At 40.1% G+C, this 65896-nt stretch overlaps 3 protein-coding genes across 4 annotated transcripts; 2 read left to right on the top strand and 1 right to left on the bottom strand.

Moving 5' to 3' along the window:
- Window positions 1-15258: 15258 nt before the first annotated feature.
- Window positions 15259-34600, top strand: lrig3 (leucine-rich repeats and immunoglobulin-like domains 3). Its single transcript, XM_027023008.2, has 19 exons — window positions 15259-15689; window positions 20468-20539; window positions 20655-20729; window positions 25963-26097; window positions 26361-26504; window positions 26771-26914; window positions 27198-27341; window positions 28211-28354; window positions 29343-29423; window positions 29551-29622; window positions 29736-29807; window positions 30177-30340; window positions 30595-30924; window positions 31092-31373; window positions 31734-32204; window positions 32426-32584; window positions 32742-32882; window positions 33124-33381; window positions 33660-34600. The coding sequence occupies exons 1-19, from the start codon at window positions 15487-15489 to the stop codon at window positions 33914-33916; spliced, it is 3348 nt and encodes a 1115-aa protein (XP_026878809.2). The 5' UTR covers window positions 15259-15486; the 3' UTR covers window positions 33917-34600.
- A 14842-nt stretch (window positions 34601-49442) lies between these two features.
- Window positions 49443-53433, bottom strand: atp23 (ATP23 metallopeptidase and ATP synthase assembly factor homolog). The gene is made up of 6 exons (XM_027023015.2): window positions 53203-53433; window positions 52515-52560; window positions 52326-52407; window positions 51854-51991; window positions 51657-51740; window positions 49443-50904 (listed from the first exon to the last, which is right to left on the bottom strand). The coding sequence occupies exons 1-6, from the start codon at window positions 53351-53353 to the stop codon at window positions 50701-50703; spliced, it is 705 nt and encodes a 234-aa protein (XP_026878816.2). The 5' UTR covers window positions 53354-53433; the 3' UTR covers window positions 49443-50700.
- Window positions 53434-53487: 54 nt separating this feature from the next.
- On the top strand, window positions 53488-62503 carry rpap3 (RNA polymerase II associated protein 3). Of its 2 annotated transcripts, none has more exons than XM_027023013.2 (17): window positions 53488-54003; window positions 54861-55033; window positions 55131-55277; window positions 55399-55509; window positions 55848-55975; window positions 56116-56237; window positions 56439-56509; window positions 56617-56754; window positions 56956-57083; window positions 57328-57449; window positions 57761-57852; window positions 58190-58276; window positions 58616-58845; window positions 59201-59414; window positions 59537-59634; window positions 60261-60361; window positions 61485-62503. In XM_027023013.2, exons 2-17 carry the CDS (start codon window positions 54881-54883, stop codon window positions 61568-61570), a joined length of 2028 nt encoding a protein of 675 aa, XP_026878814.2. In that variant the 5' UTR covers window positions 53488-54003; window positions 54861-54880; the 3' UTR covers window positions 61571-62503. The 2 variants fall into 2 exon arrangements, with proteins under 2 accessions (XP_026878814.2, XP_026878815.2); XM_027023014.2 differs by having other exon boundaries at window positions 53490-54003; window positions 57761-57831.
- Window positions 62504-65896: the final 3393 nt, after the last annotated feature.

Below are 65896 nucleotides of genomic sequence, written 5' to 3'. Positions count from 1 at the left end.
CTGGGAGGAGTTTGGTTTTTGGGCGACGGATACCTTATATCAATTTTTGTCAGAACGTGTATTTTCTGTATGGTAGGGGGAAGGACTTGGGAGGAGGTGTGACCTCCTTAGAGAATCAGCCAATGGGAGGGGGGTGAATGAGTGGGTGAGTGTGAGAGAGAGAGAGAGAGAGAGAGAGAGAGAGAGAGAGAGAGAGAGACCTGAGACCCATAAGCATGTTTGACTATCAGTACATGACCGGCAGCAGAGCAGATATTAAAGACTGGGTTGTACATGGTACGTATTCATTTAAGACTCTTTTATTTAACTTTTATTTAACTTTTATTTAACTTGATTATTTCTCAATTAATTTTTTTTTTAAGTCAATAAAATTATTTTCACACACTCTCATGGTCACACCCTGGACCTTATCTCAGAAGGTCTCAACTTTTCATATTGTTAAATATTTGGCTCTTTCTGACAACTGATGCATGTTCTATGATATGTGGTCCTCGACAGATATGAAACCAGACATGCTTATTTCAAAAAGAGATTCATAAGTGATCACATATGCATTCTTTTCATGGACAAAATGTCTACTTTACCATCCAACCTATCTGGGTCAGTTGATACTCAACTGAATAAATTTTAAAAATTATCAGTACCATGGATGTGATTGCACCAGTTAAAGTTAAATCCATTTCATGCAATCAAAAAGCACAATGGAGAAATATTTTGCAGTTCAACTACAAAGGAAAGAATGTAGAAAGTCAGAATGCAGATGGTATAAAACCAGAATTCAAATTCACAATAAAATCTACCAAAATAGGGTGTGAGTTTATATCCTAATATGCAAGTGAGACAATCACTCTTATCCAACATCAACAATAAAATCAAGAACAACTGAATTGTGCATCCTACCATGGATAGGCTACCTAATCCCCCCGCCCATTAATGGATTTTGAAATAATATCAGCTAAATGATTGAACAAGTTTGCATCTTTTTCAACATTAAAATCTATAATATTAGTCAGAGCATTAGTTATTCTATGCCTGTCAGTGGAACTGCCTCCTCAGTGTCATGTCATTAAAATAATATGGTTAAAATGTCTCTATTAATTATGAAACTTTAATTGAAACAGTGAGGCTCAAATCACCCACCTGCAGTCTTGACAATTTCTTACAAACAATTTGTTTTACAAATATTTTTAACTCTTAATAGACATAGGTAGTAAATGTCATGTCAGGTTCTCATGTCAGGTACTTTTCCAAGTGCATTTAAAAGATGCAGTTGTTAAACCATTCCTGAAAAAGAAAAAATAACTTTGAAATGTGTTACATTATTACAGACCCATTTAAAATCTACCTTTCATTAGAAAAAATCACAGAAAGTGATCTTCAAACAAGTGACTATTTTTCTATGTTTAAACAGCTAGTTTGACCACTTTTAGTAACATGGCTCATATGCAGGTTCTTAATGACATCCATTTAACTACAGATTCTGGAAAACATCTGGTCTTCTACTACTTCTACCTCTACTACTTCTACCTTTAACATCATAGATTCTACCCTTATATAAGCTTGAGAGTGGAGTTAGTCTCTCAGTAACAGTCCTTATTTGGCTTGGGGCATATTTTCCTGGCAGGAACTACTTTGTTGGAACAGACAAATATGTATCTGAGTGGAAGCCTATGACTTCTGGTGTCCCCCAGGGTTCTGTTCTTGGGGGACAGAATTGATATTTTTTTCAATTTATATTAGCTTCTCCTTGGCCAAATCCTACAAGACTATGCAATATTTTACCAGAGCTATGCAGACAAATTTATTTGGCTCTAACACCAAACGGCTACCATCCAATTGACTCACTATGTAATTTCCTTGAATATATTACAAACTGATCAAAACTTGCTGTAGCCAAATAAGAATAACACTAAAATTATTTTATTTGGAAATAAATGCTGTCTGTCTTGACTCTTGAGCTCTCAAATCAAAAAAGCTTTTCTACCTTTTTTTGCAAAAGCCTTCCTGAGGTGATAAATTTAGGCATGTAGTCAGTTTTAATTTTCTATGTCTGGATATAGCACTTTGAATTGTCACTGTGTATGAAAAGTGCTATACAAATAAATTTGCTTGTCTTGCCGTGCCTTGCTCTGATTTCCAATTATATTGCTGTTCAATTTAAACAAAGCTGACTTGCACCAGCTCTTTTCCATGTTATTGCCCATGAGGCATGGCATACAATTAACATCAAATGGATCTAAAATCATGGTGAAAATAAACAATGAGCATGATGTCTCTTTCATTGTTTACCATGTGGGTGCTAACCTTACTGTTGATGATGCGAGGTGTTGTACATGCATTCAAGCTTCCAATTTGGGCCACTTAAAAAAGGCAAACATCAAAGTTATTTAAATACAACAGATATTATGAAGAAAGTGCACCTATCTGATCATTGTAAGAATTTGAAAAATAATGTAAATTTGATGAAGCACCCATAAAACATGTAAATATATTATGAACATAATGGATTCTCCTTTCCTAGCACACTCTCACTTAATTTCACTGTTAAATAAATTCAGTGCTGAATTTTTGTGGAGGTTTAAAGTTCTTTATGATACGACTAATGCAGAGCCATATAAAGTCTATAGCTTAATCAATATCTTTAGGCTTAAACAAAGAGCCTCATAAATAAACTGTCACTGGGATCTTCATAAATCACGCCATCACCCATTCAGCATTTAGAGGAAAGAGAAATACAGTTAGTAAACTGAAGGTAAAGACACCACCTACACACACATGGGATTACTGTGAGAAGGAACAGGACAACATTCAGTAAAAGTCCAGAAAATTAAAAGAGTAATAAGAGTTATTAACAACCTCAAAAACTATTGCTGGCAAAAACTAATAAATGTTTTAAAAATTATTGTGAAAAATGTATGTTCTTTAATATTCTTGTACAAACTGCATCTCATGGTCGGGAACTAAGGCCCATTTCCAAGAGGAAGTTTCAGGAGTGCTTAAAGGCTCACCTGTCCAATTGCCTCCTAAATCTGAATGCAGAAATGATTGCATATTGTTTAGTGAATATTCTTAAGAACCTGGAAGACCACTGGTGTATCAGATGAAAAAAAGATTCGATTTCTCCTCAGCTGAAAAAAAAAAAAATCTTGAAAATCAAGTTGACACAAAGTCACATTTTAAAGTCAAAGTCAAATTTATTTATATATTGTTTTATATTAACATTTATTACATTTATATATATATATATATATATATATATATATATATATATTTACACATGTCAGAGTCCAAACCCCCAGTGAGCAAGCCAAGGGCGACAGTGGCAAGGAAAAACTCCATAGAGCATGAGGAAGTAACCATGAGAGGAGCCAAGACTCAAAGCAGGGACCAGTCCTCCTCTGGCCAACAACGGACACTACAATAGCAACAATATAAACAATAGGGAGCAGAATAAGTAGTGAGAGAGAGAGAGAGAGAGAGAGAGAGAGAGAGAGAGAGAGAGAGAGAGAGAGAGAGAGAGAGAGAGAGAAGAAAAAATTAAAATAAAGAAATAAGCAATCAATGTAATCAATATTCCGGTTTTCTAGAAGTCCTAGTCTGGTCTCAACAGTGTGTGGGTGTCCAAAACCCATCCCACATGAACGCCCATCAAGGGCAACAGAGAAGTATGGGATGGGGTGGAGGTGTGGTGGGCCACAGCATGGGGGCATCAGGGAATGGAGAGAGGAGCCATGGCAGCTGAGATGGGTTGAGGCTGAGTAACAACATGACATCAATGGTAGGTGTACGTCAGCGGAAAAAGAGAATAGACTATTAGGCATGTCCAGGTAGGAGAGTATAAATTAGGGAACTATAATGTGCAAAGATGGACTCCAGCAGATCTAGCTATGGCAGCACAGCTAAAAGGATAGTGCCAGAAAGAAACGCAGGCATGAGGGCACCCTGGAACATAGCACTTGAGTGACAAAAGAGAGGTGAAATGACAGAATCATAATATCCCACTTTACCATAACTCTCAATGCCCATGGACCCCCAGATCTACACCTTTACCTAAGATAAGAAGTAGCTAATAAAATGCCTGACTGTATGGAGACTGTGTCTGAGTCTTGAACATTTACAGGAAGGTTATTCCATAGTGTGGGATCTTTATAGGAAAAGGCTCTGCACTTTGTGGTAGATTTTCTTATTATTGATTCTAGTAAAAAGCCTGCACCTTTTGATCTAAGCAGACATAGTGGGTCGCAAGGCACTAGAAGTTCACTAAGGTACTGTGGGACAAGACCATTCAGTGGTTTGTAGGTCATTAGAAGTATTTTACAATGAATATGAAATTTTAGTGTGAGCCAATGCAACATAGCTGAGATAGTAGTAATGTGATCAAATTGTCTAGTTCTAGTAAGAACTTTGGTTGCTGCATTTTGAACTAGCTGGAGCTTGTTTATACACTTAGTGGTACAGCCAGATAGTAAGGCATTACAGTATTCCAGTCTTGAAATGACAAATGCATAGACTAGCCTTTCTGCATCATGTGAGGAGAGTATGTTCCTAATCTTTGCAATGTTCCTGAGGTGGAGAAAGGTGGTCCTAGAAATATTATTTACATGAACTTCGAACGAGAGATTGGGACCCATAATCACTCCAAGATCTTCAACTGTTAAAGAAAGTGTGACTGGGAGATCATTGAGGTTAATTAAGAAACTAGAGCGTGAGATCCTAATTGTCTGTGGGCCTAATAGTAGCACTGCTGTTTTGTGAAGATTAAGTGAGAGAAAGCTTCTCAACATCCAGTGTATGGCATCTTTTATTCCTCAATAATACTAAGCTGATATATGTCCTCTGGTTTGGCTGAGGCACATATCTGAGTATCATCAGTGCAGCAGTGGAAACCAGGACAGTGTTTACATATAATGTCGCCTAGAGGTAGCAAATATACACTGTGTGCACAATTATTAGGCAAGGTGTATTTTTGAGGATTAATTTTATTATTGAACAACTACAATGCTCTCGGTCAATCCAAAATTTTAACATAGCTCAAACCTGAATATTTAAGAAAGTAAAAGTGTGGTTTTGGCCTTCCTAGGAGAATATCTGTGTGTGCATAATTATTGGGCAACTATTAGTGTGCAGAATTTTGCAGCAACTAATTGAAAAACGCAAATTTTCCCATCTCACTTGTTTATTTTCATCTGCAAAAGTGAGAATAATAAACAACTCAAAATTTACAAATAAACTTTTCTGGCATTTAAAAAAGTGACTACCCTTCTTTGCGATAACAGTTATAAGCCTGCCATTCATCGAGTCTGTCAGTTTCTTAATCTGTTGACAATTAACATTTTGTGTAGGAGCAACCACAGCCTCCCAGACACTGTTCAGAGAGCTATACTATTTCTATCACCGTAAATCTCCCATTTAACAAGGGCTCACAAGTTTTCAATAGGGTTTATGTCAGGTAAGGAAGGGAGCCAAGTCATTATTCTTTCATTTTTAAGGCCTTTACTGGCTAGCTATGCAGTGGAGTACTTCGATGCATGTGATGGCCTTCTTGAAAGATGCAGACTTTTTCCTGTACCACTAAAAACTGGCAGTAGGTTTGGGAGTTTATTTTGAATTTATCTTCAGCCCGAAAAAGGTCCAACTAGGTCATCTTTAATAATACTAGCCCATAGCACTACCCAACTGTAATGTTGAGTGGTAAGGAGGCGGACGCATATCCAGAGAAAAGTGAGATTTATTATCGGCAAATCCAGAGTCATAGTCGTTTGAACAGTCCAGGGTCAGTGAGCCAATACGAAGAGTCCAGGAATGCCTGATTAACTAAATGATACAAAAGCACACGATGACAAACAGGGGACACAGGCCATAATAAAGAGGCTAGGATAAACAAAGGCTAGGAAACACGAACAACCAGGAATTATAAACAGACTAAGAACCACACAAACAAATATTAGACTTAAGACACAGGTGCAAACCATGAGGGGCAGAGAAAATGAAACTAAAGTACGGAATCACAAGGAAGTAAAGCAAAACAAAGACACAAGACAGGGAAACCATAGAGACAGGGATGCTAGGGGGGAGGCCAATCATGACACCCGCCTCCACCTTGCTGGCGTCTGAGTCGAAGTGGAGTTATGTGCCCGTACTGATCCAGCCACAGGCCCATCCATCTGGTCCATCAGGAGTCACTTGCGTTTTATCAGTCCATAAACCTTTGAAAGATCTGTCTTCAGATATTTCTTGGCCCAGTCTTGATGTTTCACCTTATGTGTCTTGTTCAGTGGTGGTCGGGTTTCAGCCTTCCTTATCTTGGCTGTCTCTGAGTACTGAACACTTTGTATTTCTGGGCACTCCAGGTAGGTTGCAGTTCTGGAATATGACAGCACTGGAGGATAATGGGTTTCTGGTTGATTCACATTTGATTCTACTCAAATCTTTGGCAATTAATTTGCATCTTTTTTCTCAACACGTTTCTTGCGACCCTGTTGATTATTTGCAACAAAACCTTTCAGGGATCTGTGATCATGTCCCAATATTTTACCAATTTTATAAGTGCTGCATTCCTCTGAAAGACTTTTTACCATTTTTGACTTTTCAGAGTCAGTTAAATCTCTTTCTTGGCCCATTTTGCCTGAGGAAAAGAAGCTAATAATTATGCACACTTTGATAGAGGGTATTGATCCCCTTAGACCACACCCTCTCTCATTACACAAATACACATATGCATAAAAATGATGATATGGTCAAAATACTCTCTTGCCTAATTATTGTGCACACAGTGTAAAGAAAAATAGGCCTAAACCCTGAATGAAAGACTTAATGTATCTGGTTCTGATTCAGGTATGATCTTAACTGCTGAGCTACATCTTTTTCTAGGATCTTGGAAATAAATGTAAGGCTTGAGATCAGCCTGTAGTTTGACAGCTGACATGGGTTGAGATTAGATTTTTTGATAAGTTGTCTGATTACTGCTAATTTTAATGATTTAGGTATGTAGCCAATGTTCAAGGGGGAGTTTATTAAATTTAGTACAGGTTCAATTCCTTCAGGTAGGATTTCCTTAAGAAAGAGTGTGAGCAGCGAATCTAATAAGCAATGGAGAATTTTGAATGTGAGATCAGAGATGTACATTCAGGCTCTTGGACAGATGTAAAGGATTTTACAGTCTTTTTTGGCTTGGTTTACATTTACATTTACATTGGTTGGTTGTTCTAATCTCTAAGTAGCTGCCCAATGTCACGTTAATACACTAAATGTTATCTCTAAAAGAATCTTTAAAGAATTTGCCCCTTTGACAAAGGCATAAACAAACATCATTTTAAAGAGCAGATTCTTGAACATACATTGACTGACATAACAATACAGTTCCTAATTTTAAACACATCACAACACTACTGAATGTGTCTCAAACATCTGTAATGTGGGCAAATGTATGTTATTCTGCAAAAATAGATGATAGTGCCACCACTTGGTGGCAGTATTCACCAGTGAACTAGACTAAAGCTCTATTATGCTGTTCCTGGTAGGAAAAGAAATACTACCATCCACGTAGATCATAGAATAACAAGAATGGCAAAGAAGCAGCCAATTACCAGCTCCAGGGAAATTAAAGAAGATCTTCAGTTACCTGTGAGAACTGCAACAATCTGAAGACAAACTATTTGCAAGAAACCCTCATAAAGTACCATTACTGAAAAAAAAGATGTGTTGAAAAGGTTACAGTTTGCCAAAGGACACATTGACTGGCCTAAAGAGAAGTGGTGCAACATTCTATGGACAGATGAGAGCAAGATTCTTCTTATTGGGTCTAAAGGCCACAGACAGTTTGTGAGACGACCCATAAACACTGGATTCAAGCCACAGTACACTGTGAAGACTGTAAAACATGGAGGTGCAAGTATAATGGTTTGGGGATATTTCTCATACTTTGGAGTCTGACCCATTTATTGTATACCAAGCACCATGGACCAAAATACTGGCCGAGGTCATGTTGCCTTATGCTGAAGAAGAAATGCCCTTGAAATGGGTGTTTCAGCAGGACAACGACCCCAAACACAAAAAGCATGTGGGCAACATCCTGGTTCCAGACCAACAAGATCGATGTTATGAAGTGGCCAACCCAATCCCCAGACCTAAATCCGATTGAGAATTTGTGGAGTGACATCAAAAATGGTGTTTTGATCCAAAACCCAAGAATGCAGAAGAACTGTGGAATGTAGTCTAGTCATCTTGGGCTGGAATATCTGTTCGCAGGTGTCAGATGTTATTTGACTCCATGGCACACATATGCAAAGCAGTTATCAGAAATAAAGGTTATACACCTAAATATTAGTTCAGTAATCAACAGAAAAGCTAAATCTGTAAACAACTTTCATCTTATACTGTAAATATTTTTTGAACAGCCCATTATTCTTTTTTCTTCATTTTCAGTTTAAAAATTGATATTTCATTCATGTTTTCATTTGGAATTGAATGTGCAGTGCTCCCAGTGCCTTTGTGTATGTGTATTTGTGTCACTCCACAAATTCTCAAAATGCTATTTTGAGGATTGAGCTTTTTCTCAGTTGTTTTAAACACACTGCTATTATTTTGCACATAACTGTACATGTACACACACACAAACCTCTCACCACTTGCCTCTAAGCAAGGTGGGTGGGAGAAAAGACATTCAGCAGCTGTGTTTTTCCACAGCACCTCAAGCATGATTGTGCATGCATGCATACACACACTTACACAAACACAGACACACACACACACGAGGGCACTCACACACAAATGTTCATACATACAGAGTGCATACAACACTGACTTTTTGCCATCTTTAAATTTTGTTTGCCATCCATCACAAAAGAGGGGCTAACATCATTTGGCAGGCTATATAAAACCAACATCTTCACACTTAAACAAAAGCTGTGGATGGGGTTGTGATGTCAGCATGAGGTGTGAGCATGGGGGTGGGGGAACAAATGGAGACCTATAATCAGCTCTCTGCAGGGGTCAAGTACCACCAACTGACCCTTTCTCACCCTGCAACCCCCCAACCTGTCAGGCATTGTAAAAAGAGACTATTCTATGATGCCTCCCCTTGCTTCTCAGGTGGTGGGTGTTCTTGTCTCTCCACCCCTAACACCCAGATAATCTATCCAATCTTGACTGCTTGTTCCCGCCATTCTTTCTTTCTTTCCCTTTCCTTCTTAATAATGAGATAATTAGAATAAAAAGGAGGTAAAGACAGACAGAGAGAGACAGTGAGACTCTTACATGGTGAAAAGATTATTAATGTGCACTTCCATTGTTACTGTAATCATCCTTACTGGTCCAGAATAATTGTAAAGGAAACATACAAAATCTGTCATGTCAAAGACCTTTGATATCCTTCCTGCTCTAGCTATGGAAGATTTATGGCACATTTCATTTCCAAGTATCTTTCCAGATTCCTTTCCTTGATCACTACCAGATGCATACCAATACATGAATCCTGGAACAATTCCTTACCGGTTAAGGTCATATATCACCATGTCATATGGTGTGGATCTGTGAGGCAGAAACCTGGCTCTGGCTGGAACATGTAATTTTGCAGTGAACAAAGATGAGCGTCTCACTCCCATAACTCTAACTGTCCTCTGAGACACCGCAAAATGTATTTTAGTTCTCAGAGATACAGCAAAATTTAGCTGAAACTCCTTGTTGGAGTTACCACCAGGTAAACACTGGGAGCCAAATTGATGGATGAGCCATCACTTAAGATGTCAGGGTTTCTGAAGGTGCTCTGTATTAAGATATCTATTTCCAGTGCAGCCTAGCACCCCATCATGCTAAGCAAACAGGGTACAATGCTCATCTAGTATTGGTGACCTCTGCCTATATGTTATAATGATCTTTGATGGATCTTTAATGTGTATGTTTAATTACTTTGAATAGCTTAGTATTTTTCATATCAAGTAACTTATCAAGTAACCATGATTAATGGATAGAAATCTTCTAGCAATCCTAAACTAAACAGATGATGACAGAGAAGAGCGGTGTGTGTTTACACTTCTAAATAACCCCCACCTCTTAACCCCATGACCACTGGGCCACACAGGGCTTGATTCCCTCAAAGTGTTTTAACAGCTGGCCTTCTATTATCAATGAGTTTGACCACAGTTTGACTACATTATAGATACCTCATTATTAGATAACACACACTTTTCAGGAAGGTAGATGGTGTCTTTATGTGTTTGCTTGATTGGTGAGTGGTGAGAAGTAAATTATGTCCTCTAGCAGCATTTTATTTTCTTTTTTACTAATAAATTATTTATTTATTTTATAACACATATCCAGAATTTTCTAATAAATTATTGTGGAACTGTTCCAGTGAAGACATGCCAAGACAAGTTATTCCAGAAAAGACATGCTAAGACATTCTTTTTGTGATCTAAATACTCCAATGGAGACTTTAATAAAGTGTTGTATATCATTCTTTATATCAGTGATAATATTAATTTCAGCTGATATGTCTTATATAAAAAGCCATCAATGTATTGGATTTTGTGCTCACAGAAGAGTCCAACCACACAGAAGTCAAAAGAAACCTAACTGTGCTCGCTTCAAATCTTCTGTAAACCATTTTAATGTAACTAATGTAAGGACAAAACCATATGGTGTAACATGGGTGGGGAAATTATAATGCTCTCATCTGTAACATAGTGCTGTCTGATGGGGAGCAGCAGTCACTCACATCTCCTCAGCTCACCGACACACGGACACATTTACACTTATACCACATGATTAATCTCCACAACTCTACTGTAAAGCTTTGCCAGTTGGTCCCATTTATTTAGAAAGAGGTGATGCATCATCACTTTGTGTTCACTGGGGTCCTCAGGGGGCTTTTAATAACAGTGGACTGGGCTCACTCAGGGGCGTTACCATTGCTGGCAGAAGTTCTGTCACTTTCTTTCATCCCCTCTTTTCTTTTTTTCTCTTTCTTTTTATCCTGCCTAACTGTCTGAGAAGATTGATGGCTTTGAGGATCATCTGGTGGGCTTATGTTTTTTTTTTAATTCCATACAGCCTTTCACACTTGTCAGCTGAGAGGTCTAATAATGCAAATGCAATATACCAGGCTACAATAATTTCTTAGCTTTATCATATTTACAGTTTTGCAACCTTCTGCTACCTCTTAAACAATTTCCAAGAAAAAAAAACTGGGATGTATGGTTCTATCAATGTACAGTACTCAATTGCCCCCAGACTACAGTATGGGCTCATACTCATAAACAGTGTTGGCTTACTAATTTGCTGGAGTTTTCACCAAAAAAAGGTCCATCTACAATTGTTACTTTCATTAGATTTTTGTTGTAACTCTAAATCTCATTTGGCGCCTGAAACTCAAAATCCTGACAAAATCATGAGGCATCTAACCACTTCAAAAATTTTGCTATCTGCCAAAAACTAACTAAAAGATCACTAAACTATTTTAGCAGCAAACTAACTTGTCTAGCTGCACTGAATTTAGCATCGATGAATTGAAGTTACAAATGTTGGAATTGTGTTGCAATTAAACAATTTACACTTCCAAAATACATCTGTACCACAGATTAAAAAGTCACAGAACACTGTACTGTAGTTAAATGAAGGAGAAGATAGAAAAGCAGTTGTCATAAATGATAAGTACAATGCAAGTGAGAATTGTTAAAGTGTGTCTTCTTATATTTGAGAAATGTATTTGCCACAGAGAGCATGAGTTAAAGAGTCTAATTTGGCTCTGATTGACCTCCCAAAGCCCTTCTTTGTACAATGTGGCTGGATCAGTTTGGGGCTGAAGATGCTCTCCTGTTTCATTGGGTAACCTTGGAGAGGATGGCAGGAAGTGTCCATGATTAGCAACAGTTGCCACAATACTCTCCTGAATTACCATATCTAGATTCCAGGTTTGTTCCACTTACCTGTCCAGCCTTCCTGATTAGTTTGTTCAGTCTCCTGCCTTAATTCCACAGCCTCAGCACACTGCTGTATAAAAGACTTCACTGGTCACAAACGATTGGTGCATTGAAAGACTGGAACTTTAAAAAATGCAGAGTGTGCTCTGTCTCGTGGAACCAACAAGTGGGTCAGTAGAAGTGGTGCTGTATTCCATTATGGGCTAATAGGATTGAGGTCTAGTTGCTAAACATTTTGGCTGATTGCCCCAGGAGACTCTATTCAATGATGCAGTGTGTTATTTCATTAATTATACAAGGCATGTATCATATCCACCAGGTATGTGTGTGAACACTGGTCTCTTTATAACCCAAGTAAGGCAAGCACAGAGTATATTTTGTTTTGGGTCTCCAGCCTGTTATGGGCAATGGCCACACAGACCACTTCTACACACTCAGCCACCCATCATCAACAACCGCTTATGAGCGTATAACCCTAAAAAATGGGACACAGTTCAGATATTGTGGAAGGTGCCTGATGCACTAGCCATGTTAATGAAGGCAATGTGTTGTCACAGTCTCTTAAGTGCATTGGACACTTCATAAGTGTTCTATTGAATCAGAACTTTAAAATAAATATATGTTGCAGCCACACTTTTGTGTGTGTTTCTGTTTTTCTTTTACTGGGTGAAGTGCATTATATAATTCAGGTAACATTTGTGCTGCTAAAGCCAAATATGAGACCTAGTCTATGCCAGTAAAACAGGAACATGCAGTTATTTAGCATAAACCCAAGTTCATAAAATTAAACATGATATTATCATGACATCTTTCATCACATTCAGAATGCAGTGGATTTCATTACTCAGCCCAGACCTTCTCTCTCTCTCTTCACTCTGCATGGCCAAAAACCTGCAGAGTTAAATGTCTGTGAGGCAGACACAACACCCTTCTGCATCCGTCTCCCTGCAGCACAGAAACGGCCCTTCTACCACACATTTGGTTGAATATTTAAGTGTAAACACTGTCTGCTTGCCATCACCTGCAAAGAATGCCCCTCCTTTCTCACCATCCCCCATCCCTCAGTACCACCCATCAGCTTATGTTTTTACTGGCTGAAAAGGTTTCTTGGAGTGAAGCATGCTGGGAAAACCTTCTTTTTTTTTCTTTTTTTTTACTAACTCGGCTATTCTGAGTATAATGACTGGCATCTGGCCACCCCTAAACCTGGCACTGAGTAATGGAGTCCATGGACAGAGCCTGGGACATGCTCCAAAATACCTGGCAGGGGCTTTTGGGGGGCTCCGTTTTTAAAATATTCAGGGATGTGATCTGCTCTGGACAACATATATTAGTGTGTGAGTGAATTATTGTTTTTGAAAGGAAATTAACTTAGAGTCAAAATTCTGGGAGGTCTTTACAGGTTAATATTATGCACTAATACAGTGCACACAAATTTGCAGTACCAAAAATGTAATGTTCCAATCCGTATTGCTATCAGTAATCAATTTAATCTATAACTAATAGTTTTTTCATTATAAAACAAATTAACATAGTAATTCCTGTAATTTCAGTGTCATTTTCCATTTATCTGCAGAGGAAATGTTGAACACATGAGCACAGTGGAAGAGTAGTGAGCACAGTATGTTTCACACTGTGTGTGGGGTCTGTGTGCTTGAGACTGTGTGTGGGGTCTTGGATGCTGCAGTTTCTTAGTTAATACTTTCAAGTTGCACTGCTTTGTGTCATTTTATAAAGCCTGGATTTACTAGAACATTTTTTAATCTCCTCGAGCATGTCAGGGGAAGCTGATGATGGTCTTCCAGCCAGCACAGAACTGATTGTAGACCAGCAATCAATTATTAGGAAGAAAAAATAACTTACACCTTTGGGCTCACTCAGGCCACACAGGCCTAGTGTACCAGCATGCTCATGCAGGTATGCACGTATCCATTCTACTCCTCCCACCTCCACCCATAACCCCCTCCAGGTCTACAGCAAACCTCAAGTCAAACTAAGTCCTCAAGGGATTTAATTAATCACTAAGTTAGGGGAAACCATTTTAAACTCCTCCCTCATACATTACAGCTCTGTACCTTAGATGATTGCTTCAGTGTGTGAGTCCCCTCCAGTGGAATAAAGCTGGTTTGGGTTATTCATGCGTTATCCTGTGGCAGAAATTCTCTATTCAAAATGTTCTTAGACAAGTAATTTACTGATGTTCTGATTTCGTTATTATGTGTGCCACATACCTTTTGACATAAATCTTTTCCAATTGTCCATGAACAATGTCTATCATATACACACATCACAATTAAATCCCAGTAATTCTGTAAATCATAAATTCTCGTGAAAATTCTGCTTGTAAATTCTCACTTATTTGCAGCAGAAAACATTTTGCAATTTCATTCATTTTGCAATCATCTTGAAATCTTATTTTAAATTCTCTAAATAAACTAAAATAAATACATTAATTCACAAACACCTGACTACATATTTCATCCACCCCCTAACACCACCATCTTCTAGTATTTTGTGCAAATATATTTTTAAAAGAAAGAATGAATTTTGACCCAACTAGGCTTAATACAAACAGTTCCGATTTCAAGTACTAACCTAGTTTATGTTTGAACTATAGCTTATATCAGCTGTATGTGCAGATATAAATAACATCTCAATGTCTGCAGACTGACTGCTGAAAGCAGAAACAAACTAAATAACGTTTTACTCATCCGTTTACAAAAGAATTTCACTCCAAACTGCAAATATGATAAAGTCAATAAGTGCTTGAATATATGTGTAGTACTCTGTGCAACTTTACCTGAGAACAAAAAATATCCCCAAACTCTGATGGCTGTAGGAAGTGTTACTACTCTAAACCCTGGGTTCTCAACACACAATTAGGGTTAGTCTTGGACTGAAAATAATTTTCAGTAAATAATCATACGCAGTCGTTTTGCAGTCTACATTTTAAAATATAGCCAGTGAGCAAACCCAGTTTATTCATTGCTGCTTGTTTGTGCTACATGGCGAGTATCAGAAAATATCTTCAATCACAGACGAAAATGGCAGTTTATCATCATTAGCTTTTGGTCAATATATTTTTTAGACTTAGAACAGGTTCCCGGTTGGTATTACACTGTACGATCTGTTACTCTAGAATAATCGCCCGCAGTCGCAGAATATGCGTTGTCTTTTTTAGCTTCTACTGCTATCTTACTCCATAGCCCAAACCTACATTTCCCAGAAATCCCCACAGCGCTACCTTTGCTGGAGTATAGTTGATCTCAACCAATAGGAGTGCTTTCCGTGGGAGTCTGGTATGTTGGTCAATGTTCTTCAACTACATCGAAGTGGAAAAGTTGGGAGCGAAAGTTTCACGAGGATGGGGGGAACGGAGGTGCAGGACTAATAACGCCGCATTTGTTTATTTGGAAACGAAAAGCATATCCGTAGCCTACGTAAACCTTCAAATTCAAACGACGCCTTTTATGGTGTTGGTTTGGAATTTGGACCTTTACTGGATAGGTCGTACGAAACAGAATAAGAACTGATTCTGAGGGCTTGGAAGTGATTTTACTGTGTCAAAATGTCCGCTGCAACGCAGTCTCTCAGCGCTGCGAAGTATGCAGTCATTTTGCTTTTCTTCAGTTGGGCTGAACTCATACTTGGAAATACTGAAAATACAGATCCGTGTCCTACATCTTGCACATGTATCGGTACTTCACTGGACTGTAGCCGACTGACAAAAGGGTCAATTCCAAAGACCTTTCCTTCATGGGTAACTCAATTGTAAGTTACATTTTGCATACTTCTGTGTGTTATGTGTTTATTTGGTTTTATTAAGCATGCATTACAATTTAAGTTCCTCAATTATAACCAGATAAAATAGTCGAAAACTTGTGTTAGCTATAAATTTGCATTTAAAAGCCATTCTGTGTTCGTTTTAGATAATTAACCTGAAACACTACGTATAACAATGTCGTAATCGCATGTGTTTGTGAGATTGTGAACACACGCTCGTTCGACTCCCTGCAAAATAAATGGATCGCCTTATAAGGGCCCATCTCTTATACTTTACGAAATAAAGACATATCGTTTTTGTTGCTTTATAGCGAACACTGTTTTGTACATATAGCAGCGATTAAACAATTTTTTTGTCCAAACCATCCACAATTGGTGTAACTAACAGAAAAGGTCGAGATAGTCAGCCAAAAGTTTTTATTTCATGTCCCATGGGCTGTCCAGTTCGTGTGTGATATTTTCTTTGCTATTTCAACGCGTTTGGTGTTTATATAAAAACAAATCAAACAGGGCATACACAGTGGCATTCTAAACAAATCTAACGAGGTTTTAATGTTCTTATAGTAGTTCTGATTACTGATATGGTTACTGCGCAAACAATGCGCTTCTACGTGTGAACGCTTATATTTACAGTGTTTAGGAAAGTGGCCCATTCTGTCAGTTAATTATTTTTCTTTCTTTTTTCTTTCTGTCTACCATATGTAGGGCCCTGTTATCTCTTGAAAAGGACATGTAATAGAATGATCAATATTAACATTTGGAGGAGAACATATTTAGCGATTGTGTCATCTACACTCTTTTTTTTCAACAGTGCTCACCATCACTGAACTTTTCTATAGTAAATAATCCATATTTTTAAAAAATGTTAACACTCTCTATTTATTTTAAAATGTAGCGTAATTTGTCACTAAAATGCTCACAAATATGTTTTCAGTAAGCATGAATGATAACTAGCATCACTGTTTTGTACATGCTACACATGCAACTTTTGTTCTTTATATTAGTTTATCAGAAAGCCAAACATTCATTAAACAGACATTTACACTTTCTTACACTCTTTTTGAACACCTCTGCTTAAGTGAATAACTCCTTACTTGACATGCCTATAGATGTGGAAATAAAAACAAAAATTAGGTTTAAGTCCAAAATGCTGGATCTGCCCTGTCAGATTTTTTTGTGCATAACTGTTTGGCATCACGGCAAAAAAGTCTGGAAAGTTTATTATGCCAGAAGCAGGCCCCTCCTTTCACTCCACCACTGAAAATCAGCCACAGCTGAGGGGGAAAAATTCCTTGTGCTGCACCATGCTAATTTATGAGCGACTCTCCGACACATCTTAAAGCCTTCACTGGGCCAGGCCTTTGTTTTTCCCGGGACTCATTATTTCTGCTGAATTAGCAGCTAAGCACAACTGGCGCTGGGAGCCATTAAGGAGGTCTGATTGTGTAACTCTCACAGAGGGAGGTGAGGGAATGAGGTGGGGCAGGGAGAAAGGGAAGGAGAAAACGAGACCTCAACCCCATTCTGCCTACCAGCATGACAAATACAGGGGAAAGATAAACTGTGCTTAGTTCTAATCTGCTAGCATGTGTACTGTAAGAAATGTAATTATTGGTTTATCACATTTAGAATTTTTAAATGGCTACATTTAATGACTGTTAAATTAATGAAAATTCATAGATAGACAGATGTGTAAACTGTTTACTTTTACAAACATATATGTATCAAACATTAGGATAAAAGGATAAAAACTAAAATTCCAAAGTTGCTTGGAAAGATGTTAATTGGAAAGATGTAATAAATATGTAATACACTGAAGAAATATATTTTAGCTAATCCAAATTTCCATTTTTAAGCATGAAAGTTTATTTAAATATGGTTAAATGTGATTTAAATTTGGAAAAGATTTTCTTCTATTGGCTGCTGTGAAGAGTATGAGCTATCAAGAGCTTTTCATGATGAGACTGTATTATGTCTACACTGCACGCCTATGATTTACTAACCTAAACAACTTGGACTACTACAGCGAATACTATGATTGGTACGTTCATATTTCACATGTGTTGGTAGAGACCTTTTCCCACTCTGTCAGTGCTATAATGAGCTGCTGTAATGTATGATTGTGATGTAACACTAGGGCAAACTGTGCCATGGCCATGAGTATTGCTACTTGTGAAGGTGAAGAAAAAATAGATCAACGCTTGGTTTCTCAGTGACCCTCCCCTCTGATTATACTGCAGGCCCAAGTGTCCTATAAACTAACACATGAGCACAGGCATGCCTATCTTATCATAACAAAGGCTGGATATGTTGGCTTCTTTCATTCCTTTGGCACCGCCAGCTGTGTACTCACAGTGACTAAGAGTCCAGTCAGAAGCATACACATGTGGCAGAGTTTTTATCTGATCCACTTACGATATGAATTTCCAGAGGAAGCATGAGTGTGATAAACACACCACTTTATCTGACTCTCTCTATGCAACTCCTCTCCCCATGGGAGTTCCTAGTGTACAGGCATGCACAATGTTGTGATCCTATAAAAGTTCCTGATTTATCGTGTTACAGTAGCTTTTTATAACTCAGGTTTATAGATTCACCTGTAGACTTATGATTGTTTTCTGTTTGTTGGAAAACAATGTGTACCGTTATATTTCAATTGAAGGCCTGCGTGGTTTATACACTGTGTGTTGTTTCTTAAATGGGGGAAAATGGGGTCATGATTCAAGAATAGTTGATGTCTGTAAATCCTTCTTGTTTACCACATATGAAATTCCAGTAAAACTCTTGTTGAGGGCCAAAAAGAAACTGGCTTGGAAAGAAGGGGGAGAGAAAAAGGAAAGTGGGGCTTATAGAAACTTAAGTCAGCCCCCGTTCCCCTGCATTGTGAACAGATTAAGGGCTAGTTACTCTGTTCACCCCCCTCCACCCGGTCAGTGCTCATGATGATGGAGTCCAGATGGGGAGGGAAGGGCCCAGCTGAGGGGTCTGGCACCACAGTGTAGATGGAGCGCAGTGTCAGAATCTCCAGTGCAGATTTTGCTCAGCACAGATTCTTTCTCGTTTCGCTCCACCAGCCCTACTCCTCCTTAGGGCCTGTTTTCCACTGCTTGCTGCAAAAAAAAAAAAAAAGGGTTGGGGGGAGAGTGGCACTTCGATTTCAGTCTCTCCCTTCCACTGTGTCCCATATCAGTTGGTGGCCTGCTTAAGATTTATCACCATGGGAATCGACACTTTAGAAAACGTTTTCATCTTAACAAACTAACGCAGCCAGGATAACTGTTATACTGCAACCCTTTTAACAGCTTGACCTCTTGGTTTAGCTACAGTATTAGAAAAATAATAACTTCAGGAATAAGGTAAAAGTGGTGGTAGGCCATTGCTCTGAGAAATTGAATCTAGTTCAAGCGATTGAGTGTTCTCTCCCCTGTTGATGCCTCAGAGTGGGTATTGTAAGTCACTTCTGGGACCAGCTGATTAAATGCAAATGACCAGCTGTGAAGCATTCAGCAGTGGTAACAGCAGCAGAGTGGACCCCATGCTGCTGTGTAGAAGGCCTGGGCCTTGGGACCCTGGAAGAGCAGTCAGAATCTGGAGCATTGTCCTGCTAAACTACAGTTACAATACAAAGCCAAACACCTTCCCCAGGTTTGAAAAAAGGGCGGGAAGGCAGAGACATGGGGCAGTTATCTTTCCCAGGAATGGAGAAAATGGCTATTTCCTGACTGAACTGTGCAGTTATGCAAAGAAGAATATGTCAGCCGTGTTTGGTACAATGAGCGTATGACTAGCTCCAGCTGTAAGTCAGTTTTGAGCAAGCTACACCAAACCCCGTTTTGATAGCCTGCTGGATGTAAGTGTACAGAACCAAGGCTGCAGAAGGCAAGCAGCTCTAGGAGAAGAGCCCAAATTCTATTCATTAACATGATGATAAACTCAACATACACTGATGGACTATTCTGTGATCCTAGACCATGTTCCAGGCAGGTTGGTATGAATGAGTGAATTTATATTTTTATTACACATTTCAAGTAACCCAAGGTCACTTTACTTTAATGTTTTTGGTTTTTCTTTTGAGATGTCTAGCATTTAGGAATACAAAATTTACATCTCAGGTGCCTATAGTACTGTGACAGAATGACACCTGAATTTTCAACACTCCATGTTATTGGAGTAAAAAAAACACTGAATCCTCCAGTTCAGAACATCTAGGAGCTTGATTTGCGCTATAGCTTTTTCTTCAGTGAGAATGACACATACAATATCAGAGTTTATATGGTCAAATGAAAAAAGAAGGGAAAACATGTTTGGATAACAAAGGTAATCTCGTGTATGGTAAACTTATTTATGGTATAAATAAATGTTTCAGGGATGGTGGTGGAAAGTTGCTTTCAAACCTAGCAAAAATTTCCCAGTCATCTTTTAAACATAAAATGTTAATCCCAAGTCTGCAAAAAAAAAGTAACATGGAAAATTTGTTTGATCCACTGAAAACTCTAGGAATGAGAATGTAAGTGCATAAATTGCATGCATCTCTTTGGAATATCTTTTTAGGGTGAAGAAATAAAAACACAAATAGTGTTGGACTAGATGCTTGATTTGTCTTGGTGACCGGTCAGTTCTATACATTGTTGTTCAGACCAGCTTTTATCAAGTGCAATGGAAACTCTTCCTCATGTATCTGACTCTAAAGCTGATCTGTGTAGCTTGCGCTTAAAGGCACCATGTTATGATTTTGTCCACATTTGACAAATGCCTCTTCTTCACAGGGACCTGAGCCATAACAAATTACGAACACTTCCTGAAGCATTGTTTACTGGTCTGCCGCATCTGAGTGAAATGTAAGTATGCTTTCTCCTCTGTATTGAAAACGAACAAGCCTGTCTCTCACCATGTTTCCAGCTTCTCTCCAGTGTACCACATCTGTCAAATTACTGCTTTATGTTCATGTTGCAGAAAGCTGAATAATAATGAATTGGAGATGATACCAGATTTTGGCCTTCTTTCCAAGACTATCATCACTCTTGTTCTGTGAGTATGCAGCCTCTCTCCTCCAGAGGCTGTGTTCTTTCATGGCCTTGTTTGTGTGTTCGTCACTTTTGTCACCTGGCTATGATTGGGTCGGCTGAGCGCTGTAGTCCTTGCACGGATAATTGTCGGGTTAGGCCTTTTTCATCCACCATTGCTGACAACTTTGGTTACAACTTTGGTCAACTTGTTAGTAATAAGTTTGTCTCTTTTCTCAGTATTGTGTGTCCTGCTGCTGAGTCTCTAGTCACAGATTGGCCAAGGTCAGAGATTGACCATAGTCTAGTCATGGATTGACATTATATTGTTCTGCATAGTCATTAATACTTTGGGCTATTTTGTCTTGACATAATTTTTTTTAGACTTTGGAATTTTTAACATTATACTTTATTGTTAACCTGGTGAAGTAAATACATTTTAAAAACTGATAAATGAACTAAAATATAAGAAAACAGCAACCTTTTCTGCTTTTTCTGCCTTTTATTTAAAAAAGAATATGGTGAAATCTATTGACATTTTTGTTAAGAGTTTATGGAACCTTTTGGAGACAGCTTAACATACTTGGATAATGTACTAGGATAGGAAATCCTAACTCCATAGTAAAAAATGCTAAGGAGAATTTGCTAAGAATTTTTAAAATTAACATCTAAAATTGATTCCTAATAATAATAACCCAAGGCATCGCAAAAAACAGTTGATGGAATGGAAAAGGTGCATTTGATAAATTAATATCCAGTAATTATATTTTTTTCAATTAGGGGTGTGTGTGGTTAAGCTTCATTAATGCGTATCAGATAATTTAAGATGGTATAAATTGAAGTTTAATCCTTTGACACATAATTTATGATGAGGCAAAGGGCTAGACACCATATACAGTTATAAAGTGCAGCCAAAGGCTAGACACCATATCCATCCCATGACTCAGAGTTAACATGTTGTGACATGAGACAGAACTACTGCCGAAGGCTGCTCAGGTGTGGACCCACGTTGGTCTGTTCTCTCTCTCACACTCTCTCACTCACTCACACTCTCTTTCTCTTACTCACTCACACTCTCACTCAGTCACACACTCTCCCTCTCACACACTTACACATAGGCATAACTGCTGCATACCAAGTTGAAAGCATAAATGAAAGCATCGTTGGCTTAACAGTAGAAAGTTGTCAGGCTTCTCTTGATTCCCACTAGATCGGTTCTGTAAACGTTTCTGAATCATTCTGAAATATAACTGAAAGTTTAAACTAATGGGGTTTTTTTCTTTAGTATGAGAAGAGTGAAAATGGCCTTCCACTCTACAATAGCAGTGTTTCAAAGAAGAATGAAGTGATTCATCTGTGAATGAGCATAAGATAACTGTCTTCACCTCTTATTGTGACAGACTTATCTCTTACTTCACTTGCTTTACCATACCACACACAGTGTTTTTAAAATCCAGAATTTATAAGGCCCAGTAGAAAATCTATCTGTGATTTTCGTGTGTGGGGGAGTGTGTGTGTGTGTGTGTGTGTGTGTGTGTGTGTGTGTGTGTGTGTGTGGTATTTCCTATTGGCGGGAGAACAGAGCTTGGCAACGCCATCTGATGACTCCTTCTCTTGCTGTGGCGCCTGTAATAAGAAGCATGGTTGCCTGAGCCAGCAGAAGAGAGTGTGCATCTCGTCACTGTATGTCAGAAAGCAGCACATTAAATCTGAATGGAGGCCCATATTAATGCTATTATAATCTTAGTAGTTTACAGCTCTCCTATTCCTTGTTGTTTTCCATATTTTAAAATGTTAATAATTAAACACATTTTGTGTGTTTGCATTAAAGCTTCATTTTAGACTTTCTGTAAGGAGGGAATATGTACCAACTTTTAATTTTTGGAATTGCACTATTGCACTGTTGTTATGCAGAAATAGTGCTTAGCTGTTTAGCGACATGCATACAAAGCCTACTTAAGGTTCAGTTAATAGGATAGTGTATTTTAATGTCAACTAGTTGTGCCATGCTCAAAAATGCCAATACAAGATAACTCTTAGATTTTTGCCAAGATTATGAGGACAATTAAAAAAGTTTTTTAAGATGTTAAAATGTTTGCAACTGAGGAAGAGTCCAACAGTTGCCAGTTTAAAAAAAGTAAAATGTTTAAAAATATGCTTTACCATACCATTTTAGCAGTCATTCTTTAACAAGCTACAATAATTTATTCACATTACTAAATAATGTGAATGGTTTCAATTAACTTCAAAAACAGGCATAATTTGAATGGTTTGGGGAAAACACACACAGACACACACATTCTCACACTCTCTCTCTCACACACACCACCAAATTCCATGGAAATTGTTCAATTAATTAAAATGATGATGAGTGAATTGCTCCCAGCTGTAGAGCTATTGGCATTTGTTTTTTCTCTGAGCTCTGGGGTCAGGGGAGACGATGGGAGCTGCCGCTGTGTCTGCCTTACTGTTTAAATAAGAACTAAGTGGCATTCGATACTCCAGCATTTCTCTTCTCTCTCTCACCCCTCCCCAGCCTGCTGTGACCCATGGGGGAGGGGGGCAGTGGTGGATGTGTACGCCTTAATAAAAATGGACGGGGGGTTTTTGGAAGACTCATCCGTAGCCATCTCATTAATTTAGTTGCCGAAGCGATTCTGACTTAATTGGGAAAGTATGACAAAATTTAATTGATTCAGTGATGGTTTTCTGTGTCCACAACAGGCGGGTGTGGCTCTGTGTGTATCTCATCTGATTTCAAGCCAAGGTTTTTTGCGCAAGAAAATGTTTTCTTTTTAATAGCTGAATTAGTACCAAAAATGAGATGTGATTTTTTAAAACCACATTCTCCTCAGTGAAAATATATTTTATGTAGGCTTTATTATGTGTGCATTTAACATCACACACATCATAAATGTCATATTTCTACATAGAATAGTTTCCCAGCTCAACAGTGATCTTAGCTATGGCCTACATTTACCATAAATACTGTTCTGAGTCATAAATACTACTCAAGTAAGTTGTTAATTTTTGTGTGTGTAAAAATGGAGGTAGCCACAACTGACACTGACAGGCCACGGCCTGAAACAATTAAAGTAATGATGCATAACGAGCTTATTTGTTAGAAATTGACTGAACAAATTTGAAGTGTGCGCATTAGGAAGGCACAATACGGCACTTGTTTTCCTGCACCCTGGACCACAAGGAGGGGGAGATGAACAGATAAGCTGGTTTGGAACTCTTCTGCACACACACACACACACACACACACCTATACACACAGTGAGGTTTGAAAAGCTCTCATTAGATCTCTGTGCAGATGTTGGAGAGAAAGTAAGGGGTTAAAAAAACCAAAGCCACTCTTAAGAGCTTTGCCCCTTTCTTCAGTGTGGAGGGAGTTTGATGTAGTACAGAATGTCAGAAGTGTGTTGAGCAATCGGCCTCCTCCATTTCGGCAGTGTAGTGCAGTTTTTAAAAACACAAAAGAGGTAAGTGATATCAGGCACAGAATATCGGCCCAGGGCCTTGTTGGAAAAGAAACTTTGATGTTCCAGTTTGATTTGCCCCTGGTCAGTCCACATTTCGAGCAGTGAGGACAGGTAATCAAGAGTGGTAAAGGCTCAAACTGGTGAGAAAAACAGCGCTCTGTGCAGACATTTTGATCTTGTATCTTGGATGTATCTCACCAACTCCATTGTCCCTTCTGGAAAGGCATTTCATGGTGTTTTGTTTTGGTTAGATAAGTATTTCACCAAAATGGCTGAGGCACAAACTGCACCACCGATGATGCCAAGGCCTGCAGTCAAAAGGGCTTTTACAAGGCCCAGAATGCCCCCCTCCTCCATCTCTTTTTTTTTGTGTGATTCTGTCTTTGAGAGAAAAACTGGAAATTCAGGACAGCCCATAGCTTGGCGGCAGCCAGGAGGAAAGGTGAAAACAGAGATCCAGGTGGTGTGTGTCCCTTTTGTGTGCTCACACACAGGACGCCATGCATGCAAAGCCCTGTGCAAATCTGCACACAAAGGGCCAGCTTGTAGCATTTCTGTGGGTGGTGTGGCTCTGCTGACAGCTGGGCTATGTTCTGTTTGTTTTTTCTTTTCTCTGAGCATTAGAGGAGCAGGAGTGGGGAGAAACTGAGGTGGGAGAGACAGGTGACAAAGGAGGCTGGGGCTAGGGTCTCACCTAATGTCTAGAAATGGGTTTGGAACTACTATAGATGAAGTCTGGGCTGAGAGGGGATCTGTAGAGGGTCTGTACCCTCACTCCCCTCCCCACAAACCCACCAATCGTCTACCCAGCCTCTGAGCTTCAAGGCTGCCAAGAGGAGGGACTACACTGGCATGTTCTTGCAGGCTCTCTTTCTCCCTCTCTTCTCCCTCCCTGTGTGTGTGTGTGTGTGTGTGTGTGCGTGCGTGCGTGCGTGCACGTGTGCATGCCTTTGGTTTTGTTTCAAGCCAACCTTCATTTTCTCCCTTGGATAGGTTGAAGCAAAAAGTTGGTAACAAAATGTGCTGTGCCTTACAAACTTGGGTCAGCAAAAATAAAAAAAAAACATTTTGTACTATCCCCCTAACATCATATTAAATCTTTAAAGTCAGATTTAAAATTTATTTCCACATTCTTTTAGGTCTACAAATTCGTTTTCACTACATCTTATTAATCCAAAGGCATTTATTAACAGAGGTTTAAAGACATATATTGGGGCAAGTTTTTTTTCCTCCTTGCCCCGCCCCCATTTTTCACTTATAAAAACACACACAGACACACACGCACACACAAAGGCAGCACTGTACAGCCTGTGTTTATAACTGAGGCAGCCCGTGCACTGCAATTTAGGAGGAGTGCAACCCAGGAAATTGCTGGTCTTAGCCATAGCGTGCTTTCACTGAGGGAATGGTATTCATCAACCAAGTAATTGGCAGTTTTTTTTAAATACCTTGTAAGTAATTACCTTATAAACAAAATGACACGGCACTCAAGCAGTCTGCTGTTTGACCTGTTGCATGACATGCTGACATGGGTTTGTCTGTAGTACACACACAACTCCACACACACACACACACACACACTCCAACACACAGCCTGGAATTCTTCAAATCCATGACTAAGGGCAACATAAGCTCATGTCTTTATGGTATGGTTGAAGTGAGACAACACCTTCTCTCCACAAGTGTGTGTGGAAACACGAGCTGGCTGACCGCTGTTATTGAAATGGCTTCTTCTGGAGTTAATTCAACCCACCGACCGTCTGTTTTCAGAGCTAACAACAAGATCTTGGCACTATTGCCGGAGCAGCTTGAACCACTGGTCGCCTTGGAGACACTGGACCTTAGCAATAACAACCTAGTGGAAGTGAAGGCTGGATCCTTCCCATCTCTGCCCCTGAAAAACCTGTGAGTGGTTTCTCCTGTCAGAGACTGCACAACTTGCCTCAGGCCATGGAAATTTCTAGTAGTTCGGCTATGTTTACCATGTGTAATCATAAACTGATCAAAACTCTGATGTCAACTCACAAATCTTTGAAAAAAGAAAAGTTGAGATTACTCCTGCACTAACTTTGATAATGAGATTGATGTGGTAATCACTGACATTTTTAACAAGTGTATCTCACCTTTTCCTTAGTTCAGTGCTAAGCTTTGTATTTTTGCCTCCTCAGGTACATGAATAACAACCGTATCTCTGTGTTGGAGCATGGCTGCTTTAACAGTCTCTCCAACACACTGCTGGTGTTGAGACTGAACAGGAACCGTCTGAGCTCCATTCCTGCCAAGATCTTCCAGCTCCCCAGTCTTCAACACATGTAAGTGGCTTCTGTAAAACCACACCACCCCTTAATAGCCATAGACTGCCAAAGCTGCTGCGACAGTGTATTTCACAAATGAGAAGAACATGTCATATTTGGTGTTTGCTAGCATGTTTACCATTGTTTGCTAATTTTGGATTGCAGGGTGTTGGTTAGATCTGGAAATGATGTAACACCAAACTCCGAGTCCAGTAAATAATCCCAGTAAGAACACAGACATACCAGTGCCCCCGGTAAAAGCATGCAATGTCTGTGTTTGGCAGGGACCTGAGCAGGAACCGCGTGCGACGCGTAGAGGGCCTGACGTTCCATGGCCTGCACAAGCTGCGATCGTTGAAGATGCAGCGGAATAGCCTGGTCCGGCTGATGGATGGAGCTTTCTGGGGTCTCAGCAGCATGGAAGTCCTGTGAGTGGCCGAGCTGCTGCAGTACCACCGCGTGCATAGCTAATCAAAGCTGATTTGTTTAGCTACTAAGCAAGGCAGATTTTGACTGGTTATGTGAATTTAGGGAATTTAGTTGGCTAATTTGATGTGTTTGCCTTGATGATTATAAAGATGCATAAATGAATATTGGATAATCACCACAAATAAATGGCGCAAGTACACAGGAATGGAGTGGAAGAGTAATGTGTGTGTGTGTGTGTGTGTGTGTGTGTGTGTGTGTGTGTGTGTGTGCACATGCGAGCAGGCAGCTAGAGTACAACAACCTTACGGAGGTGAGCAAGGGATGGCTCTATGGGCTGCTCACCCTGCAACAGCTACACCTGGCTCACAATGCCATCAGCCGCATCAGGTCCGATGCCTGGGAGTTCTGCCAGAAACTCGCTGAGCTGTAAGTGACGTGATCCGTGCTCTCCTATTCTCCCTCTCGCTGTCTCTCTCTCTCAGTCTGCCCTTCCTCCTGTTCCTCATAACACTTTTAAATTCACTCTCCTCTGCTCTTGCAGGTTTTTGCTTACCTAGTCTTGTGTCTGCCAAAGCAATAACATTGGGGCGGGTCAGTGACCTCTTTCTTAGAGCATCGAATATGAGAAGGAAGTCGCGGGAGGGGAGGACAGGGGGTAGATAATGAGTAAGTTGTAATATAATGTCATGTAATTTTGTTTGGGTTCTTTATGGACATAACCTGTTTTAGTCACTTCTGAGAGGGTCAGTGGTGTGGTTCTTGTTTCCGATGGAGGATGCTTCTCTTTTTTCTCTGTCTCTCTCTTCTTCATTGTTCTTCACTGCTGTTTCGAGGATGAGATTGAAGCTAATTGTATATAATGGTTTTCTGATTATTTGGAAAAGGCATCATAATAGTGATGCTAGTAGTCATTAATGTGCACTAACTTGCATATTTCTAGCTTATATTTCTTTTATGATACAATGACAAATCATTTTGTATTTAATAGCATTACAGGTGCCTAGATATCAGAATACCTCCTTGAACACTACTTAAGCATGAGATCCAGTGTTTCTTAGTATTGTGGCTGTTTTGGCAACACTTTATTATTAACTTATTACTTTATATACATTCATAAAATATATTTCTCTTAAATACTGAGTAGTTTTTATTGAATACTTTTATCAACACTGCCCACAGATGTCAACCTTGCATAAGCTTCTTAAGCAGGATCCCCAAGCTGAAGTTGCATAGTATTGGCACACGTGTCTCCCTGGGCCACATCTCAGTGGGCTGCGTATTCTCACCTCTCCCAGGGACCTGAGCTCCAATCAGCTGGCGCGGTTGGAAGAGGGCAGCTTTGCCGGCCTCAGCGTGCTCGGACAGCTCTCCATTGCCCACAACCGGGTCAGCTTCATTGCCGACGGCGCCTTCCGCGGCCTTCCCCTCCTGGACACGCTGTGAGTGCAGCCATTTACTCTGGGGGCAGATAAGAGGCAGGCGACTCTGTCCATGCAATATCTTAAGGCCCTAGGTATAAGCCCTGGCTGTCTGCCATGGCACCTGGGCCACTCCAGCTATCTCTGGTCTCGCTCTCCTGCTTGTCTTTATTATTAGCTAGATGTTGCAGTGCTATAAGTCAAGCATCCCACATGCAGTTTTTTCTTTGTTTCTGGGATTAGCAGATTGTGGTTTCACTACATATGTAAATACCTATGGTGTACCTTTGACTTCAGAAACTTGATACCCCACCATCTACCCTTCCAAGGGCCTTACTCTTAAACAGAACCAAATGGCAATGGAGCATGAAGGTCATGAAAGGGCGGGTGGATGGATGGGAGGGCGGGGGTGTGCATGTGATTTGTAACTAGGCATGCAGAGGATGAAACTAGCTGTTGGAAAGCAGTTAAAAAGGGCGAGGACAGTGGGGAAGGTCGAATAGGAGCTCTTGATCCAACCTTAGACTATGCTGGAAATGGGTTTTAGCTTATTTCCTTAATTGATGTTTTATTGAATGGACCTACACTTCAGTACAGTTTAAGTATGTTTAAGCTAAGACTGCCTGCTGTTTAAGTCTTTTTATTTCAGTTTAATTATGATCTGTTTACTGACGTTTTAATAGTATAATATGGTTTACTCAAATCTTTTGTGCAATCTAACCTGTAAAAACTTTGCCTAAGTACTTATGGGGCTATGTGACCTATAAACAATTTATGTACGTGTAGTTGTATGGAAATGTTAAAGCTGGATTAAAGTAGCCAAACATTTTCCTTTGCTTGATAAATGGTGAGTATATTTGTTTTTGTGGATCTTTTAGAGTTAATTTCTGTCTCCATTCCCTTCACACAAACACAGGCAGTGGTTTAATGAGTCCTGCCAGCTCTGGTTTCAGGGTGTGGAATTTAACCATGTGATTTTTCTCTGATTTCTTGCCCTCTCTGTCTAAAGGGACCTGAAATACAATGAAATTTCCTGGACCATTGAGGATATGAATGGACCTTTTTCTGCACTGGACAATCTCAAAAAATTGTGAGTTTTTGGGATTGCGAAATTCTGTAATTACATCTTCACATAATGTTACATGAATTAAGACATCTTTAAGGCTTTTATATGGGAAAGTGATGTTTGTTTCTAATTTTACCTGACTCTGTTTCAGGTTTCTTCAAGGGAATCAGATTCGATCCATTACTAAGAAATCCTTCACTGGACTGGACCTGCTGGAGCAGCTGTGAGTACCTTAAGTGCTACAGAGTGCTCAGTGCTTTCCAAAACACTGTTTTAAACAGCTTTGTGGTAGTTGCTGTTTGTGTAACCACTTTTCTTTGCCTTCTAATAACTCAGTGACTTGAGCAACAACGCCATCATGTCCATTCAAGGCAACGCTTTCTCCCAGATGAAGAAACTAGAGGAGCTGTAAGTGTGACTTCTCTCCAACCAGTTTGGTGGTACATCTGGATAGAGTACTATTTCACTGTGGAATTATGTGGCTCTGATGGAGTTGGGGGGTCAGTGGTTACAAAGGGCAAAAAAATGCTTGACTAACAGGAGTAAAAGCTTATATTGTTACTCCTTTGTGGTTGAGAATATCTTGCTTTAGACATATTCAGGCTGACTGATGTTGTAGTGCTTCAACTGTTACCTGTAAATCTAAACTGTATTCTGTGTGATAGTCTGTTGGGCCAAGTCCAAGACCGCTCAAATGTCCAGCGGTTGCTGCCCTCGGTCCACTCTGGATTTTTCGCCAGCGGAGCCTCATTCTTGTTATGCTTTGCGCTCCGCCAGGCGCCTGAACACCTCGAGCCTGCTGTGCGACTGCCAGCTGAAGTGGTTCCCGCAGTGGGTGGCAGAGCACGCCTTCCTGCCCTTGGTCAACGCCAGCTGCGCCCATCCACAGCCGCTGAAGGCCAAGAGCGTCTTCGCCATCAACCACGACGAGTTTGTGTGTGGTGAGTAGACAAGCAGGACCTATTTTCCAAGTGCATTGGATGTGTTCAAGCTGGACATTACTCAGCGTGGAAAATTTGTCATGGAAAAGAATTCATTTTAAAGATTTTTTTGTTGGTAAGGGGGACTTGGTAGTTTACTCCTGAAAACATGTTCTCCCTCACATTGATTCTTCTGTTGTCAGGGTTTTTGTATGGAGCCAGAAAATCTCAAAAATGAATAGTGTTTAAAATCTTTGCTGTTTATTTGTTAACAGATGACTTCCCCAAGCCCCAGATCACAGTGCAGCCAGAGACGCAGTCAGCCATCAAGGGCACAAACGTGAGCTTTGTGTGCTCAGCAGCCAGCTCTAGCGACTCCCCCATGACATTTGCCTGGAAAAAAGACAACGAGGTCCTGAGCGATGCCGAGATCCACAACCAGGCCCATGTCCGCTCAACAGGGGGCGAGGCCAGCCAGGTCACTGAGTACACGACCACTCTGCATCTGCGCTACGTGGAGTCCTCAAGCGAGGGCAGATACCAGTGTGTCATCTCCAACCATTTTGGTTCCACCTACTCTGCCAAGGCAAAGCTCACTGTTCACAGTAAGTGCTGAACATGAAACCTGCAGTACAGTAATTCAGTATGTAAGAAGTTTAGTTGGTTTTCTAAGATTTTATGGAAGGATGCTGATTTAACAAATAGTTTTTGTTTTGGTTTTTTGCTTTCTTTTTTAATGTTTGTTAATAAGGCATTAATCTTTTTCCCTCAGTGCTGCCATCCTTTACCAAAATGCCCATGGACCTGACCATCCGTGCAGGAGCCACGGCCCGGCTAGAATGTGCTGCCACTGGGCATCCCAGTCCTCAGATCGCCTGGCAGAAAGACGGAGGGACTGACTTCCCGGCCGCCAGAGAACGGCGGATGCACGTTATGCCCAGCGATGCCGTCTTCTTCATTGTGGATGTGAAAACAGAGGATATTGGTGTATACAGTTGCACTGCCCAGAATACAGCTGGAGCGATATCTGCTAACGCTACGCTAACCGTACTGGGTAAGTACAGTTTGCTTCTGAATGCTCCTGCTTAAGGGAGAGACAAAAAAGAGCAAATATTCTTGTATAAAATCACTAAATCCATTTCTATTAACTGACTTCATAGTTTACCTTACCTGCTTTGCTATGCAAAGTCTCTGAATAACGTGTATTATGCCTTAAAAAACTGCAATCACTTTATCTGTTGGAAACATCTTTGATGGTCAAACCATCTTTGATGTCAAACATCTGTCTGATCTGGAAAGCTACATAGCCTAAATCATATTCATCAGCTTGAAAATTAGTGCAGCTTAGTGGGCAGATTGGCAGAAGGTCTGATGTTACTCTTTAACAGTGGCCTATTGTCTGGCATTCTTTCAGAAACGCCCTCATTTCTACGGCCACTGATGGACCGCACAGTGGCTAAAGGCGAGACAGCCGTGCTCCAGTGTATCGCCGGAGGAAGCCCCCCACCACGCCTTAACTGGACGAAGGACGATAGCCCCCTAGTGGTCACTGAGCGCCACTTCTTTGCTGCCGGAAACCAGCTGCTCATCATCGTGGACGCGGCAGAGGGTGATGCCGGCACCTACACTTGTGAGATGTCCAATCCCCTGGGCACAGAGAGAGGCAATGTGCGCCTGGCCGTCCTGCCTAACCCCAACTGCGACCCAGGCCAGACGGGTGGTGGCGTGCTCAGCTCAGGCAGTGGCTCAGAGGAGGATGGCTGGACCACCGTGGGCATCGTCATTATCGCAGTGGTGTGCTGTGTGGTTGGGACGTCGCTAGTGTGGGTGGTCATCATCTACCACACGCGCAGACGCAACGAAGACTGTAGTGTCACCAACACAGGTCAGCATCATAACCACTGAGTTGAACTAGTTGAGAAAATATGCATCTGCATGGCAATGAAAAATCTCATTAGATGAAAGTGGGCTGCTTGCAACATTGCAGTAATGATTCATTTGAGGTATTTTTATTAATCCGAATGGTTACTTAACTTGTTGAGCTAATGGCACACTTCATTAAATGTATGTGGCTGGCTCATTGACCAACTGTTGTGCCTTGTGCAGATGAGACCAACTTGCCAGCAGACATTCCTAGCTACCTGTCCTCGCAGGGCACTCTGGCAGAGCGGCAGGATGGCTACGTGCCCTCTGAAAGCGGCAGCAGCCACCAGTACATGAGCTCCTCCATGGGAGGGTTCTACATGCAGCCTAAAGACATGAATGGTAAAATAACTCTCATGCCATGGCTGGACAAGAGTCCATATTTTCCCAATTGCACTTCATGGCCTGTCATGCATGACGTGCTGGATTATTTCATATTTTTTGGGTTGGTTTTCCTAATTAAATAAGATTATTTGATGGGTGTATTTGTTACGCACAGGTCTCTGCCAGCTGGACACAGGAAGTGAAGCAGACATGGAGGCAGCCATTGACCCACTGCTTTGCCATTACCAAGGGCCAATCAGCTCATTGCTGAGGAGAGGCAATATGTATAGTCCAGAGCCTACAGACCCATACACAGGTAAGAGAACAATGTTTAGCATGCTGGATTTATTTATTTTTACTGTTTGCCCTTTCTGATTTATCCAGTTCCCTAAGTAATGATCAAATTAGTTTGGTGCTAATGTGATGGATGTGATTCTTTAATATGCATTATGACACAGGCCTGTGTACTGGAACAGATCAAAACATTGTGTAATTTTAAAATATTCCAGCTCTCCCATTCTGTGTGTTGATGTACAGTCTTGTTTGTTCCTCCCCAGGCTGCGTTGCAGATCAACGGCCTGTCTGCAGGGACTCATACAGCGCTTCCCTGCCTAGCTCCAAGAAGAGAGACTTTTACACCTGGGCCCCCAACCTAGCAGCTGATCCCTTTGAGTACATGGGGCCCGGGTTGCTGATGCAGCTGCCCACTGGGGGCCTCCATGGGTCCTCACAGCTACCGGGCGAGTGTCTCTGCCCTGGGGAGTGTGAGGGGGCGGAGTGTGGTCAGCCCCGGCTGTCCTCCGGCTTGTACATGGGTGAGTCAGGGTCTGAGATCATATCAGCTTCATTCGTCAAGTATGCATAGAACTGTCTCTGCTGTCTTTGGCTTTTTGCGGTGCTTAAATGAGGTAATTTAAGAAAGCAAGAACCTACATCCAGATTAGCACTCTTTATTTTTTAGATACTTTGGGATAGCAAGGCTCAGGGCCTTTTTGTGCTTGTGCTATTTTTGTGTATTTTTTAAAAATGTTCATGGTTCTTTGCTCAGTGGTGTGATTCATGAACCCTGAGTAATTTTGCGACTCTCTCTCAGGCACATTTGGTAAAGCTCCATGGAGGCCTCAGAGAGAGGCGTATGGTGGCCTTTGCACTGTAGTTCCTCGCAACGAAGAGGTCCTCTGTGAAAATCTGAATGTGGCCCTCGACACAGACTCCGACCGTGAGGAGGATTCTGCTTCTTGTCCATTCTCCCGGCACACCACAGCCGACCTGGATGGCAGTGAGTTCAAGCAGCCCTTCGACAGCAGTGGGGCCTCAGAAAAGCACCTCAGTTCTCAGCCATGCACGTAGCACAGTGGAGCCAGAACAAGATTTTGCTCTCCGTTTTATTCATTAAAGAGGAGGACTAAAAGAAAAGGAATTCTACCTCAGAGAGGACGCTCCTTGTGCGCATTGGTTTGAATGTAAAAGGTGGAATGAGATATCATTCAAAGCAACTGGGACTGTTTTAAAAAGAAACATATAGCCTTTGTTACTTTTGTACAAAAAAGATATTAAATATATACAGTTTATAAAGTTTATTATATTTTGTAAATTAACTGTGTAAACAGAATCCATTATTTGCCTTCTTTTTGGTATAAAGCTGTCATGAACAGAGTTGAGTCAAATACTCCACAAACATGAGGGACTCATAATGGCTGGTCCACCTCTTCCCTACAAAGATTCCTTTGTGATCCTGTGCAATGTTTGCAAGTTACAGCACAATAGCTCTTGGGCACTGTTTCAAGCAATAATATGGATGGTGACATTTTAGGACTTCACTTAGATTTGCTTCCACTAGTTTTTTCCACCCAAGACCTTGCTCAGGCAAAGGAGCTATTCAAGTTAACCAATACAAAACCTTTTGTTAGCTTGCCAAGTTTGACACAGTTCTGTTTGTGAGTTTATTCAGTTATCCATTCATATGCTCTTTGCTACAAGTAATGCACCCTTTTGCACATATGATAATAAAACATTGTGCCATGTGCTGCTACACAGTGGACCTTATTCTGGCCTTTTTTTCAAACCTAAAATGCAAATAGACTGATGTTTCTGTAAAAGTCATAAAGCAGTTTAGAGAGGGAAAGTTCACCCTTCTAGACATCTCTGGAAAAGTCTGCCTTAGCGGACTGTTCCCAAAATCAACTTGGTCCACAGAGCACCACCCAGTGTTTGGCCGTTGTTAAGGACAGCATGGCACTGCTTGGCACACCTTTGTTTGGTTTTGGTGTTGGAACAGGGGCTGTAGAAGTTGACTTCTCCAAGTACTGCCACAGACCACCAAAAATGACCAAAAATTCCCCTGTTCAGCCCCCACCACCCCTAACTTGGCAACAACACATGTTAAATAGTTTTAACTGTGTATGGATGTTAATGTAGGGTTTTACCATCTTTCACCTGCTTCTGTATGTGCTATATGTTGGTGCTCAGTGCTTCGGTGATCAGTGCTTTTTATATATATATATATATATATATATATATATATATATATATGAGAGTATATTTTCAGTCTGGCCAAGTTAGATTAGCAGCATTAGGTGCATTTTATAGCAGGATTTTTGAAAAAGGTGTGCTTAACCAAGCTTTATGAACCTCGTCCTCCAGTCCAATTTTGCGACAGCAACTACCCAGCATTCCTCCTGTTAATTAGGCAGTAAACCCTCCACTGCCCAGAGGAATGGGTGTGTTGGAAGCTTTGCCAGAGTTTTTGAAGAGAGCCCAGGAGGAGCATGCTCTGGGGGAGTCGCACATCAAGCCCAACACCTGGAGCACAGCTGGCAAGTACAAGGCGATGAAATGAAGATCAAAATGATGTCCTGTCCCCAAAGGCCGCTTGTTCAGACAAAGAGTTAATCTTTAACAGTCAATAGCATGTAGATACATTTGGTTAGAAGACTAGCCAAATTGAGATAGATAGGTTTTCGCTCATTAAGATCATAAGCTTCTGGGAATTTGCAATAATCTAATATACTGTATTTTACTGTGGGATAGTCAAGCAAAGCGTGACTTGTGGCTTTTTTCCAAAAGATGTCATGGCTGGACAATGTTTTCTGCCAAAATGCGTGTGTATTTGAATGTACCCTTCAGATATAACATCTTCTTTTGATATAACATTCACTTTTACTGTTTCGCATGCAAGAGACAATTTATGTTAAAAATGCTCAAAAACAGTTCTGATGTGTGCTAATCAAATAGTTTCAGGGCTGAAGAGTGTCTTGCTTTAACAATAGCCAACAGAAAGTTTCCACAAATGTAAGAGAAAAGTACAACCCGAATTCCATAACAATTTCCTCTCTTTGATTCTGGCTCCAGTAAAACTAGACAGGAAATCGACTATTTCTCGGACCACCAGTGTCTGGCGTTCCACTGAACCTTGCTGGTCCAGAGTCAGATCTCAAGCTTGCAAGGACTGCCGTTTATGCAGATTAAGCCCAGGCTGTGACCTGGAGCCTGTTGAATAGACTGACTCCTATCTGCCCTTCTGATTAAGCAGAGAAAATGAATTTGACATGCCTGAGTCTTATCTTACGGACACTCTGAATTTCATAGCTAATTTGCCCTCATTGTTACCAGATGTGGAGACATGGACACAGAAGACTCATGGTAAGAGATGGCCTGGGGCACCCTGATGGATTTTTTGCTCTCTTTGTTTAGATACCCTAAAAAATATTCAAGGGAATGTGTCCAGTTTATACAAGCTACCATGTACAGTATCAGGATAATATGTCTGAAAATGTTTGATGTTTGAAAAGGGGGGAACATGATTAAGGTATCCCTTATTAAAAATCTCATGCTTGTATCTTCTTAATCAGAATCATTATCCTCGCTGAAGTGTGTACAGTTTTACCTCTCACCTTCTTTCCCCCATTTATTCCCTTTTGCCTTAAGTCATTCCATACTTTCCTTTGTCTCTCCTAGAGAGCCGTGGGGGCTTGTGAGATTAAAAGCAGATATGCTGGGGTTCCCCCCCCCCCCCCCCCCCCCCAACCACCCAATCTTGCAGATGTTGCAATAAATCATGACTGGCTCTGCCTAGGCAACTGGCTCTCTGACAAAAGTTCCACAATAACATTCTTCCTCCTCCTTACCCAACTCATCTCTTACTGACTAATAAAAGAGTAAAAAAATTAGAGGGAAGGTTCTGACTTTTTTTTAGGACAACTAATATGCTAGCCATGTTAACACAGATGGGAATGTCAAAAATAACAAAACACCAATATAATCTAACACTATCAATAGGTCTATCATTGCCTTCTTTTGTTATTTGACTAATTTCTAGATAATTGAACTGAAAACACATCTTTATTTTAACTCAATAACATGATTAGAATAAACACATATGAATATTAAATTATTAAATATGAAAATAAATTTAAAAAATCAGCTGGTACACAATAAACCTTTGTCTGCTGTATGGTTTCTGACTTGAGCTTGAAGTATAGCCATTACATCAGATCTTTTTCAACAGAGAAGTCATGTGTTGTTCCACCACCAGATTCCTATGAATCTGCCCAATTGTATGGGATCATCACAGCCAGAAGTATTAATACACATATACTGTAGTGTGGGTTTTTCAGGGGGTTGTTTTTTGTTTTTTTGTTTTTTTTGGGGGGGGGGGTCGTTTTTTGTCCTTTCTTCATCACAGGGTACATATTATCTCTTGTAGTAGTTGGAGTTGTTTAAAAATAGTAGCATTATACTGTTTCAACTATTTGCAGTGACATTGGCATGATGTCCATCAATGGAGTCAGGCTGGAACACACTAAAGAAGATGGCTGACTAATGGATGATGAGGTTACCTGGTTCAGGTGTCTAAAAAAAAAAAAAAAAACTTGGACTAGCTGGCAATCTGGATGGCCATATTAGAGCTATAAAAACCCTATGTATTCAGTAATTGTATTTTGTTTGGCTCTGAAACCAGACATTTAAATTGTTTAAGATGAGCTATTGCCATAGGCCAATTATGAATATCTATAAAACTAGCATTAGCTCACTGTTGATTTATTGCTCTACTCTTTCTATTTCTTACTTCTTCTTGTTTCTACTTTTTAAAATATCCTCTCTGGCTTAATGACAGCATTAGCCACCATATTCACCCATTCCAGTGAAAAAGAAACAGCCAACAGTGACTTAATGTTGTTTCTAATGTTTGTTTGGACTGGAGTTGGGGTGTTAGATAATAATTATGTCTAAATTCTGACTTGTCTATCTGATCTCATAGATCACATGTAGCTGATGTTAGCTGAGCATTCAGAGCATAGAGGTGGAGTTGCAACTGGTTGTTTCTTGAAGAAAAAGCTCTTATATTTAGGTCTTTCAAGATCGACAGCATTTTTTGATACAGTGGAATGAACAATATCAGATATGCATTCCTCACTGCAAACTGAAACACTAAAATACTACACAATATAGAGATGGCTAGTATGTTTCAAAACAGATAAACAAGATCAAGATCAAATAGGCCTCAAACAGAACTTAATTGTAAACTACAAATGGCCTCTTTCACAGAGAACTAGCATATTAACATATTGAGCAAGGTTAGCCACTTACACCTGCACCTTTATCTCTGTCATGCTTGAAAACAACAGAACACTGATACGTTCTTTAGCCCACATGCAGATTGCCACTGAACAGTCTTAAGTTTCTTTCCTCCCACAGACATACTGCATCTCTCATTGTCTCAGACTACCTTGACCCACATCTGCCTTGCCCTATAGGCTAACATGTCTATCTAGCCATTTCCAAGACACTTTCCTACATTTTTTTATGTCTTGTTTCCAGTTGCCAGTTTTCACAGGCATTGTTTTCTTTGTGTAGGCGTGGGAGTTGAAAGGTTTGGATTGATGTAGGCAAAGAGTTGAGAGCTGCAGGTTATGCTGGTGCACTGCACCTGGGTTGACAACCTCAGACATGGTTAAAGGTGTTTTCATCCTTTACAACAGCATTGTGGAGTTTACAAGGAAGCAGGGGTTTTTGGTGGCAGTGGTAGTGGTGGTGGTGTTTTTTTGTTTGTTTTTTTTACAGGGGAAGAGACTGCAAGAATGGCTGCTCAAAATCCTGAGGTGAGATGGTTGGCTTTGCTAGGGAAAATTATTCTTCAAAGATTAATAAACATTACAAACACGGCATGAGCCGACATGAAGCCACAGTAGGTGATCCTGCTGATAAGAATTGGATCATGTTTTGGTTTTTTTTGTCACTTTGAAACGTCTACTACACCACTGCATTCTATCATTTAGAGACAAGTACTGATCAGTGATGTACACTAATATTGAGATCCTAACGGTATATTGTTTAGGCTGACAAATGAAGAGGCCAAAAACTACACCAAAAAGAAAATCCCTGAACAAATCACCAATTACGTGGTTAAAGTTGGTTGTTCAGGCTTTCTGAAATGATGGGTCTGGACAGATTCAAAGTTGTAAAAGGCGCACTCTCGGGGGATACAATGCAGAGGGGTGGTGGGGGGCAAGGAGAGCAGAAAGGTGGTCTTGCTTGTTTAGTTTAACTCCAGGTGGTTTCTGTTCTCTGGGTCAGGGACACTTGCATTGTGACTTCTTAACATTCTTTGACTGTATGTGGGGAGAGAGAGGAGAAAGCAAGACAGGAAGCAAGAGAGAAATAGAGAGAGAGAGAGAGAGAGAGAGAGAGAGAGAGAGAGAGAGAGAGAGAGAGAGAGAGAGAGAGAGAAAGAGACAGACCTTAGGGAAAGCCATGACAGATGAAGGGCCAATTACATATTGTTAATTCATATTCTGAGAGCTCTCAACTGAAGTGTTGGGAAAGTGTTCTAATTTAGTAAGGTATGCTAATTCAAACTGTTATACAAATCAAATTATACAGTTCCAATCTCAGTATATAATAAAGAATGAACCATACCAGAAGTGACACCTTACTAACTGAGCAAGTGTAATAACCCACTGAAAGTTTAGTTATTTCCACTATGGTAAGTAAATGTATGTGTTGCTGTGCAATAACCAAGGAAAAGCAGTCCTGCTCTGAGCTGCAACCATGGGCCTTCTCCATATGTGACATGAATACAAAGCACCTGCAGTTATTCAAATAAATGGGCTAAGTTATGAAACCTTGGCAGTACAGTTTGCATCTAGGTTAATATAATTCCAGAACTCGTTAGCAGCAGCACAGCTCTAAGAGTGGCTGCACTGGTGCCTATCTGTGATATGGGGATATGGTTTAATGTGTAATATTGGTACTCGACAATAACCATAACCTTAACTTCATAAATAAATAATCAAAAATAAATTGCTATAAATACTGTTGTGTTCTCAAGCTATGGTTTGTGAAACAATACATTTATAATATGCTTTCAAGTAAAATGTAATGCTGTAAAATCTTTCACTACCAGATGCAGACATGCTATAATCTGGGGGAGTCTGGTACTTTGTGAGAACATCGGTTCTAAAAAGACTTCTTCAGGTAATCAAGATCTGCATAATACTGTGAAATCACCATGAAAATGTGGAGCCCTTACAGCGTGTGTGTGTGTGTGTGTGTGAGAGTTAGTGTAGTTAGTGTATGCGTGTGTATTTGTATTTCCTCTTTAGCTGAGGCTAGTGGAGTGCATGTATTTTCCCTGTCGTTGAAATTATTGTGTTAATAGCGTCATGTACAGGCTTTTGCTTGCTTCCCTGCACACACAGCCTACACACATGTCCTGCACACACATCCTGCACACACTCCCAGCATACATATCTTGCACTCACATCCTGCACACACGCTTCTTCACTGGCCAGTACAGCAGAGCAAAACAACATAAGCATCTGGAATTAAGTGCTGGTTCTCTGTTTCCCCACTCAGACACAGCTCCACAGAGACGACTGTAGCCTGTAAGCGTTCTCATTCTATTATAGAGGTATAGGGGATTCCCCAAGTCTCTCTTCAAGGAGACAAGAGTGTAAAAAATGGCACTCCTAAAGCTTTCAATAGCCAAGTCCAGGTGGATTTGTATCCTTTGCAGAAATGTCCCAGTGCTGATAGATGGATATAGCCAAGCTGAATTCTGTTAGCAAGCTGGATCTGGTACTTTCAGTCCAAGCCAAAACTATAGTTAGTTTGGTCCTTGAAAATGCAGGCAGCCCACCCAGAATAGAACTACAGTCTAGTTTTAATAAGTCTCATACTGTATTACATTTTCTCTGTATGTGAATCAGCTTTACACTAATAATGTTTCTAGTAATAAGTCATATCATATATTCAGACCCTCCTATGAATCTTGATCCTGCATATTGTTCCACTTCTCTTCTTAGATCCACATTACCACCATGTAAGCAAAAGCAGACTAGCTAGTTTCACAGTAAAGAAAGTCTCAATGTGCTGGTAATTTAGGTTGCCATCACACTCTTTTTCATAACAAAGATTTTCTAACATTTTCCAGATGCTCTGGAAGGCGAGAGTGAGCAGCTCAGGCTCCATCACTGTGTTAGATAATGTCTTGGCTCACTGAGAAGGCTTGGTTTCAGAACAATAAATAAGATCATCCTTTCAAAAGGACTCCTCAGTGCCACCTCATGATAAGAAATGTTAACTACAAATGAAAGAGAAACTGCAGGCATAGCAAAGTTAATTGAGAGGGGGCAGAGAGTTATTCATTCTGTACGTCTGTGTGTACATTAGTTTATAAATTTCTCTGAATTTGCATGTGAAACAAGGCCATTGACTAACCATGAATGCTACTAATTTCAACTAGATGTGCTCTTGGAATAGTTGTGAGAACAAGGGGTTGGCAGGCAACCATGGGACTGTAGATTTCCAAAGGGCTGAAGCAGTTACACATGATGGGATTGAGAGTGAGAAAGAGAGAGCAAGAGAGAGAGAGAGAGAGAGAGAGAGAGAGAGAGAGAAAGAGAGCCTGCAGAGGAGACATCAATCTTACACTGAAAGACTATCATTATTCTAATGGCTTTGTAATGTTTGCTTTCCGGGGGCCAATAATTGTTACCAAATCTGGCGCTCAAAGTGCAGGTGGACAGAGACAAGGCAAAACCAGGCCACAGTGGAAATTGCATGGGTTTGTCAGAGATTCTGCACTTTTATATGTACTTTTTTTTAGGTCAGAGACTGAAATGTTTAATAGAGACATAATTACTCCTAAATGTTATATGTTAAATAACAGCAAAATAAATAATAATAATAGTAATAATAATAATAAGCATCTTTATGAAGTACATCAAACATTACATATGTCATCACAAGTAAAGGTTTAAGAGGCTCAACCTCTCAAGGATTGATGGGATGAGTTTTAGCTGCTGTGAACATACTGACATTGGACGTACAGAACTTTGTCTATGTACGTCTGACCTTTTAGATGCAGCAGAGAGTCACATGATGTGTCAGATCTGTGTGGCTAAAAAGACTGGTTTTGGAGTTGCCCTTGGACACAGGTAAGTCAGTGATAAAGTCAATAGCCAGGTGAGACCAGGGTCTTATCGTTGTGGGTAGTGGCGGCAGCTTACCAGCAGGTGGTGTGTGAGGGATCTTGCTGCAGGCACACTTGGCGCAAGACGCCACATGCCTTACTATGTCCTTGTGCATGACTGGCCACCAGTAGCGAGCACTCAGTAGCTGCACCATATGGGTTACTCCTGGGTGGCTTGTCCAGATGGAGGTGTGTGCCCACGTGATAAGGGCTTGACAGAGGCAGAGTGGGACAAAGAGGTGGTTTAGCAGGCAGTGCAGATGCAGATTTGCTGCCTTTACCTGTCGGTCCAGGTCCCAGCTCAGTGTTTCCAGGAAACACGTGGGTGAAAGTACTGGCTCCATGCTGGTAGACTGGGCTTCTGTGTGGTGTTTCCAAGAGAGCATGTCCACACTCACGTTCCTCTCTCCTGGCCTATAAGTAACGTGAAAGTTAAACCTAGCGAAAAAAAGCGACCACCGGGCTTGCCTGGAATTGAGCCTCCTTGCGGTTGTGGTCAGTGATGACCAAAAAGGGGTGTCATGCTCCCTCTAACCAGTGCCTTCACTCCTCAAATGCTAGTTTCATGGCGAGGAGTCTCCCACACCATAGTTCCTCTCCGCAGGGCTTAGTTTTTTGAGAAATAGGCAACTGGTTTTAGCTGCTCTGCTTTGTCCTTGTGTTGGGTTAGTATCGCGCTTACCCCTATGTCCAACGCGTCTACCCCCACCACGAAATGCTTTTCCAGGTCCGGCTGCTGCAGTACCAAGGTGGTAGAGAAGGCTTCCTTCAGCTCTGAGAAGAACCTCTCTGCCTCGGGTCCCCATCTTAGCCTTTTGGTTATTCCACAGAGTAGGTCTGTAAGAAGTCTAGCCGCTGTTCTAAAGGATTTAATAAAACGACGAGAAAAGTTAGCAAATCCCAGGAAGCGCTGTAGCTCCCTGCGAGTTTGCTGTCTAGGCCAGCCCTTTACTGCTTCTACCTTGCATGGTTGCATGCGTACACTGCCCTTGCAGATTATATAACCCAGGGAACTCACCTCTTTGTGATGGAACTCGCATTTCTCCAGTTTGCAATAGAGGGGGTTCTGCAGGAAAGTGCAGAGGACAGCCCATACGTCATGCACATGTTGGCCCCAGGCAGAGGAATAGACCAGGATGTCGTCTATATATGCGACGACAGAGCTACCCAAGTATTCCAGTAGGACCTCATTGATATAGGCCTAGAAGACAGAAGGGGCAGTGGCTAGACCATACAGAAGCACCAAGTATTCATAAAGTCCTGAGGCTGTACTGAAGGCGGTTTTCCACTCATCGCTCTCCTTGCTCCGGTTGAGGTTGTATGTACTGTGGAGGTCCAACTTTGTGAATATCCGGGTCCCCTTAATTGCTCGAGCGCTGCGGGGACAAGGGGGAGGGGGTACAGATATAGCACCAACAGTTCATTGAGTCCCCGATAGTCTACATAAGGCCTCAACCCTCTGTCCTTCTTCTTACAAAGAAGACACTTACGGATGCCTGGGAGGTGGAGGTTCAGATGAAACCTTGCTGGAGGGCCTCCTTGATGTATTGCCCTATCGCTCGTTCCTACATCGGGGAGGAACTGTGCCTTCCTTCGGCATGATGGTGCAGTCCCAATCCCGATGTGAAGGCCGCTGTGTGGCTCTCGAGGGGCTAAATACCAGCACCAGGTCTCTGTATTCCTGGCTCCCAGTGAGGTCGTTTTTGACTTCAGGACTCTCAGTGGACGTGGACTCCAGAGACACCATCTTGTGGGATAGGCATTTGCCCTCGCAGGCGACCACCCACTCAAGGACACGATTCTCTGTCCACTGCATGTGGGGATTGTGTGCCTCTAGCCATAGCATAATCAGATGAGAGAGGGAAGGAAGGAGGTAAAAAGCAACACGCTCCACATTCCTCCTCAGTCTTGAGGAGAACACCAGGAGTAATATGTGTTATGAACCCCGACCCCACGGGTCCCCTGTCGAGCGCTTGCATGCTTAACGGAGTGGAAAGGGTAATGGCTCTTATTCCCAACCTCTTGGCGAACCCCCAGTCCATGACATTGCCCACTGTACCAGAGTCAACCATTGCCAACGTAGAGAGTCAATGACCCAGATGTACCACTTTCAACCACTCACCGAATTGCAGCTCTTCCCTCAGTTCCCCGGCTTGCCTTTTACCCTGGCCACACCTAGTTGCATAGGCTCCACCGGAGCTTCCGTTTTCACCACCGCTGGTCCAGTCTCTCGCTGTTGTCGCCCCCGGGGGAATTGCTGGCGTCGCTCCTGTAGGAGACGGTCATAAGTGATAGCCAGACGGACCACCTCATTCAGCGAGGTGGCCTCCTGCTTACACGCCAGTTCGACCTGTAGATATGCCCTTAGTCCATTGACAAACGCATCTACCAAGGTGGGCTCGTTCCAACGAGCTCCCGCAGCTAGCATCCGGAATTCCATGGCGTAATCTGCCACGGTACGGATTCCTTGCCTCAGTCGTAGCAAGGTGTGCCCACAAAGATGCCCCTGACATGAATGAAAAAACACAGCTTTGAGTTCTTGAATAAAACTGGAATAATTGTTCATAAGCTGGGAAGCATTGGTAACGAGAGCAGCTCCCCAGGTACAGGCTTTCCACATGAGCCGGGAGATTACAAAAGCGACCTTGGCGTGGTCGGGCAGTCAGGGTTGATATCCAAAAAAAGCTCACACTGTTCAACAAAGCCCTTACATCCTTCTGGGTCTCCGCTGTACATCTTGGGGGTAGCGATCAGGCATTTTATCCCCTTCGGTACAGGTGGGGTAACGGGAGGAGTTGCTCATTGCTCCAGACTCATAGCCAGGCAATTAACAACCTGCCCGAGGTTCAGGACAAGCAAGCATATATCCCCAATCTCCTGCTTCTGTTACTCCATTGCCGCCATCTGAGCAGCCAGCAGTTGAGCCCAGTCAGGGCTATTCACCTCGCTTCCAGGCGGCTGCACATTCTGTGACGTTTGCGGCATGAAAAAAGATAGAGGTGGGGTTGCAACAAAGTGCTCTTTATTATCCATATGTATTTAGCGATGGAAACACTAAACAAAACTCAAACAGTTGTTCTCTATGAGTGAGGCGGTTATCAGATGAGACTGGCATCTTAGGTCCGCTAATGTGCAGCCACATCTCTTTGGATCTGTGGGTTTAAATAAGCATATCATGATTAACCAACAGGTGAATTCAATTAGTACTCCAGCGATTGTGAGCGGGGCAGGTACGGGGTGTGATCCCTAGCAGGAGTGGGCGTGTCCCTCCTGCTAGCTGGCTGACCAACCGTGACAATTTATTATTAGGCAATTTAATAATTTGTCTAGACAGTATATAATCAAGCAAAAACAGATAGCAAAGAACTTGTCATGTGACTTGGTAACTTCAGATTAAGCCTGTAGTTCCTTACCAATAAATACAATCACAAGGTGAATCCAAAACCTTAGATACAAATACCAGTTTGCATAATGCTGCATGTATGCATAAAGCTGCGTGTACTAGTGCTAACCCTCTTATGGCTAAGCTCTGAAAGATGATGGTACTTTGCTTGTATTAACTAAGTGAGATATCCCTTTATAACAAATGACCAGGTAATGTTGTATAGGTAATCCATGTCTGACACCACAAAAGGAAAATACATAAATTAGGAATTTTGCGTACACAATGTCCTAGGCAAAGGTTTAGTATGAAGAATCATCATCTATTTACAGATACCTCTCTCTCTCTCTCTCTCTCTCTCTCTCTCTCTCTCTCTCTCTCTCTCTCTCTCTCTTGCAAAGTATGCTAACCCTTTGTGACAGTATGTGTACAGACCCTACCATCACCCACTGACCCCATTAAACTTGCATGGTCCATAAACTGCAGACAAACACATAACTTTCATTATGCAGCCACCCTGCCAATTCTTACATGACATCACTCTGGGGCAAAAGAGTTTCATGTGAATTTTAGGAGCATGCCCTGAGATGCCCCATACTTAGACATTTTTCTTTCCTCCAGAGACATTGTCTCAGTACTCTACACTACTCGTGTCTTTTGCTTTCATCCCAGATGGCTTTTTGGCGTCTGACTCTTCAAAGTGGACAAAGACAGCCACACTTCAAAAGGACAGATTCCATGGCTTTCAAAGTGTTGTAATTACCAGGGCGCGAACACACATGCTCGCCATATTGTAGCCATACAACCATTTTTAATCACTCCGCTGCAGTCAGATTGATTGTTATAACACCCACAAAGAGCAGCAATGCACCTTTAAAAGAAGAGTGTAGAGTAAAACCCTGCAGTTATTGCAATGTCACAAAAAATGGATTCCATGATGTTAGGCTTCATATAGAATGAAAATAAAAGATTGGGTGGATTTTTGCTGTAAAGATCCACTTTCACAAACATCCTGAAAGTAAGCTTTTGTAAGTATTATCTGAAATATTTTCTTTTGATCCACAACATTATTCCCATGTGGTCTGTGTTGCTCAGAGTATCTGCCTCTCGTTCACTGTGGCTTTCACTGTGAGGCAGCAGGAAAAACCTCTCAGAGCCTAGAGCACACTGAAACACAGTTAAAAACACCACCTGGGAGGAAAGGATGGAGGGAGGAGTGAGTGAGTCAGAAAAGGAGTAAGTGAGTGACTGTATGAGTGAATGAGAGGTATAACTAAATACCTCTCTCTCTCTTTTCTAAATTAGCTTTCCTCTTGTTTGTTTCTATGCTGACCTGTCTGTCTGCCTTTTTCTTTCTCCTTTTCAGTCCTCTTGTCTTTGAGAAGAAATTCCACCCAAATCAGATCCATGTACTTACGAAGCAAACTTGCAAACATCTGCATTTTCCATCAGAAGTGGTTTTCTGGTGTGTGCTTTAAAGAGGCTGGGACTGTAAAGAGCAGGAGTGGGGGTGGTTTGATAAATGCTTAAACCAGGCAAAGACAGCTCCTCGCAGCTAATCGCTGAACTGTAGAAGTGTTCATTTCTGCAGACTTCAACATACCAAACTGCTCCAAAAGCAGTGTGGATTTTTTTTTTTTTTTTTAAAGTGCAAAGCACCTCTCTCCCATAAGCAATGAAACTCTGCCATAAGCAATGAATCAATGAATCAGCAGTTTGTTATAAAGCATTTGTTACTCGGGACTTACTCTGAATTAAATGGTGCACACAATTCAGATCAGTTTGTCTTAATGTACATAGTGTAAATGTTCAAGTAGAGTGATTATGAAGTCTGAAGATTCAGTATTGTTTTTGTTTAGTCTGACCATATGTGTTTGCATGAGTCAGCTCATTTCTGTTGGGTATGTGTGTGATTTATGTGAACAAAATGGCTTTCAAATCATTGCTCAGTGCTGTCCAGTTGCATGTGTAAATGTTCTTTTCTTTGGAAGTTATACATGCACTGTGCATGGAAATTCCCTTTGTCAAATTCTTTCCTTTATATGGCTGCCAGAGCCTTGCTAAAAAAAAAGTGTTTAAAACAGAGGCTTTCTAGTACCAAGTCCAAGTCTTTCCAGAGTAAAATTCTGCTCTAATCTATGATCTAGTTTGGTCTAATTAGCTTGTGAGTGGCTAATGAGTTGAAGTGACTCAACCCTCTTTTGCAAATGTGCTGTGATGATCTTTCCTAGAAGTGCATTATCTCTGTGGACACAGTTGTTTGTCTTGGGTTTCTTTAGATAAGATCTCACAAAATGTTGAGTTTGTGTCCAGTGGAAGTAAAATGAGCTTTATTTGCATTACTTCAGAATAAGTCAGAACACTGTGCCAAGCCACAGAGCATGGTTTGATTTATCCTGGACATTTTCAGATTCAGTGATGAATTAGTGAGTGATTTAAAAACATTTTATTCTTCATTTGATATTATGATTATGGATGATGAACTCCAGATACACTGAAATGGCACTTAGGGGTCCTGCAGTTGAAATCAGGACCAATTAAAATCTGTAACCTACAAGTGAAGCCCTCAAGTTCTGTTTAAATTGTGGAACTTCATATGCACAGATTGGTTGTGGAACAAGCATTACTCATATGCTGTTATATCAAGTTCTCTTACCCTTGTTTGATCAGTGACCCAAGAACGAAGTTGTTCAGTTCCAGAAATTAGGGTCTAGAGGCAATAAAGAGACCAGATCTTCCATAGTGCCTTTTCTATATAAACCAACTGACAAAGAAGGTTATTTGATTTATGTGTAGACTATTTCAAATAATCTGCAAAACAGCATGAAGCACAGTATACACCAGATTATGTGTTTAGGTACTGCTGCATTTATAAAGCAATTGTGGCCTGAAATAAATATTGAAAATATGCCAAAATGCCTCAGACTGAAAAACCATGTGTTTTCTACGAGGCATTTTTTCCTGAATCTGGCAAGAGGTGTCTGTCATGCATTATATACAAAACACTATTAATTCTGTGACATATGTAGTCTGCTGGTGATTTTTATGTTTATTAAAAGGTGCCTATGAGGAGTGCATTTGAGGGGTTGACAAAAACGGATCAAACCAGCCAAATGTAAAACCAGGATTTGACGGAAGACTACACATGACAGTGGGTGCTGATAAAAATAAGCATTTAGTGCCCCCTCGTGGCAAAGGCTTAGTTGGATTTATTTATTTTCTTCTTGATTCTGGATATTCATATATATGCATTTATGCTTATAGAATTTAGTCTTTGGAATTGTTTTTTATTATTATTTACTTGTAATGTTTAATGCCACCTTCAAACCCCTCTTAAGATGTAGGGGGAATAAAACAGTCCTGCATTTCTTATCATAATGTAGCATACGTTTCCCAAATTGTTCCAATTGTTCATACAATATTATAATCTTAGCTTCTTATCAACATGTAATTTGAGTTGCAATTAATTATAAAATAATTACGTTTGTATTGCAACAGCAGAGTCTTAAACCAGAAGTGACCGTTCATATATGTGAATATAAGCAAAGCGCCTAAAGAAGACCTAAATAAAGGTAAATGGAGTCACTATAATTACCAACATCAAGCATAGGATTAATGTTTTGGTTTTTTTCCCATTCATCTGTGTTATGTAACATCATGCCCACAGTTAATACATTTACAGTTCAAAATATCGCTTCAGAACAGGACTGAGGACATTAGTAAGAGTATATTACTAATAGTAAAAAATCTAAATTTGCTATAAAGTGATGTAGGTTGCGTTCTAAGTAAAAGAGTTTATATAATAAACATTCAGAGAAAACTATCCTATATAAAAATATAATAGTCCTACCTCTGATGATCGGTCTTCTGTGGGAGGCTAACTGATTTTCACCAACTCATAAAGTCAATGAATTCATTGCATGTTTGAATTTCGTGGCTTTTAATTGCTAAAGGTCCTCAGCAGTAAAAAATAAAAAAAATAAAATAAAAAACTTTGATACAAAGGCTAATTGCCAACAAGCTACGCACTGTGGACGGCCATCCGCCTGTATCTCACATCGTCTGTGGCCAATGACAGGGCGCGGCAGCGCTGGGTGTGAGGTAGGCCAAGAAGCTGGTCGCTGGTAAGGGGAGGGGGGTGGGGTAATCCATCCTCCCTAATGAATCTCCTGTGGTTTCCAAACCCATTAAGGTTAACGAACAGGCAAATGGCAAATCCAGCGTGTTATGTCAAGAATAACGTACAAATTGGCTCCCCCATGTTTTTGCCTGCCATCGTGTGCTAAAAAAAAAGTCAAGATGTAGGCCTGTGTATTCTCCAGGCTTTAAGAACTAGGACAAAGGTTATGCGTAAAGCTGCAGTTACATCCTCTTTAGCCACTGATGTGTGAACCTCAAGTTCAATTATGAGATATTTGACTGAGACGTCTGGTTACCTTTTGAGAGACCCAGGTTGGCTAATGTTCTTAACTCGAGTCATTCAGGTTCACAGATCGTCCCGAACTGCCCGCGGAGCAAAGACCACATAGCAGTTGCGCTTGCCACCAGAGACAAGCAGAAGCTGTCTTAATTTTTTTTTTCTCCTTTTTGATAGCAAAAGTTCTGGAGTTTGTTTTCAAAACAAAAAGCATTGTAAAAATCCCCGAATACCCCTTTAAAACCTGCGCATCATTTATTGGCCATCCAGTGGTTTCTTACCATTTTACATTGTCAAGTTTTGTCCATGTAATTTCTACAAACAAGCCAGTGTTGTAGTAAAGATTATATTGGTATAAACATTATATTGATCAGATTATATTTAAACTATATATATAAACTGTGAAACATACCATGAATCATTCCGCTGCCTTTTTGACATCAGTTGTGAAAAGTGATATATAAATAAATTTTGACTTGACTTCTAGTTTAGTCATAGTGGATGCATTGGCCCACATTACACTGATCACAGCAATTGTAAAAGTCACCCTATTAAAGGCCTTGCCTTTATGCAATATTCCTTCTTTGGATAAAGCAAATCAAATCATTATTTTCCATGTTTTGTATGATCTGTCCCTTAGACTTTTAGGTCCTTCCATTAAAAATGTATTTACCACAACACTATACACTGTCATACACTGTACGATAAATCAAATCATACAATGAATTAAATACACAATGAGAACTTAAATATTATGAGGTGGGATGGATCTATTGTGTCTTTATGAGTTATCATACAACAGAGTTATGTCCCGCTGTTAACAGAGGATTATGAGCCTGCCTCTAATACAGTAGCTGCTCTTATAGGTTCCCATAGTATCGATCCCTGCTCTCAAATTCCCTGTAGGCAAATTTGGCATCTTTCTTGCTGTGGGGGATGCGGCCAAAGGGGGCATGGTCATGGAAGCAGCTGTCAAACACCTCGTCGACGACTTTCTCCGCCTTCTCCCTGCTGATGTTCCGCACGGCGAGGATGGAACGCAGTGCCCGGCTACGCACACACTCCTGCACAGGGAAGGAGAGACAGTCAGCAGCACATAGTTCTTTTGGCCCCAAATATTAGGGTCACATAATTGCACATGTACATACCTGTCATATTACTAAATCCTTCAGTTCATATGAACATGCTGTGTACTCACATTTATACAGTAATCTACATCTGAGTGTTTATAGGTGCATGCTGATAATCTCAACATTGTAACAACAACATCCAGGTATGATGTGGGTTTTTTAACTACACAAGTAAACAGCTTTTGTCTTTCTGTATGTGTTTAATTGAGGGATAAAAGCAACGTGAAGTTGTTACCTCACAGCAATCCTAGCTACAACATCATTGTGCCCATTTAATAGTCATTCATTTCTAACTGGTAAAAACTGTAACATTATATTGTGTCAGTAACACTATATTCATCTATATAAAGGTTTTCAAATTTGGGGAACAATATAGTTAAAACATAACTATTAGGCTAGCCACCTGAATTGAAATGTAATGATGGTTGTCAAGTATTATTTATTCCTCTATTCCAAGGACTCTGAATCCTATGAAGGAATAAATTCCTTGTAAAATTTTTAAACAATTTTAATGATTATGACTTTTTTTTTTAAATTGTTAATTAAAGTACATTTATTCCTCTATTCCAAGGACTCTGAATCCTATGAAGGAATAAATTCCTTGTAAAATTTTTAAACAATTTTAATGATTATGAGTTTTTTTAAAAACATTGTTAATTAAAGTACATAAAGTATAGATACTTTACTTGATGGTGCTGATTGAGGCCAAAATTTAATCTTGACAGTTCGTTGATGAAGGAGCAGTCTCCACTGAGATTGGCTGCCCGAATCTGAGGAAATCACAACAAACACTTGGATTGCCACAGCAGTTTCGGTAGCTTGTTGCAGAAAGATTGATGCAATAAGCAGAAAAATACTCTCACAGCAGCAAGTTCCCCCTCACCTCAGAGCAGGCCAGGTGCTTCAAGTTATTGAACCAGTTCACATGTGCACGGCAATGGTCAAAGGCATGGATGAGTTCATGCGTGACCACCCTGTTCATATGAGCTTGCTGGCGAATATTGTTTTGACATAACACAATCTGCAAAAGATGGCCATGTTTTCTTAGAAGCTTCCTCAGAGCAATTAAATATCAAGATGACAACAACAATGACAAAATTATTATAATTAGTAGAAGTATAACATTGTTATAATAATGTTGGTTGGATTAGATCAGATCACATGAGTAAAAATGCAAGCTAAGAACAAAGAGTTCTTTATATATAGTTTCTTGCCCTCATTTACGAAGAAGCATTCTCCTGAACTATTATTACAAATTACAAAGTAAAAGAAAAGATTTACATGCATCATAAATCATATTGGGATAGATTTTTTTATTGTTTTTTTTTCTTTTGGAATGTAACAAATTCTCCTACTTGAGAAGTTGTGGCATCGAATCCACCACTAACAGTTCCATCACAATCTTCGCAGGAGAAATGTCTGCCTTCGTATACTGTGCTAAGGAAACACAATTCAAACCAGTGTCAGTGGGTTACCGCATTACATTCAGGAGGCTTGTAATGTGGATGGTTGAAGCAGCAAATGACTGCAATAATGGCACATACCAGCCTGAGTTCCTCATAGCTCCAAGAAGAAGCTTTGCATATGGACCTGAAGAAAAATAAAAGGCAGCAGAATGGGTGTGTAGTTCCATTTTGTGGGGCCACAAAAGTGACCACTGCCAATAGAAACTACTATATGATGTCTGGTGACATGTTCATTCAGACATGCTGTATTCTGTTTCCGATGTCATGTTTATTCAGACATGCTATATTCTATGTCTATATTCTTCTGTATTCTTTCTTATTTTATATTTCAGAGCAGCTTATCTCTTTCTTTGAATTGTTTAAAACAAGTGATCTTGAAATGTAATTGTTCTTCAAGGGCAGATCTATATGAATGCATGTCTGGAAAAGGCCAGCTTGGCTTGGCTGAAGGTTAGCTGCCCTCCAATTGTTAATCATTGCTTCTCCATTAAGAGAAATGCTCTTCCTTAAAATAGACAGTCATAATAATAAATAAACATTCAATACTCTATATGCAATCTGTTTTTGGACACTAATTGTATCAGCCACAACGTGGATAACAGAATCTTCGCAAGAGTTGGTGCTCTTGAAAAACGCATATTGACAGGTGTGTTATTTATACAACGTTGGAAACACTGCCATCTTTCCTCAATCAAATGTGCCAGCTAGTTAGCTAATGCAAACATAGTAAGAAACAACTAGCCAGCTAGCTAGCAAATTCGCTTACTTGTCTGTATTGCAAACTGCAGCATAATATGACATTTATGGTTGAAAGTAAACAGGCTTTCTCCAATGGACCCTTTCTTGTATTTGCTTTTCTTTCTTTCCGGGAATAAGTTGTAGCCATAATCCTCGTCTTGTTCTTTCGTTTGATCCATCAGTTCATTTAATGTTCGCTGATATCGGAGATTTATCAGTTGTGAGCTTGAAGAGAGGTCATTTTCGGTTCTGCAGTCACGTGAAGAGGTGAAAGGTAAAAGGTGAAATGGCGTTAGAAGCCAGAGAGCTTTGAGGGAAGAGGCTAAAGTGAGCGCTAGTTTACAATGCGGGCGATCGAGGGAAGGCGGATACAGAGAGAGAAAATCATGAAATCAGTAGTTGGTACTTGACGGGCAGTGGTATTTCTGGCGTACATTGTCAAATGTCAAATGAAAAAAAGTATATTTCTTGCTAAAAGTACATTTAGATTACATTTTTGTGATTGCAAGACTGTTGCTATTTTGACCATAATATGAATATATCGAGTCGATTTTAAGAAAAGTAACTTTGTTTGAGATTTGTTTAGTTTGTTGATTTGTTTGTTGTTCTCCTACAAAGGGGGAACCGGTGGGAGTGGGGGTTCAAGTGAATGGCGCAAGGCGGCAAACCCATTTACGCAGACAGCACAGTTGCTTTAAATATTTAGGAGCATTGCCCCATCTCGGCTTAGCTAGAATCTTTGTTTAAACGCAAAGACTGCTGGTAATTGGATGTCATGGCGCTGAACCCAAACATTTCAACATGAGTACTGAGCTCTGCTGACTTATAGGTAAGTTACGTTTTTGTTTAGGGATTAACAATGGCTTTTCTATCACTTGACATACATTAACGCTACCTATATAGCTCGTATATTCTTACCGGTATACGTTTCATTTCTTGATCATCTATTAAACTATTACCACGCGAGTAGGAGGAATTAGCTAGCGTAGCTCGCTAGCCATTTTTCGTGTCGTTCCGTTTCAACTTATCCACCATTTGTTTGTTATGAATGTGTGACCTTAATTAACTGATTACCTCAGCTTTAGTAATATTAAGTTAGTAATATAGTATGCAGTTGTTTTAAGACTAGTTTCCACAGTTATCATAAATCATATCATATCATATCATATATATGTTAACTGACACCTTTAGAAGTTTCCAGATCAAAGACTTTCTGAATTGCTCTCTCTCTCTCTCTCTCTCGCTCTCTCTCTCTCTCTCTCTCTCTCTCTCTCTCTCTCTCTCTCTCTCTATGTATGTGTGTGTATATATATATATATATATATATATATATATATATATATATATATATATATATAAATCTTTGTTTTTAAAGACTGGAAATTACTGTAAACTAACACAAAGTCTGAAACCATGCTTTAATGTTAGCCCCTTGCAGTTCTTATCTTCTCTTGTACCTTCCTCATTATAAAAATCAATTACTGCCTTTTTCCCCCATGGAAGTCACAACATTCCTGCTATGGACAATATATTTTACTTATAGACTAGGCCTTTAAATTCTACATATTATAAAAATGGGTGTAATAATAATAATACAATTCACATAAAGTTAAGGTTAGGCTTGGTTACCATGTAAAATTTGTTTCTTAATGTAGTCCATGTACTTCTTAATTTGCAAAATTTCAGATTGAGAGAAACACAGCATCATGTCAGGGGGTAGTAAAGCCATCGAGCTGCAAATGCAAATGCGTCAGAATGCAGAGGATCTCCATAACTTCATGAAGGAGCTCGATAGCTGGGAGGCAGACATAAAGGTGAAGGATGAGGAGCTCCGTACAGGAAGCCTGGAGCAACTTCAGGTGCGTTTTCTGCCTTCTCGTCTCTTTGGCTACTCTTTGGCTGCTCCTGATCATCGACACGTTTAGCCGTGAACGTGAGCGTTTTTCATTAACACAGAAAAATCTCCCACCTGTGAGAAACAAGGATTACAAGAAACAAAGGGTCAAAAGCAAAGGCCCTGCCAAGAAGAGCCAACAAGAGGAGCAGAAGCCACCACAGAGAATAAAATCTTATGACTACCAGTCCTGGGACAAATTTGACGTGGTAATGCCCCTTTTTTCTTTTGTGACTCTTTTGGCATTCTGTCTAAGAACATGGAATTGGTGCCAAAAGTGCAAAGTTCCCATTGTCATTGAGAATGAATGGTGTCTTTGTTACAACACAGGATAAGGCCCTTGAGACAGTGGACAAGGAAGACAGCCCAGCTGATTCAAATGACTCAGACTTGGAAGAGGTGCAGGTGGACAGAGAACTAGCTATGAAAGAGAAGGAGAAAGTAAGGACACATTTAAGGTTTCTGAATGACCAAAATTGCAGCGCACTGGCACTAAGGAGTGTGTGTGTGTTTTCTCTCTTGAAATTTGTACACAGAGCTCTGAAAAATCAGTCAATGACCTAGACTACCAAATTTATGATACTTGGAGTATATAAATAAGGGTATTTTTCCAGCAAAATGTAAAGAAGAAAACAGTCATAAGAAAGTAGATTTGGGGAGAACAAATAATTTTTTGTTTTAACTGACTATGGAGCCACTTTAAAATGATTTGGTTTCACACAAAGAGCAGTTTGCATATTAATTGTTAAAATCCATGTTTAAAATAAATGGTATCTCAGGGCAACAAGTTCTTTAAGGAGGGAAATTATGACACAGCTATCGAGTGCTATTCCAGAGGGATGGTTGCTGACCCATACAACCCTGTTCTGCCAACCAACCGAGCAACGTGCTTCTTCCGACTTAAAAAGTAACAGCTGTGTTCACACTCTATTACATTCTTCATATCATGGTCCTTTATTTTTTAAGATAATGTGGTCAGTGCATTTTCCAATACATTCAGGTTAACCATTGCCAGTATTTGCAGACATGCTGGTGTGTATGTTGTAGGTATGTGGTTGCGGAGTCTGACTGTAACTTGGCTATAGCGCTGGACAGCAAATATATCAAAGCTTATGCTCGAAGAGGGGCTGCTCGTTTCGCCCTTCAGAACCTTGAAGGTGCTCTAGAAGGTGAGGGCCGTTAACTTTTAAGCATCAGTTTTATGTATAGAAACTTAGAGAAAATGCTAGTCCAAGCTGTGTTCTTATCATGTCTCTTGAATATGGCCTACTGAATACAGCAGGCCGTTCTGTGGTTGTGTAAATTGTTTATTAAAATATTGAAGCATGTCAGAAAATGCCATCCCATTGCGTTAATCTGATTTCTACAAGATTATGAAATGGTTCTGAAGTTGGACCCTGAAAATCTAGATGCCCAGAACGAGATAACGAAACTGAACCAGGTTAGTGCCCTCCCATCTGCCCACCCTGCAGTAACTACTTCCTGTGCTTGTAGACAGTAGCTAGTCTTGTGCTGAGTTGTTAATCTGGCCGGCTTTCTACTTCTCAGGCCATACCATCCCAAAGGCAGAAAGACGATGAGGTGAAGAAGCATGTACCAGAAGTGCCGCTTGCTGTGGCTTCAGAACCAAACTACGTGGCGCAGGAACAGCTCAGACGTCAGGAGGCAGCGGTGCAGAAAGACCGGGTGAGCGAAGACCCGAATGAAGGCCTCAGTCAAAGGTCCATGGTCATGAGTTTGGGTTGGTCTTGGTACTGGAACCCCATGATGAGGCATCCTCACCCTTACAAGACCATGCTTGCAAGAACCTATAACGAAACCCCACTGTTTGCACACTTAGAGTCTGTATTGGTCAAACCCGTGTTTTGCTGTTGGCTACTCTCGTAGGGCAACGCATATTTTAAAGAGGGGAAGTATGAGGCAGCTGTAGAATGCTACAGTAAAGGGATGGAGGCTGACGCTACTAATGCTCTGCTCGCTGCCAACAGGGCCATGGCTTACCTCAAGCTTGAGAGGTATGTGCTTCTCATGTGGACATCAATCAAGTAAAATTTGCCCAGAACAATTCACCTTTTGATTATTTATGTTTTTAAATATGCATAAAATTCTGTAGTTACACAAAATTAGATTTCAATTAGAGTAATCAGATTAGAATATAGCATTTTCATGTGATTGAAAATATCATGAGAGGTATGTATCCTTTTTTTTCTCATGCTCGTTTGCATGCAGCCTGAGCATCTCCTCTTGTTTGTGGGTTAGGTATGCTGAGGCAGAGCAGGACTGCAGCAAGGCCATCACTCTGGACAGCACCTACTCAAAAGCTTTCGCCAGGCGTGCCACAGCCAGAGCTGCTCTGGGGAGACTCTCTGAAGCCAGGGAAGGTCTGGGTTCCACCTGCCTGTAATTCCGTATAAGTAAACAATAAGTATTCAAGAAAATTCAGCATTCATTCCATTGTTTCTAAAGGTTTGCATTGTGTGCAGTAATACGGAAAGCAACTAAGCAGATTTTTACCGCTGAACACTTTTAAAATGTTTTGACTCTCTGTGCTTGGGATGTAAGATGAAAGGTACCTGACCTGATAGCACTATGCTTGTTTTAAGAAAGGATTGTCCTAAAATGATACTGATGATTCTGTAGTTCAAAACCCATATGCCACACTAATTGTGTTCTTTTTGTTGTTCATGTTAAGATTTTAAACAAGTGCTGAAACTTGAACCTGGAAACAAGCAGGCGATGTCAGAGCTTAAGAAACTCAACATGGTAACCTCTGGACTTTCTGTGGTATCACAGTTTTTGAATTTTAGGACTGTGTAATACTGAAAAAATATTTTTGTTTGTTTAAGCAATTATAAATAATCAAAGTTAGTTAATTCACTTAACCGTGATGTGTGCATATCTATACATTCACAGTGTGCTCAATTATCTGAACATTAGGAATAATATAATTAGTTTTAATTCCTCTTTTTACTTTCTTTATTAGTACCTTCAAATGCTGGACTATGACAGGAAATAATATGGAAGCATTACTTAGAGCCTTTTTGAGATTACTAAAGAGGCCAGTGCCATACTTGTATAGTCATTAAAATTGTGTGGCCTTGTGTATTTGCATATTAATAAGGATTTGACAGCTGGTGGGCAGCAACAAGCAGATGCCACAAGAAGAACAATTCAGCCAGTCAACAAACCAGAACATCTCAGATCTACCGTGAGTCAGTCCCAAATCATCACAGGCTTTTCTCTATTTCAGCAGCTTTTATACATTTAAATGAATCCTGAAGGTCTGTATTACTTGTTTTATTCAGTGAAGCTTGTTATAGCTGATATCTTTCCATTGAATCCTTTTACACATTTTGCATTCTGGCTGCAGTTACATGTACATTCAGGGGGCTCTCTGTAACCAAGCCTGCTAGTTACTAGAGGAGACAGAAGAGGCACCTGTTGAAAAATGTTTTAGCGATGTAAACAATGAGACAACCTTTGACACTTTGCATATGAATGTCTGAATCTGTTCTGTCTTGGTTCTGTCTCTGTTCTGATACAATAGAAACCAATGAAAAGAATAGAAATAGAGGAAGTTGGTGAAATGCTCACCCCCTTAGTGGTTCCTCAGAGAACCACAGGTCCTGGGAGCTCTTCCACATCTGAGCTGGTGGCCACCATACCAGGCCTTTACTCAGAGGCTCAGGGTGAGGCCTCTCCACTCTCATCCTCTCCCTCTGCCAAGATCCAGAAAATGGAGCAGCTGTCAGACTTTCACTCATTGCCTCCAGACAAGTATGGGCCTCATTCAGTTTCATCACCTTTTACATGTGAACTCAACTGTAGTAAAACATTCAAAACATTTTTAAAAGCATTGCAGGGGTCCCAATGGTCATGGAATTTCTGGAATATTGAATTTTAAAGTCTCTTCCACACATGGAAAGTTGGGGGATTTTATCAAGTTTGGGTCAAGTCATGGAATATGAGGGGAATTTTGGTTGCTATTTATAAAAATGTTATTCTCACCCATTTCCCATATTGTGTGAGTGGTTGCTTTGCTTACTTGATTACTTGACTAATTTGCTATTATTCTCTGTGTATTATATGTTAACATGTATATATTGAACTCATCCTCTTTATTTGCTTACAGAGGCGCAAATGGGAATTCTGTTGAAAAAACTAAATTATTACAGACAGAGGATAAAGTTGCTGGTTGCATGGAGCAAACTTCACCATCGTCATCCTCATCTTCCTCTTCAGTCAATCATGAAGTCATCCCTCCATGTCCTACAAACAGCTTTCAGCTAGAGGCAGATTTAAGGAAGATTGGTGATCAGCCTGAAGCCAGATATAAATATTTGAAGGTGGATAACACCTCTCAGCATTACTAAGTCTTGTTGCTGGTTCTTAATTTTATACTTTTTAAACAGCCAGTTCTGTTGTACTGGGTCAAATACAATGGTGTGTTTTCAATGTTTTATTTCAGCAAATTCAGCCTGATGCCTATCAGAAGATTTTCCAGAACTCTCTGGAGCCGGACATTCTTAATAAAATTTTGAAAGTACTTCAAAGCTTTTACATCAAGTAAGAATTGTATCCATTTCAAATTTATATTCAGACTTGCAGGGGAACATTTACTACCTTACAGATATGTTTAAATAGCATACACCATTATGTTCAGTGATTGATTACTTGATTAAGTACACCTGCTCTATAACTCTTCCTAACAAGCTGCTATTCATTTTACTGTAAATTGCAATACACCATTCCTGGTACCACCCTGCAACACTACTGAACAGCAGGTTTTGGATTTTTATATACATTTACACTGTATGCACTTATAAGTATTGTTTATGCAAGCCCTTATGAACAAAACATACACTGATGATTTATAGTTGTGTACACAAAATATGTATACATCGCCTGTCATTGTTGTTGGTTGTGGTGGTGGTGGTGGTGGTGGTGGTGTAGTTGCTATTAATAATTAACTGGTATTTTGTAAAAGAGGCCACTGGAAACGCAGCTTAGTGGTGTAGCTCACAGGAAAAAAGGCCATCAGTTCGTTAGCTATTACCTAGTAAACTGGCAACTTTGTATATTTAATTTTATTTTAGGGTTGTATTATAAATGTGTAGTAAAATTACTGTCTAGTAAAAGTACTGTCTAATTATGTAATCTTAATATTTCTTTTATTTTTTCAATGTCTTAAGGAATGAGGAACCATCGGTCATATTGGCAATTCTGAACAGTTTGTCAAGTGTGAAAAGATTTGACATGGCTGTCATGTTTATGTCGTCTGCTGAAAAGAAAGGTATTCTATTTCTTTATATTTATAATATCCCAAGATTACCATTCAACCTCTCTGGTTGTATTGTACCCCATGACCCCGGTGTCCAAGCCATGCACATTCACCAAACATCCACCTGACACATTCATCACTGGCTGGCCTGGAGAAATTAAAAAATTGGGTTGTGTGTGTAGTTTGCTAAATGAGAGGTTTGTTTCTTAGCACTAGTAGTCTTCATGTTGTACAAACGTGTGGACCTCAAGCTACACACATCCCCACTGTCTTTATAATAGCCGATATGGCAATAATCTGTCATGGGGTAAGTCTGTCATAGGGTACTTTATGCATTTATATTGCATTTATATTCCCAGCATACTTTGTACTTTAATATTACATGTTTCCAAACATGGTAATCTGTGATCAAGGCCAGTCATACTGTCAGTGAATTTTAATTACATATCGAGTTTCTGTTTACGTCTGTAGGAATGACAAGTTAAAGCTACACATTACAGAATGTAGGCTTACAATCAATAAAGTAATAATACTTTATTTTTGACAAGTTGTTATTAATCAATTACTAAATTATAATAAATTATTGCCAATGACTTTCTCCTTCATTAGTTTCTTTCTCTCTCTCTCTCTTTCATTGAGATATATATATATATATATAAATGAAGTGCAGTGGGTGTAAAACATGTTACTCTAAAAATTTATTTTTTTACATAGCCATGTCACAGCTAAATCAGACTTTTACAGTAATAATTTATATTAATTTACAATTATTGTAATTATGCATTGTTTTTAACACAAAGTGGAATTAAAAAGTGGAAAATAAAACTAACCATTGCTGATTATTAGCTTTTTTTCTTTGTATCTAGTTTCTTAGAACTGTTGTATTAAAAACTAAACAGAAAAGTCTAAATTAAACAAAAAGCTTAATCTGTTGATAGAAGAAAATTGTAATTATCAGCCAAAAGTCTAATGTCAAACCAATAACAATACATTCTAAATTATTTTTGGCAAATGACACATTGGTTGCTGATGCAAATGCACGTCTTGTGCCATGTATTCTATTTATAACAAGTTAAATGTTTGTATTACATTTCTTTACTTTTCCGTAAAAGTGAGTTTTCCTTTTTTCTCTCAGTGTTACAGGAGTTATTTGAGTGTGTTTCACACGCTGGGCTGAATGATGTCTCAGTCCAAGCCCTAAAGAAGAAATATGGAGTATAACCTCGGTCTTCAGGAGGGATTCACTGCACTCGCCTCTGTATCAGTGGCCATCAGAAAACTAAAACTGAAGATACCAAGTGTATCTGACTGTACAGCAGTCATATTGCTAATATTCTACAATGACTTCTTCCATTTAACTTCCAAATTGAAGTTGTCAGTAACTCTGAAAAGGTATTTTACACCCAAAAGGATGCAAAAGAAAGTTGTTCCTCACTTTTTATTTTAATTTGAAGCAATTAAAATGAATATACACTTCCTTTAACATTTTGGGCAGTGGTTGTGCATGCACTATCTCTCATAAGAATGTGTTACTTCAATTAAACTAAAAATGATCTGTTCTTCCTGAATGAAATAGCAAGGTGGAAAACTGTCAAGTTTCACAAAAAAGAATCTAGGATAATTGAGTTTTCTTTAGAGAAGAAAAAAGTTCAGATGTGTTTAAGGACAGTAGATGGCAAAAGGTGTCTGTCGAACTTTGTTAAAGGCTTCAGGAGTGATTTTGGCTCATCAGATCTGTTCTGCAATTCATTGTTTATTTCAGATCACATTATATAAAAAAGTTCAACAAACCAATTGAAAAACCCTGCACTTACAAATTTAAACAGAAGGCACTGTTATTAAACCAGCTGTTAAGGATGGATTTGTCATTTGGAAAAGGTCCTTTGCAGAAAGGAAGCAATTGCACAGCTTTCTGATACCAGACTTTATAGGCAGAACAGCTGACATCACCTCACAATTACAGTCCTCTATTCAGTCCATTATTCATGCTATTTCAACAGGACACCTCCATGATTCTGTATGGAATCTTACTATAGATGATCATCACTAGCCATTTCTGTCTTCTCCCCAAAATTCATAAGGAAACAATCCTGGATGTTCTATTGTATCTGCTTGTTCCTGCCCAACAGAAATTATATCCCAGGTTTTCACAAAGTTTACTGCCTCAGGTTTTGTTTTGTTTTTTTTAGCTCCTTTTGTCAGATGTTTGTATGGTATAGTGAACTACACTTATAAGCATTTCATAAGTTTTCACTTTTTATTGACAAACACATCCAGTTTAAGCAAAGACACTTCTTTTTTAAGACTTCTGCAATTTGCCTTGGCATGCTGGACATCATCTTCTGGGCAAAATCTTGACTGATGAAAACCCATTCTTGCCTAATCATTGCTTGGAGTTGATCACAGTTTCTGTGTTTTTGTTTGTCCACCCTCTTTTTGAGGATTGACCACAGGTTCTCAATGGGATGGAGGTCTGGGGAGTTTCCTGGCCATGGAGCCAAAATTTCAATGTTTTGTGCACTGAGCCACTTGCTTATCACTTTTGTCTTGTGACATGGTGTTCTGTCATGCTGGAAAAGGCATTGTTCATCACCAGACTGCTCCTGGATCATTGGGAGAAGTTGCGCTTTGAGGACGTTTTGATACCATTCCTTATTCATGGCAATGTTCTTGGGCAAAATTTTGAATAAACGCACATGAATGGTCTCTGGTCTCAGGATACCTCACTGTTGGCATGACTCAGGGTAGCGCTTACCTTTTCTTCTCCAGACAATCATTTGTCCAGATTTCCCAAACAGTCTGAAGGGGGCTTCATCAGAGAAAATAACTTTACCCCAGTCCTCTGCAGGCCAATCCTTATACTTCCTGCAGTCTGTCTTTGATGTTTTTTTTTTGGAGAGAAGTGGTTTCTTTGCTGCCCTACTTGACACCAAGCCATCCTCCAAAAGCCTTTGCCTCATTGTGCATGCAGATGCACTCACACCTGCTTTCTGCCATTCCTGAGTAAGCTCCGCACTGGTGGTGACCTGATCCTATAGCTGCATCCTCTTTAGGAGACAGTCCTGGCGCTTGCTTGATTTTCTTGGGTGCTATAACAGGATAGCGGGGCAGATCAAACAGAAGGCGATTCAGGTAGTAGTTATGCAAATTATTTATTTTCCCAAAAATGTCCAGTGACAGGGGCATGATGCCGTAAGCAGACAAAAATAAATTAAATTCCAAAAAAACTGCCAAAGGGAAAAAAAAAAAATTAATTTAGTAGTCAACAACAACAAAAAAGAATAAACCAAAATAAAGGTAACTTAACATGCATTCCAGTTATGACATTCAATCAACGTGTGTCTCTCTCCTACCTCCCAACACCGCTCCTTATATATAGTCTTTGCCCCTTAGACCGGACCATTCCGGATACGTAAATAACTCATAATATTTCTCCCCTGTGGTTCAAAATAAAGCCTATCATTTAAAACATTTTCCCATTATCCAAACATTTCCTTATTAAAATAAATATACACATATCCAAACACAGAGCCATTAATCAAGATTTTGTCCTCCCCCTTTCTACTTGGAAAAAATCACCTGCTACAATTACTCCAATAACATTACAAATCCACCTCAATTCTGGGCACGACTCTTTTGACTCGTCACCCACAGATATTAAGACTGTCTGCACTTGTATTAACTTTATACTACTACTAACCCCAATAGTTAGTACAGCTGCAAAAATGGCACCATCCTATGCAAATCTCTTTTTTGGATTTGCTGAGAAGCATTTTTGAACAATATACCTGACCTGTACCCTTAGTATTTCTGAGATACACTTTTGGTACTGCTACATGCACATTTGAAAAGCTCCAACTGTTTATTTCTTCCTTCTCAATGTTCCACACAGCTCTACTATACACATGGCATACAGTACATCCTATCATGCGAATAAACCTTTTTAGGATTTCATTAAGTCTTAAAATTCTGGTTTAATTACCACCATTTGTTATAAATCTACAGACACACTCGTTCCTATTTGCAACAACTCTTCACATTCCAAGCCCTGCAAAAACTATATCCTTTACATAGACTTTTAGTGCTTTTGCAGACTTCCTCCAGAAAATTATGAAAACGTGAATATTTTCATAACTAGAAGTCACAGATGATGCATTTATTGGTCTTATGACAAATTATTCCTTGGGTGCTCAGTTATCATGATTTTTTTTTCTTTTATTATCTTGGAGGATTTTAAAGTATTTAAGTATAATATTAGCCAGAGACTAACCTTTTGTAAGGATCCACTAAGCAACCAACGAGACAAAAACATTTAAAACACACTCAAGTGTACATGCTAATGCTAACTTGTAGAAAAACAAATGATCTACCCTCTCAGAACTTTAGAACCCCATGGAATGAATGTTATGATTTAACATCTAATGGTAAGCTTTTTGCTCTGGTGGTCACCGAGCTTTTGTTCATTCCAGGTACTCCCAACCCTTACCATGACCTCATAGTTTCCTCCGAGAACTCACTGGTATCACCATCTGATGCTGCCCATAGCCTGGGCATAACTTTGGACAACCAGTTGTCATTCTCAACTCATTTCAAATTTAACGCGGTCTTGCAGATTGCTCCTTTGTAACATACGAAGAATTCGGTCCTTTCTCTCACAGAAAGCTGCCCAGGTGCTTGTGCACTCTCTTGTGATCTCAAAGTTAGACTACTGCAATTGGCTACTTGCTGGTCAGCCGTTTCTACAGTTCTTTCATCTGATTTGACCATACATCTTGATTCTGCAGCATCTGAGATTTCCAGATGTTCTGACACTACTTTCCTGTTACTTGCCTTTTTAGCCATTGTGTCAGCATAATGGCCCAAGTCAGGCTGATACTTCAGAAATAGCATATCAAGAGTCTCAGTGACTGTCCTAAGCAAAGGCTTCAGCTGTTTATTATAGCACTCAATATAGAGAAGGGCATTTTCACTGTACTCATAAACAAATCTGATTAATCAGATTCCATTCTAGCATCTGAAAATGGATTATGGAAATGGTCCCATCAGATATCAGGCTCTCTAACAGTGTTACAAATGCTGGCAGAGAAGATTCTGCAGGAGTGCATGAGGGAGATGCTAATAGTGTCCAGGAGGTGTTTCTCTGATTCCAATCTAGAAAGGTCAGGGACAAGGAACTGTGCATCAATTTGTATCCATTATCTTTCCAAACTTATTCACCTTTTTGCAGAGGAGTCCATTAAGAACCTGCTGCTGTATTTGCTGAATCCCAGGTCAAAACCTTCACATGTGGCAAGGCCACTTCATGCTGCTTCAAGGCTCAAGAGCTGATAATGAGGTGTGGAATAGTGACTTGGACAGGCTGACTTCTGCAGGTTCTGGTCAAATGAGGGATCCTGTGGTTTCCCTTGCAAAGCTTAAGCACACTTTCTGCATGAGGGATCGTGACATCACACCTTATAGTGTATCACCAACACCTTCCCACAGGGCAGGTATTGATGATAACTTTGAAATTCACACTCAGTAGTGAATCTGCCCAGCATGCCTCCT

This window comes from Electrophorus electricus, chromosome 2 (assembly GCF_013358815.1).
Source record: "Electrophorus electricus isolate fEleEle1 chromosome 2, fEleEle1.pri, whole genome shotgun sequence".
NCBI classification, from domain to species: domain Eukaryota; kingdom Metazoa; phylum Chordata; class Actinopteri; order Gymnotiformes; family Gymnotidae; genus Electrophorus; species Electrophorus electricus.
Note: the sequence above shows the minus strand (reverse complement) of the source record. Positions and strands in the feature narration are given on the sequence as shown.

Bases quoted from the DNA above. Each gene is read 5' to 3' on its own strand.
- lrig3 (XM_027023008.2), top strand. From the start codon at position 15,487: ATGTCCGCTGCAACGCAGTCTCTCAGCGCTGCGAAGTATGCAGTCATT. The intron at 30,925-31,091 runs GTAAGTGCTGAA...TTTTTCCCTCAG, and splicing joins GGCAAAGCTCACTGTTCACA to TGCTGCCATCCTTTACCAAA. The intron at 33,382-33,659 runs GTGAGTCAGGGT...ACTCTCTCTCAG, and splicing joins GTCCTCCGGCTTGTACATGG to GCACATTTGGTAAAGCTCCA.
- atp23 (XM_027023015.2), bottom strand. From the start codon at position 53,353: ATGGATCAAACGAAAGAACAAGACGAGGATTATGGCTACAACTTATTC. The intron at 51,741-51,853 runs GTGAGGGGGAAC...TGATTTCCTCAG, and splicing joins AGCACCTGGCCTGCTCTGAG to ATTCGGGCAGCCAATCTCAG. The intron at 50,905-51,656 runs GTAAAGTATCTA...TTCCCTGTGCAG, and splicing joins GCCTCAATCAGCACCATCAA to GAGTGTGTGCGTAGCCGGGC.
- rpap3 (XM_027023013.2), top strand. From the start codon at position 54,881: ATGTCAGGGGGTAGTAAAGCCATCGAGCTGCAAATGCAAATGCGTCAG. The intron at 57,084-57,327 runs GTATGTGCTTCT...TTTGTGGGTTAG, and splicing joins GCTTACCTCAAGCTTGAGAG to GTATGCTGAGGCAGAGCAGG. The intron at 57,450-57,760 runs GTCTGGGTTCCA...GTTCATGTTAAG, and splicing joins ACTCTCTGAAGCCAGGGAAG to ATTTTAAACAAGTGCTGAAA.